General features: G+C 31.5%; 3 protein-coding genes and 1 long non-coding RNA gene across 10 annotated transcripts; 2 read left to right on the top strand and 2 right to left on the bottom strand.

Moving 5' to 3' along the window:
• Positions 1-6,472: 6,472 nt before the first annotated feature.
• LOC148629074 (uncharacterized) lies at positions 6,473-9,460 on the bottom strand. Its single transcript, XM_088543414.1, has 7 exons — positions 9,383-9,460; positions 8,998-9,029; positions 8,729-8,796; positions 8,326-8,460; positions 7,519-7,569; positions 7,009-7,138; positions 6,473-6,893 (listed from the first exon to the last, which is right to left on the bottom strand). The coding sequence occupies exons 3-7, from the start codon at positions 8,786-8,788 to the stop codon at positions 6,778-6,780; spliced, it is 492 nt and encodes a 163-aa protein (XP_088399540.1). The 5' UTR covers positions 8,789-8,796; positions 8,998-9,029; positions 9,383-9,460; the 3' UTR covers positions 6,473-6,777.
• A 5,272-nt stretch (positions 9,461-14,732) lies between these two features.
• LOC148629073 (uncharacterized) lies at positions 14,733-21,088 on the bottom strand. Of its 4 annotated transcripts, none has more exons than XM_088543410.1 (6): positions 20,971-21,088; positions 16,426-16,493; positions 16,018-16,152; positions 15,694-15,744; positions 15,250-15,379; positions 14,733-15,134 (listed from the first exon to the last, which is right to left on the bottom strand). In XM_088543410.1, the coding sequence occupies exons 1-6, from the start codon at positions 21,071-21,073 to the stop codon at positions 15,022-15,024; spliced, it is 600 nt and encodes a 199-aa protein (XP_088399536.1). In that variant the 5' UTR covers positions 21,074-21,088; the 3' UTR covers positions 14,733-15,021. The 4 variants fall into 4 exon arrangements, with proteins under 4 accessions (XP_088399536.1, XP_088399537.1, XP_088399538.1 ...); XM_088543411.1 differs by lacking the exon at positions 20,971-21,088 and adding an exon at positions 16,927-17,035; XM_088543412.1 differs by lacking the exon at positions 20,971-21,088 and adding an exon at positions 16,939-17,035.
• Positions 21,089-26,998: 5,910 nt separating this feature from the next.
• LOC148629072 (uncharacterized) lies at positions 26,999-29,502 on the top strand. Of its 4 annotated transcripts, none has more exons than XM_088543409.1 (5): positions 26,999-27,047; positions 27,456-27,523; positions 27,791-27,926; positions 28,851-28,980; positions 29,096-29,502. In XM_088543409.1, exons 3-5 carry the CDS (start codon positions 27,795-27,797, stop codon positions 29,176-29,178), a joined length of 345 nt encoding a protein of 114 aa, XP_088399535.1. In that variant the 5' UTR covers positions 26,999-27,047; positions 27,456-27,523; positions 27,791-27,794; the 3' UTR covers positions 29,179-29,502. The 4 variants fall into 4 exon arrangements, with proteins under 4 accessions (XP_088399535.1, XP_088399533.1, XP_088399534.1 ...); XM_088543407.1 differs by lacking the exon at positions 26,999-27,047 and adding an exon at positions 27,130-27,174; XM_088543408.1 differs by lacking the exon at positions 26,999-27,047 and adding an exon at positions 27,139-27,162.
• A 13,046-nt stretch (positions 29,503-42,548) lies between these two features.
• Positions 42,549-45,201, top strand: LOC148629071 (uncharacterized). Its single transcript, XR_015914856.1, has 6 exons — positions 42,549-42,774; positions 42,896-42,964; positions 43,227-43,361; positions 44,248-44,298; positions 44,580-44,704; positions 44,805-45,201. It is a non-coding gene; the product is annotated as an uncharacterized LOC148629071 (long non-coding RNA).
• The last annotated feature ends 10,801 nt before the right edge of the window (positions 45,202-56,002 follow it).

The raw sequence follows: 56,002 nt of genomic DNA, 5'->3' as shown, positions 1-56,002 counted from the left end.
TAAATATCAAAAGGATGTTTTCATTCGAGCGGAACCAATTTTACACCCATCAAAGCATTAAATTTCAGAATGACCCTGTAAAAGTATTAAAAAGATAAATGCGATTAGTTGATATATATTGAAATAAAATTAGATTTAATCTTCCTTCTCAACTTTCTTTGCTTTGTTGATTATTGACATCCATAACACTCCATGATGACCCTGGAGATTGCTGTTGTTTGCTTATGTTAATATGAATTTATGACATTATCTTATTTAAAGGTTGGATATGCATTAGAAAGAAAGATCAACATGAGATCTGTGTTTTGTTATAGTTAATTTGTAACCAGAGTTAGCAGAAAAAGTAACTTAAAGTACATTTATATTTTGAACATTTGTTTTGAACATGATGATTTTTTTTTTATTCTGGAAATATATAAATTTCTGATTCATTGATATCTATCGTGTTATAGGTCTTTTTCCATAAAAAATGGATAATTTATCGTTTATGGACTTGCACCCATATTCATGAAACTTCGTTGAATTTTAATTTTTATTGATGTAAACCCCGATTTTACATTTTCTTCCTCTCAAATTTTTGTTTGTTTTGGTTTCTCCTTTTTTTCAACATATTTTGGATTCTCAATTTTCGACTTAAATTATTTTCATACACAAATGGTGCAACTTTCTGTCGTAGGACTATAACTAAAAAAACTAATTTTATTTAGGCTTTCTTGTAATTATTTCCACTGTCTTATGACAACAATTGTTTAGCTATCTTTTTTTTTTTAAAAAAAAAGATCCTTTAAAATAATGCTCCTTAAACAATAGACTGGTTCTATATTGTTGTTATCTGCGGATAAATTTTCCTTTATTGTCTTCTACAGATATTTTCAGCAATGGGGAATAGATTTACTATTTTTGGGCTTCATTTGCGTCTTGCTGCATCGTTTATTTTGCGAATGGTTTTATCCAATCAGGAGACGTCAACACAACGCAAAACTAAAGGCATATATCAAGTAAAATAAACCATATGTTTTCAAATCACTTTATAAACATTTATTATAAAACATATGCACAATTAAGATTATTTTTATTTTTAACATGTACGCTCTTGATTGCGCTTGATGGCAAACACTGACAAGAAATTTATGATTCACTGGGTCAAGGTTTGTAAGTCGTTATTACGAAGTCTAGTTGCATCATTTACTTACATTTTTTCACATGCATTTCATTTAATCCCTGTATATATTTATTTCTTTTTGTTTATGTCCTGTTTTATCTTTACTCCTAGGTTATGATCTTGGAGTTAGTGAGTTTTAAGCTATGTTATTCAAGAGAAATTCCTCATTAGAGCATTGAATTGGACACATAAGCATTCAATTTTCGGAATTTCAATAAAATGTTTCAAACCTTTGGACAAACTTAAATCTTTCGACCGTCACGATATTTAAAAAGAATGATTTCTCAGTTGACATTATGCGTAAATACTTCTTTGTCAACTATACTCCGGAACGCCTTGTCCATTCATACTTCTTAATAATGGTAAATTGATATATAATATAATCTTTATGCCATTGGAATTAGACATTTTGCAGTAATTTCACGAATTAATAGAAAATAAAACATTAAGACACGCTATTTAGACCAAACACAAAATCTATCAATACTTGACACATAGAAATATCAATTTGATAAACCACATTATGATTAAAGTACCGAAGGAGTATTTAAGGAAACCATGGTTCTAGCGGAAATCAAAAGAATGTAACCCAGGGACAAAGACCTGATTTTGAAAACAGACCTTCGCAAAACAAAGAACATCAAAAACCAAAATGATACATAAAAAGTAACAAAAGTAAATGTAGAACTCAGATTCCACTAAAAACTGGTAGCATGGACCAGACGCAACGGTTTTTTTCTAGAAATACCCGCCGAGTTACTCATAAAAATTGATGTCCAGGCTACTCGAAAAAAGAAAGGAAAACTAAGACATATTAAACAAATCAGTTTTCATGGCATGGTGTAGATGGATACCCCGTAACGATCCACAAGTTCATTATGACGACCATAAAACTTCTATAGTGATGACTTCCTTCTTGTATCAACATAACCCTGTTCCAGAAGCCTAATTATAAGAAGTCTAGGGCGATACAAAAAGTGCGTAGATACGACAAGCTCTGGCATAAGGTATAAGTTGTGAAATGAAAGCTCCATGCGCAGGTGCAGAAGGGATGTTGCCACAGATGGAAAGAAATTCGTGAAAGAGTAATCAAGGGAACCAAGGTTATAGCGGTAATCAAAAGAATGTAATCCAGGGACAAAGACCAAACATGGAAAACAGACATACACAACAAAGAACACAAAGTAACTAAAATCATACATACAAAGTAACAAAAGCAAATGAGCAATTCGGACTCCACTAAAATCTGGGAGCATGGACCAGGTGCACCGGTAGGGTAAGCGTCCTCTGCTTTTCAAGAAACACCTGCCGTGTTGCTCATAAAAAGGCAAGTCCGGGGTAGACTAACGAGGAAAGGAAAACTATGACCCGTTGAATAAATCAGTTTTCATGGTGCAGATGGATACACCATAACGATCCACGAGTTCATGATAACGACCATAAAACATTTGTAGTGATGACTTCAATCTTGTAGCAACATAACCCTGTTCCAGACGCCTATTTGTTAGAGTTCTAGCGCGATACAAAAAGTCTGCGTAGTTTCGGCAAGCTCAGGCATAATGTATGAGTTATGAACACTCCATACGCAGGTGTCGAAGAATACGGAATAAAAAGTTTGTCACGTTTGTTGTATAGATTGGTCAATAGTTTCCCTTTACCATCGATCTCTAAGTGTGATTTAAGGTATGAGGCTGACTTCATAGTGTCTGAAGTATCCTGTATCTCAAGGTTTTTTGGGTAAATGCGATGTTACTAGGATTGAAAAGTATCAAGCGAAAGTTACCTCTAAATTATTGCTATACATTGCAAAAAATGTCCTAAAGCATCTCAAGATGGTCAATATTCTTAATTCATACACAAATTTAACTTAATATTTAAACTTAAACTAACAGGTCCTATAATTTCAATATATATATACAACAGGCAACAAGTAAAATACAGTACAAAGCCACTTTAGATGAAAAAATAATACACGTATTACTCTAAGATAATAATTGTTTTGTTTCTTGTTATTGCAGATCAAACGACGGCCATTTTTTATTATTTTTATCGTTGATTCAGTAAATAAGATTGTACAAAGCCATTTTATTTTCTTTGTCGTTTTTGAATATGTGATTATTAGACTAAATACACAATTTTATCTACAACGAAAAAAAAACATTTATTTTTTTTTCAATATTAAAAAAATCAGAAATGAATAAATGGTTTGCCAATGACAGAATGATAAAATCTGTAGATTTATTACAAATTTAACCGCTCATTTAATCTAATTTGCTCGTCTGAATATAGCTGAAATATTGCTGCTCGGACGTTAAACCCCAACAAACAAACATAATCTAATTTGCAACAAATTTGCACTGAAAAAATCCACTTTATTCAAATGTTTAATTAAGTCGATGGGGATCGACCCAAAATTTTCAGCAGCAATGACTAATTTCATCAAACCGGATTTACTTTTTAATGAACATAAAATAACTGGCTTTTAAAAATGTATGAAGATGATAGATAAATAAAAAAAATTAAGATCAATAACAAGAAATGGTTAAGTTGATATATTAATATATGTTTTTATTATAAAGTAAGAATGAAAAGGCAATAATTGTACTTTAAAGCAAGTCTTACACGTTTAATTACACAAGAAGATCATAACCAAATCACTTTGTTAATAACTTGGTGTTTTTTTCAAGTCCTTACTGTGTAAAGCTATGCGTGTGTAATTCTAGTGCTCAGTGCAAAATTGGTCAAACGGGAAGAACTAAAGCTTCTTGTGTCGATTTCACAAAAAATCGTAAATGTAAAGTTGATCATAAGTAATGACGTCACATCCTAAAATAGCATTGTGACGTCATAATTTACGATCAATTTCACACTTACGACTTTTTGTGAAATTGACGCCTGATAAGCAGTGATATATTTGAAATTAAATTGACATCCTAATGGGTAATGATAAACCAAACAGTAACTTAAAGTCGTCATTAGCATAATACTATAGGCACAGCTATTTTCCATTTATCAACAATATATTACATTTTACATTTTTGTTACTTTGTATGTATGATTTTAGTTACTTTATTAACTTTGTTGTTATGTCTGTTTTCTATGTCGGGTCTTTGTCCCTGGATTACATTCTTTTGATTACCGCTATAACTTTGGTTCCCTTGATTACTCTTAGTCAAAACAACTTCCAAACTTACCATTTTTTTCTGATTTTGAAATTATACGGATTAGTTGGCTAGTGACTTACAAGTTAATTATAATTTTCAATCACCCGACAACTCAAGATACAGCTTTATTGTATCAGTAGTATCATATATATCGATCGAAATTTGATGAAATTATCTTTCGTAAAAAATCTGTGGTAAAATAGAATTTTACTTGTGGTCAAACTTCAAATTTACAGAGCATGAATACTGAAGTATTGAAAATATTTTAGTCTCTAATTTCAACATGAAATTTCAGAGCTTTAAAATATTCGTTTCTGTTGAAAATTCAAGACATTCTTGTAAATGTAATTGATCATTTTATAAGAAAAGTCAAAATTTTCAATTTAGAAACTTCGAATATCATCGCCTCTCGTATAATTGGTATTTAAGATGAATTATCACAGAAATAACAAATCGAATTAAAGGCCCCGAGGATAATCATCCTCCTTTTTTCATATCTAAATATGATGTCCATTCAGATATTTAGGACTGCTGGTATTGACGGTACATTTTATATATACTCAAGGGTAATAATAAGTGTGCATAAAATGTCGACTAAAAATGGAATAAAATTTTAGTAAAGAGTGTTTATTTGAAACTGTTGTGTATTTCTAAAGCACTCCATCTGCTAAATAAATTGTCGATGTTAAAATTTGTGTTAATAATTATATGATATATATAATATAAAGATAATTATATCTTATAACTGCTGCTAGTTTAGTTTCAAGGATAAGTTACATTTGATCTAACAAAATGAAATGAAAGACACAACTGATAGAACCTCTTCTGCTTCAAACGTGGACCTTATCCTATATATATCTATATAAAGGTCTGAAAAATTCCCAAAGATGTTAGAACTGTCAAATTTGCGATGCAAATTTTTGGTCGTTCCCTTCGCGGGACTCGAACTCGTACCGCTGTGACATTTATGGCAACACAGCCTGCACAAGGTCCAGCGCCCCAGACCACTAAGCCTAGCATAGTTTTCCTTTCCTCTTCCGTCTACCCAAGACTTGAATTTTTATGAGCAACTTGGCGGATGTTACTAGAAATGCAGAGGACGCTAACCCTACCGGTGCACCTGGTCCATGCTCCCAGATTTTAGTGGAGTCCGAGTTGCTCATTTGCTTTTGTTACTTTGTATGTGTGATTTTAGTTTCTTCATATCCTTTGTTGTGTATGTCTGTTGTCTATGTCTGGTCGTTGTCCAAGGATTACATTCGTTTGATTTCCGCTTTGACCTTGATTTCCTTGATTAATCTTTCTCTGACACAAGCTTTTAACTTTTTATCTTGATGTGTGAAATGACATTTTAAACTACAATTAAATAAATCAAATAAATGCCACTTTTAATGGTAAGTTAATTTTCGAAATTTTTCGAAATAAGAAATTATAAACTGATGGACTTTTAGAACAAAATATCTTCAGAGGGTAAATCATTACTTTATAAGTAACTTTCAGTCTTTTATTTGACCACTTTAAAAATTTTTCCAACTTTTAAAAAGTACAGGTGCCAGACTTGGGACATGTATATAAAGTATGTGGCGGATGTTAACAAGTTTGTCACCCCTCCCCCGATCTGAGACAGTTGTGGGGAATACAACAAAAAAACGAACTATAAAAAATTGTCAAATTAGGATTGTAACTAATGAGATCGAGTACAACTCCTTTATAAACAGAAAAAAAGACAATAATTGGAATATGTAATTGTGATTGTGTGAATGTTTCATTATATACCATTCAGAATTGTGGAGGGAGTAGGGGATAAGAGATTGTAACCCCTCTGCGAAAGGAAAGTAGGAAGTCAACGGCAGGACGGACATTATATCTACTTACAATGTATTTAACTCCAAATTTGATATTAACATTAACCACTCTATTTTTACAGCATGTGAAAAACTATTTAATTCATTACGATATGTGTTTATAAGAAACATATTTTTTCTAGGCACCTCGATTTGTAGCGGATGTTTGGATACAAAGTTTGTGTTCAACATTTTTTTCGTTTTATTTATACTTTTAAAATGCTATTTTCCCTTTGTTATTTTCATTCAACAACAATATATAGAAGACAAAGTATTGTAAAATAATACTATAAACACAGAGACATGTGCATAATTTTTATTTTCAAAAAAAGTGTGTTTAAGTACGTTCAAGTATAGTCTTAATTACCACCTTGAAAAAATATTAGATATTATTATAATTTTCGGCTTTTTACTTCAAAGGTAAATAAAGTATACGATGTTTTGTACATTCAAGTCAATCAATAGATCATTTTGATAACCAATCAAATATAGTTAATGCACGCAGTTTTCTTGTACATAGAAGACAGAAACCAATGTATCTTTATAAGTATTTTGAACAGAAAGAAAACATATTGAAAGAGAGGAAAAGAATTTTCGAAATAGTTCATTATGAGCAGTATCTGTAACAGATTCTATAAATCCAGTAGTACCATCTTCCATTGATTCTTCTCCAGATGATTCTGTAAATACACCGATAATAACAGGCCCTCTTCTGGATCGAACCTGAAGGGGAAAAACAATATATTTTAAATGAGCCCATTATATTAATTTTGTTTACCGACATTCATCCGAATTCACGTCCTTGTTAAGTACTCAAATGAAAATTTTGATAGCTTACCATTGGTGCATGACACAGCTTTTACATAATCAATTCTGTTGCCTTGGCATTCCTGAACAATCTCCTGTATTTCGTCGTTTGTGTAGCGATCATCATGATCGAATGCTTCATGACAACCAGTCTGGCTTTCCTTCAAATGTATTAAAAGTATAATCAATGCGACATTATTGTAAACTGCTTACACACTAAGACCGTTTTTACATCTAGATTCAAAAGCAAGTACAAAGAAAAAAAGGAAAAGGAAAACACATTTCAAAAGATAACAAGACAACAAACATATTTACTTTACTACTGCATAGTAAACCGCAGAAAATGAAAAAGCGGTCCGAACTTCACGGTCAATTGAATCAAAACAAATAACTTAAAATGTTACAATTGGGAGTGATACAAATAATCGTTGTTTTCTGCAATGAAATGGAACTCTTCTTTAGTGCGTTTGTATACTAATTGAAATTTAAATCTACTTTCAGTACCCTTATTAATGTAACTTTGTATTTTAATATTACATACCTGATTAAATGTTACAATACACGTCTCATTCTTTTTAACGATTGTGTATCGCTAAAACAATAACAAAATAACAACAAATTAATCGTTTGATTTAAACTGCTATTCAATTTGTTATTAAAAAACATTGAAAACAATTATTACAGGGCAAAGATGATATTGATTTGTTGTGACGTGTATAATTAATTTAATCCACTATACTACAAAATAAAACCAAGATGAGCTGTCCCGTACTACCATACATCGTGTACTAAGTAACAACCGTAGATTTCTCCTACAAGGCGGAATGATCCGGCCGGGGAAAGCCGGTACGAGTTCAAGTTCCGCGGATGGAACGACCAAAATTTTGCTTTGCAATTTTTACAGTCTAGCATCGTCGGGAATTATTTTGACCCTTCTATATGCTAACTTTATCTTCCCTGTATTAACTTGATCCGACGGAGCAGTGTAGAGAACAAAAACGTCACATTCTGAGACATATGAATATAATGTGTTTAAAAGCGATAATTCATTTACGCAGATAATCAGTGGTAATTTATAAGTAAGAAGCTGGCTGTAAATCTAACACAAAAACAACAATGAACGGTAATGTTTCTTTAATTAATAACTGATTGACGATTGTAGTCCTAAATGATTTCATCGAACCAACTTGATCAAATACGTTATAAGTTTATTCATCACGTCCGTTATATCAAACACTTTTTCTTACTGTAGTTTTGTTTTGTTTTTTGTATTTGGTGATTTAATTTTCAGTTGAATCGACGTTAAGGAGTGGTGATTATACATAACTTATTTAAAAAGAACGCTTACCTTATTTTCATCCGATGATTCTATTTCTACGGTTTCACCTTGTTTCTTTAGTATGCTGATACTTCTGTTGTTGTCAATAATGTTCTCAACATGAAACAATTCACCTTCACTCGTCGCCACAACACTTTCATCGACCTATGAAGAAAATCATAGTTTGAAGATTATGAGAAAGTAAATCATAATACAGACTTAAAAGACAAAGGTGTTCTCACCTTTCCATTTTTAAGATCAAGTATCAAAAAAGACGACGAATCCAACATATGGGTTTGGTAATGATGAAACTGCAAAATGCAGTGTCAGAAAGACTATTTGTCAAAACAATTATTATATAGAATTTGAGGAATGGTTTATTACCCTACACTATTAGAATAAAGCATTTCAAAAGAATATATGGTCACTATACCTCAACTGCTCGACAAAGGGAAATACATGCAGCTGCACACAACACGACCAAAGTCTTCATATTCAAATCTAAAAAGGACAGAAATGAACTTTTTACTCCATACAAGTATTTTTGTTGGGTAAACTTCTTGAAGTATATTTTAACAGAACATCTCAATTACTTTAATTTAGTTTAATTAGTAATTGACAACATAACAGACTTATTTTTCATATCAAGATATTCGATTAAAAGATCTCCAATTATAATATTCTTCTGTCTCTAAGTATTACCTTTTTAATCGCTAAACAAGGATAATAGTTCCCTGGAAAAGAAAATGTCATCTTTACTGCTGAAATATCTCTAGTGAGCAGAATCATGTTAGTTAGCCTACAAGGGCACATAACTTGTGCTCCAATTTCCAAAATGTTCTCTTGACTGTTCCCTTATCATTTAAAATTTTATATTATACTACTAACTGCTAATCCCTGTATCTTATTTCCAATACTATGAAAATACAAAAAGTACATAAAACAAAAACTTTCGTACACACTGATAATTATTTGTCTGTAATTTTTATCTTTGGGATTATATTTTTATATTTTATCACACTTAGCCAAAACAAACCTTTTTCTTTCATTTTCCAAAACAAATATTTCAACTAAATATAATTCTTACCTTCTTCTCCTTTGCTGGGTCTGATTTTTAAACGACTCACCTTCACAGAATATATAGCTCATACTTGAGCTTCCTTGTCAAGTTCTATCCAATCAATCTCTCGAATAATGTGGTTGAAAATTTTTAAGGTTTAAGAAATATCACTTCAGGTTAATTAAAACATATTTGGATACTAAAAATAGAAATGTGCTGACAACAAGGAGAACTTAAACAGTTAAAACATCTTATTTCTGTTCGCATTTCGAAATACATCAAAGTATTGCATGATAAAATGCTTTTGTATTTTGATTTATTTTGGTTTTATCTTTGTTTGTTTGTCTTTTTTGTTTTGCTTGTGTTTTTTCTCTTTCTTTTCTTGTTATTTTGATTATTAGTTATCCTTCGAGATAACCTCATTGTGTTTTTACTTTTATTGAAGCAGAATATTCAAATTACTAAACATTGAAATAGGAAAAAAACGTTTAAATTACAAAACAAATTACAAAACAATACCTTAAGCCTACGGGGTTGTTTTATTTTTTAATAGATATCATTCGGTTTTTTTACTCAAAATGTCAAACAACAATAACTCCTTCCAGGACAGATAACCTTCTCTACCTTTGTTTGATATTGTTGATAAACGCTTCTTCCACTGAATCTCTATCTTTGCAACAACATGATGACAAACCCAAGTAAAATGGCCATGATCGTTTATGTATGGCTTTTACAAGTCGTTAACAAAAGACCAAAAAGCACCATAAGATTACAATGGGCAAGAGGTATCTCTATCTTTCTTTTTTTCTGTTCTTGTTGTTCTTGTTAAAGGGACGATAATGTAACAATGGCTAACAGAAAAAAAAAACGTTTATGTGAACGGGAATTATATAATATACGCGTATCATATTTACATTAAGGTTCACCTTATTTGTTGCATATTAATATACTTGTCTAGGGAAATGGTAATAGGCGTATAACACAAATTTGCACGGTTCCAACCAAATTGTCATTTTGCACTGGCTTTTCTTAATTTTCTTTGTATTTTTTTTCCATAAAAGCAGTTGCCAAACATTTTTTTTAAGATATTTTATCATGTATAAATTATTCATTGTTTAATGTGCAGTGATTTTGAATATATTTTTCCTGTCCTTCACTTGTTTACAGAGTTGCTGTGACATGATCCGGTTCTGGGATAGTTTGAACAACTCATTTTAAAATGATAAATATTTAGGTAAATCCCCTTCACATTTTTTTATGATTTGTCGATTTCAAAATCAACCGTATAATTCCAACAAATTTAAAAAATTAAACGATCGACTGCGTTTTAAGCCAACCGCCATAATCAACTGCCATAAACTCTTAATGAATGTAATTAACTGTGTTAAATTTGAAACTAAGTACATAACGATTTGGGAAACTTCTTGTCAAAATATTGATAACTTTAAGGATTTTTATCCGCTATATATATATTTAGGAATAAAAATTAGTTATACAAAAACACTATTAAATATATAATTAAGCTGTATAGCCGATGCTCGATCCCAATAATTCTACGTATTATTTACAGAGTACATTTTATCATTGACTGTTCTTAATATTAATATACATAAAAGGGTCAAGTAGTGACAAATCATGTAATTATTGAAACGTACATGAACTGAAACAATTGATCACCGAAAGCATGAACAATCACATGTCGTACCGACAATGTACATTTGTCTTGTGATAAAAATGTGATAAATTCAACAATAAAAATAACAAAAAACATCCTTTTCTAGTTGTATCCATAACAATATTTATGGTTTAAACTTTATATTGAGATCAATGCAAGCTAAGAGGTCTGTTTGATAACGAGTTTTATCAGAACAAGCAGGACAGTATCTTCATTGTTAAGATTTCTTCCTTTATATTATCATTTTTATGGCTATAAATGTAAAATTCCGTGTTTGCTTGCTCAGTGTCACATCTATATGTTTTCAAGCATAATGTTGATACTTAAAGTAAAGATAAGGATCATATAGAAATACAAAACAAGCAAACAAAATAATAAAAAAAAAACAATATAAAATGTTCAATTTGTTATTGAACCTCTCAATCTGTAGGCTGAAAATTTAACTCGGCTCAAAATACATTAAATAACTTTGAAAGAGTGAAAACTAAAATATGAACACAAGACCAAATTTGTGCACGAGTTAAATCTCCCAGCGTTTTCGGCAGTTATTGATAGTTTACTAGCCCATTTTCAGATATTTAGGACTATTGGTATACACTCAAGGGTAATAATAACAGTGCACAAAATATGGACCAAAATGAAATAATTTTATAGTAAAAAGCACTTATTTGACATTTTTGTGTTTTTCGTGATCTCCGTCGATGTTAAAATGTGTGTTGATCGCTTTTTTTCCCTTTTAACAAATATGTCTATTTGTCAATAATGTAAATACCACAAAGTAAGGTGTCCTTATTTATTATCATTTTTTGACTTTACAAATTTGATATTGTAATATTCTTTTCTGAATTCGGGAATCTAAGGAAACAGAATCTTATTAAATACTCCCATGTTCATTTCTTATAATCTTATACATGTTTACCGTTGTTTTCCTGTTTGTCGAATTTGGAGGAAAAATTTTTCAGTACACCATTGGAATACCCATTGAGTGATATTTGTAACACTCTTTGCTGATCTGTTTCTATATTTGTATGAAACTAGATTCAAAACAAAGCCTAACATAGACAGAATAGGAAGACGAGTAGCCCAGTCCTTCAATTTCAGTTTCTGTTATACAGATAATGTATTGTATATTACTAATGCTAGTTTCAAGGATGCGTTTCATTTGATTTACCAAATTAAAGAGACAACTGACACAACCTCTTCTGGTTCAAAAGTGGACCTTATACTAAATATATGATTGAGGACCTTCGAAATGTATGACAAACGTGATAATTTTGACTGCCCAATTTGAAACTTCGCCCTTTTTACTGGCATTATATATATTAATATATATAGTATATATTTAAGAGTTGATCCGTTAGCCTGTTACTTTACACTAACTTTTTGCAGAGCATATATGGATGATATCAAATAAGCTTTGTAATCAGGGGTATGTTCAACATGTGTTAATAATATCACTACAGAAGTTTTACGGTCTTCATCCCAATCTGGTAGACCGATATGTAGTTTTTTTTCTCACAGATGAGACACGAATTATTTAAATATCAGGTAGATTTCACGTCATGTCGGATTGACAACCCACCGATTTTGCCACTGACTACCTACAGTTGTGTAGTTACTTTGACATACTGTTCGGACGGACCTACAAGGACGTCATATGACTCACGATGATGATACCCATGTTTGTGTAAGTGTGTTAAATTGAGAGGTACATATCATATACTTTAAAACTCATAAAAACAAATAAATTTGTAATAAGAAATTATAAACTTATGAACTTTTAGAACAAAATATCATCAAAGGTTGAATTATTGTAGTTTATAAGTGACTTTTGATCTTTTATCTGACAACTTTAAATAGATTTCCACCAAAATTTTAAACTATGCAACAATGTTAAATCAACAAGGCTTGAATTGCACGTGCAATTGCTTCGTTGCTTACGATGAGACCTCTTTGTGGCCCTGCCTTAACACACTGTGGCGAGAATTAACATACTTGTAGCTAAACTCTTAAAGATTTTACTCATTTGCGATATAATGGGCGCCACTGGTAGAACAGGACGTGATTGCCATTTGGAGCAGCCTATCTCACTGCTGTGGGAGTTCATTTTGCAAGTGCTTTAAATTTTCGTGTGCTATCTTATATTTCGTTTTTTGATGTAATTGTTATTAATTCTTTAGCTACATTGTGTATATAGATCTTTTTGGTTTCTTGCTTTCATGTTTTGGCATGTACTCGGATTTTGATAATTTTCTAGTGTTCTAATTATTATTTGATATACATTTTTGTCGATATAATTACAGAAGAATCAGCATATTATATCATGGAGAAAAAGTGCGAATAATCATCGGACCTGTGAAGTGATGTATTTGTATTGTTCATTTTCAAGCTAAACACGGTTGTATACACATTTTAAACGAACATGATTGAACAAAAAATGATATGTCTTGCAACGCATTTTTTTTTACATATGAAATAATTTTATGTCATATTCTCCAAAGCACTGTGTAATCGTTACATATTTTTACGTTGAATAAGCCGAATGGAGAAATATATTTTTTTTCTAAATTGTAGCATTATTAATTTACACATGCGCTATTAAAGAACAACACATATATGAAGCAAAATGAACAAGACCCGTCGCTCTGTCTTTCACTGCAAAATCTTTACTGGGAATTCTGATCTTATATACAATCGATTACCACAAATTTGTAAATTGAATAATATTAAAATAGGAGATGCGTTATGATTGCCAGTGAGATAGTCATGAATCAAATACCATGCAACGAACAACTACAGGTCACTGTTCTGTCTTCAATAATTGGCAAAACCCATACCATAAAATAATCTATAAAGGGCCCAAAATAATTGATGTGAAACTATTCATATAAGACAAAAATACCGTTAATTTATAAAATAAAAATGGTAATGCGAACAACAATGAAGATAAAAAACAACAACAATCACTAGACAACAGGTTCCTGCCTTGGGACAGACACATAAAGTATGTGGCGGGATTAAACATGTTTGTGAGAGCTCAAACCCCGCCCCTTACAGTGAAGGGAAAAAACTGTAAAAATATATTGAATATGGATTTAACTCTTGAGATCAGTACAAAATACAAACACCTTAACAAATAGGACAAAATCAAGTATTTGTTACTTCCTCGAAAGAGTAATTGCTGTTTATATGTGGGGATTAAGTCTCTTAAATTGTACACCAACTGTGAAGATAACCACACGCTGTCTTCTTGATATTAGATATCATTTGTGTTATAGATACCAATAGAAAATAGAAAAACTTAGAGCATTGCTCGCTAACGTTATATCCCACTCCCCCATTTGATTACATGCACTTTTTGACCTCCAAAATGATTTGCATCAAAGTCCAAAGAGGGAGTACCGGATAAGAGATGGTAACCCCTCTCTGAAAGAGAAGGAAGGAAGTACAAAGGATAGGACGGACACTCCAAATTTGAAAGTTTAACACTAACCATTTTATTTTTACAGCATAAAAACACTTTTTTTATTCATTACAATAGGTGTTTTTAAAAATGTTTTTTTCCAGGCAGATGTTTGGAAACTGAGTTTGTGTTAAACGTTTTTTTTTTGTTCGGTTTGTGCTTTTTCTGTTAGTTATCTTCATTCAACGACAATATATAGATCACAAAGTATTGTAAAATTTCATTATAAACACAGAGACTTCATGTGCATAAAATTTATTTTCAAAGAAGTCATAAGTTCATTCGAATATAGTCTCAATTACCACTTTGAAACATATTAAATATGATAATAATTTTCGGCTTTTCACTTCAAAGGTAAACAAAATATACATTGCTGTGTACATCCAAGTCAAACAATAGGTGAGTTTGATAATCAGACAAATAAAGTTAATGCACGCAGAGTTAACTTGTACATAGAAGATATTTATCAAAGCGTCTTTATACGTACTCTGAACATAGGAAAAATATTGAATGAGAGGAAACGTTATATTAGCAGTATCTGTAACAGATTCTATAAATCCAGCAGTACCTTCTTCCATTAATTATTCTACAGATGATTCTGTAAAAACACCTATAATAACAGGCCCTCTTCTGGGTCGAACCTGAAAGGGAAAAGCAATATATTTTAAATGAGCCCATTATATTAATTTAGTTTACCGACATTCAACCGAATTCACGTCCTTGTTAAGTACTCAAATGAAAATTTTAATAGCTTACCATTGGTGCATGACACAGCTTTTACATAATCAATTCTGTTGCCTTGGCATTCCTGAACAATCTCCTGTATTTCGTCGTTTGTGTAGCGATCATCATGATCGAATGCTTCATGACAACCAGTCTGGCTTTCCTTCAAATGTATAAAAGTACAATTTATGCTAATTGAAAACTGCTTACACACTTAGTCCGTTTTTACATCTAGATTCAAAAGGTTATACAAACAAGAATATGAAAAGTTCAAAACAAATTTCAAAAGATAAGACGACAAAAACGTTATTTAAAAAAAAACAAATAATTTAAAATGTTACGATTGCGAGAAATAGGAATTATCGTTGTTTTACGCGTGAAATAAACCTCTTCATTTGTGAGTTTGTGTACAATTTGAAATTTAAATCTACTTCTAATGCCATTTTTACTGTAACTTTGTATTTTAATATTACATACCTGGTTAAATGTAACAATGCACGTCTCATTCTTTTTTATAATTGTGTATCGCTAAAATAATAAATAATTAAATTAATCGTTTGATTTAGATGTGGCATTCCATTTGCAATTAAGAAAAAAAAAACACACACAGAAAACAGAGAATACAGTGCAAAGCAGGAAACGAATGTTCTACTATTATTTTTATCAAGATAAAATGATATTGTTATTTTGTGACAAATATCGTTAATTTGATCTTCGTTTGCTTGTGGTGAATTTAATTTCAAGTTGAATAACCGTTCAGGAATGATTTATATATATACTTTAGTTAAAAAGAATGCTTACCTTATTTTCATCTGATGATTGTATTTCTACGGTTTCACCCTGCTTCTGCAGTATGCTTATACTCCTGTTGTTGTCAATAATGTTCTCAACATGAAAAAGTTCACCTTCACTCGTCGCCACAACACTTTCATCGACCTATTAAGAAAGCCATAGTTTGAAGGTTTTGTGACAGTAAATCAAAATACAGACATATAAGACAATTGTGTTCACTTTTACTATCAATCGTTTCCAACGACAACGAATCCAACATATGAGTTCAGGTAATTATGAAACTGCAAAATGCAGGTAAAAGGACCATTTCTCAAACCAATTATTATTAGAGAAATTGAGAAATGCTTTATTACCTTGCACTGTTAGAATAAAGCATTGTGTTTACAATAAATTTCAAAAAAAGTATGGTCACTTTACCTCAACTGCTTGACAAAGGAAAATACATGCAGCTGTACACAACACGAACAAAGTCTTCATTTTCAAATCTGAAAAAGACAACAAAAAAAATGAACTTTTTCTCCCTTAAAACATTTTTGGTGTGTTTACTTCTTGATTTAAAAAAAAACATTTCAGTTAAACATTTTATTGAGTTTAGTTAGTAATTGATAACATAATTGACTTATTTCTCTTTTCAAGATATTCGCTTAAAACAACCTCCAAGTATTACCCATTTAATCGCTTAACAAGAATAATAATTCCCTGAAAAAGAAAATGTCATCTTTACTGCTGAAACATCCCTAGTGAACAGAAACATGTTAGTTAGCCTACAAGGGCACATAACTTGTGCTCCAATTTCCGAAATGTTCTCTTGACTGTTCCCTTATCATGTTAAATTAGATATTATACTGCTGTAACTGCTAATCCCTGTGTATTATTTCCAATACTATGAAAATACAAAAAAGTACATAAAACAAATACTTTCGTACACACTGATAATTATTTGTCTGTATGTGGTTGAAAGTTGTTTTTTTTCCCGAGATTTAAGAACATCATTTAATGTTGATTGAAACATATGTGAATACTGAAAATAGTAAATTGCTGACAACTAGGAAAATTTAAACAGTTAACATCATATTTCTGTTCGTATTTTGAAATACATCAAAGTATTGCAGTCCATCCCATCTAATTAACTATATATATAGAATCTTGTGTGTTTGAGTCCGGTTTGCTCGTTTACTGTTTTATTAATTTTTTATTGCATGATAATATGGTTTTGTATTTTGATTTTTTTTTTTTTTTGGCTTTGTTGTTTGTCTTTTTTTTGTCTTGTTATTTTTCTTATTAGCTATCCTTCGAGGGAAGCTAATTTTGTTTTGTTTTTACACTTGCAGCAGAGTATTCAAATTATTACTCACTGAAATATGAAAGACTTCTAAATTATAAAACAATACTTTAAGCCTACGGGATTGTTTTAATTTTTAATAGATATCATTTGGTTTTTTTTCTCACTCAATACATCAAACAAAGATCAATTCCTCCTTCCAAGACAGATAACGTTCTCTACCTTCATTGATATTGTTGATAAACGCTTCTTCCGCTATCTTTGCAACACCATGATGACAAAACCAAGTAAAATGGCCATGATCGTTTATGTATGGCTTTTACAAGTCGTTAACAAAAGATCAAAAAGCAACATAAGATTACAATGGGCAAGAGATTTCTCTATCTATCTTTTTTCTCCATTTTGTTGTTGTTGTTCGTGTTGAAGGGACGATAATGTAATAATGACTAACAGGAAAACGTTTATGTGAACAGAAATTATATAATACATGCGTATTATGTTTAAATTGAGGTTCACTTTATTTGTTACATATTAATATACTTGTCTAGGGAAATTATGTTGGTTTAAGTCGTATAACGCAAATTTGCATGGTTCCATCAAAATTAACATTTTTGCACGGATAGGGGTGTTAACTTAATTTTTTGGAATTTTTTCCCTCGAAACAATTGCCAAACATTTTTTTTAAAGTTATTTTTACCATGTATAAATTGAGCATTGTCTAATGCTTTGTGATTTTGAATATATCTTAACTGGCCTTCACTGATCTTATATTTTGATGAAATCCTTATCCGGTTCAGGGATAGTTTACACCACTGTTTTTAACTGATAAATATGTAGGTAAAGCCCCTTTCACATTTTTTCATGTTTTGTCGGTTTCAAAAAAATTTAATAATATTAACAACATCAACTGTATAATTCCAATGATTTAAAAATTAAACGATCGACTCCATAATCAACCATAAACTGTTAATGAATGTAATAAACTTAGTTAAATATCAGACTAAGACATAACGATTTGAGAATTTACTTGTAAAAAATATTGATAATTGATGGATTTTCATCCAATATATATATTTTTAGGAAATTAAATACAAAAGTTATACAAAAACATTATTAAATATATGATTAAGCTGTATTGCCGATGCTTGATTCCAATAAGTCTACGTATTGTTTACAGACGAGTACAGTGTATCATCGACTGTTCCTTACATGAATATCCATAAAAGGGTCAAGTACTGACAAATCATGTAATCATTGCAACTCACATGCACTGAAACAATTTATCACCGAAAGCACGAACAATCACATTTAGTATCCACAATGTACATTTGTCTTGCGAAAAAATGTGATAATTTCCAAAAACAAAAAGACATTCTTTTCTAATTATATCCCAAATGATTTGTTATGGTTTTACCTTAAAATAGAGATTAATGCAAGCTAAGGGGTCCGTTTGATAACGAGTTTTATCAGAACAAGCAGGACAATATTTTCATTGTTAAGATTTCTTTCTTTTTAGCTTCTGTTATCATGGGTATGGCTATGAATGTACAATTTTGTGTTTAATTTCAAAATATGGAAATATAAAATAAGCCTCAACAAATTGCGTTAGAATTGTGTTCTTTTGTGTAGTACCTCATTTATTTTTTTGCATTATATACCTGTGTCTTAACTGCTGGGTAATCACTAGGGATGCGAGACATATACCTCCACAATACAGTGCTTAATTATATATTTTTCCTCCCTAAAGTATGTATTAGGTATGCAGAAAGTCTACTCAACAAAGACAATGAAATGAATCAGTTATTAATTAATAGCTCTCCTGTGGCTGCTAGATCATATAACCTTTGTTCTTTTCACACGTGAAAATGACTTAAGAATGACATTTACAGCATTTGAATGGTAATTAGGTGAAATTACTTTTTAAAGACTTAAGGCACAAATTACAAGTATCACAATTTGTTAATACGCACACATTGGTAAAAAAAAAAACATTGCTCAATATCAAATATACATGCATGGGCCTATAGATTAAATTGCTTGCTCAGTGTTACATCTATAATTTTTTCTTACTTGTTACATCATATACTTAATATCCCAGTATTAAGAAAGTAATAGGCACAACCCTTTTGTTTCGTTTTTTTATTCAAATATTTTCTACATATTTAAATAAGCACAGAGTTGTTTTAGTTGGGGCGTGGTCCAAGAAGACTCGTCGTGTTACAGTGGGGGATTTCAGTAAGTCCATGTACTGGGGCCTGAAGAGATATCGAATTTACAGATTGCAAAAGGGCGAGTAGTGTAATTGTGGGCTACACTGATGAGTAACTCGAACTCACCTGTCATATCCTATCCTACAAGGCAAATATATGGGAAGTAAAAATCTGTGCATTTGTAAATGGTTAACACTACAATACCCCTTGGATGTGTTTTAAACTACCGGGGTTTTTATGTCACTATGTCATTATAAGCCAGGTGTTAGTCAAATAAATTTCTAAAAATTGGCTATTATAAAGAGTAATCAAGGGAACCAAGGTTATAGCTGTAACCAAAAGAATGTAATCCAGGGACAAAGACCAGACATGGAAAACAGACATACACAACAAAGAACATAAAGTAACTAATATCATACGTACAAAGTAACAAAAGCAAATGAGCAACTCGAACTCTACTAAATATTGGGAGCATGGACCAGGTGCACCGGTAGGGTAAGCGTCCTCTGCTTTTCTAGAAACACCTGCCGAGTTGCTCATAAAAAGTCAAGTCCGGGGAAGACAAAACGAGGAAAGGAAAACTATGGCCCGTTGAATAAATCAGTTTTCATAGTGCAGATGGATACACCATAACGATCCACGAGTTCATGATGACGAACATAAAACTTCTGTAGTGGTGACTTCAATTTTGTTGCAACATAACCCTGTTCCAGAAGCCTATTTGTTAGAGTTGTAACGCGATACAAAAAGTCTGCGTAGTTTCGGCAAGTATTGAAAATAAGACACAGGGATTAGCAGTTAGTAGTATAATATAAATTTAAAATAATAAGGGAACAGTCAAGAGAACATTTAGGAATTGAAGATTAAGTTACGTAACCTTGTAGGCTTAATAACATGTTTTTGTTTTCACTATTTCAGCAGTAAAGATGACATTTTTTTTCAGGAAACCATTATTCTTGTTAAGCGATTAAAAAGGTAATACTTAGAGACAGAAGAATACATGTATTATATTTTGAGGTTATTTTAATCGAATATCTTGATAAGAAAAATAAGTCTATTATGTTGTCAATTATGAATATATAATCCCAAGGCCACGCATTGGTCTTCAATGAACGGCGAGGAAACCATTTCACCACAGGGCAGGCTGCAGCTGGTCCCAATACATTATTATACACAGGTACGCGGGAAGAGTTGCTGTAAACTACAGGTAAAACAGAAACAAGAAATACAGAGCGGGAAAGTCCTGACTTGGGACAGGCGAAAAAATCCGGAAGGTGGGGGGGTTGAGTAGTTTGGTGTGATCAAACTCTCCTCTTTAATATTCTGGCCACTGTTTAAAACAATATTATACAACTAAATATACATAAAAATCAGTTCAAAAACGTCTGAGTCTCTTGTTACAACGGAAATAAAGAAACTGACATAAATTTCACAATTTGACAAAATTAGAACTACTAGCAGATAACTTACATGGAAAGCTCCAGACTAGTTTAAATCTACAAACGTTAAGTCCCCTATCGTATTTAAAATAAATCCCAGTTCTCCCTATGTGGAGTTGAGAACCACGGTACATAATAAGTCATGCAATAAAGACCCACCCTATGTCATGCCAAAAACTGCTTTTAAGTATAGTGGTTAAATTGCAATGTAAGGACAATACATGCGAATCATTGTTAATACCGAAAAATGTTATCCTTAACGATTTGACAACACTATCATAACAATATAACTTACGAATGAGCCTTTTCAATGGATAAGTTAATTTATTGGGTGAGCGTCGAGCTTTCCGTGCCTTGTATAGAATATTACAGTTAAACAAAGAGAGAGGTATCCCACACGCATTGACCCTTTAAGATTTCCATGTATCGTTTGAAAAATTTTGTGAATGTTTTTACGAGCTTGTGATATTGGAAACCTTAATGTAATAAATTCTCGGTTATATAAAGATTCCTTACGTTAAAATCAAAAACATTGTTACAAATACGAGCAAATCGAACCAATTGTATATGTAAACACAATATGACGGGGAGAAGGGGACGTCACCATCTAGAAAGGATAAACAAAATTCATGAATTTTATTTCATTTAAATGACTTACAATAGTGTTTCCCTTGAAAATGAACAATACAAATACATCACTTTAATTTGTAATCGACAAAATATTTGTTTTTCAACAAACGGTCGGCATTTCAATGGGAACAAATTGTGTTACTCTGCATGCTGACCCATTCCTTCACTCTTATGAGGCTGACTTTAAAGCTGATCTGATCCGAAAGAAAAGAATATCGTTTAGCTAGATCCTTTTATCTTAGTTTCCGCTATATACATGACGTATTATCTTTAAACAATCCTAGTATCAGGGATTCGATACATCGCATCTATCCCAAAGAACTTGAGATAAAGAATACTACAGACACTGTGAAGTCAGCCTCATATCTTGACCTACACATAGAAATCGATGGTAAAGGAAAACTATTGACCAAACCTTACGACAAACTTGATGACTTTTCATTCAGAATTTTCAGCTTTCCTTTCAGCTGTGGCAAGATCCCTTCAGCACCTGCGTATGGAGTGTTCATATCACAACTCATACGTTATGCAAGAGCTTTCCGGAACTACGCAGACTTTTTGTATCAAGCTAGAATTCTAACAAATAGGCTTCTGGAACAGGGTTATGTTGCTACAAGATTGAAGTCATCAGTACAAAAAAATTATGTTCGTCATCATGAACTCGTGGATCGTTACGGTGTACCCTTCTGCGCCATGAAAACTGATTTGTTCAACGGGTCATAGTTTTCCTTTCCTCTTTCGTCTAGATTTGACTTTTTTATGAACAACCCGGTGGGTGCTTCTAGAAATGCAGAGGCCACTTACCCTGGTCCATGTTCCCAGTTTTAGTGGAGTCCGATTTGCTCATTTGCTTTTTTTACTTTGTATGTATGATTTTAGTTACTTTATGTTCTTTGTTGTGTATGTCGGTTTTCCATGTCTGATCTTTGTCAATGAATTACATTTTTTGTATTACTGCTATAACCTTGGTTCCCTTGATTACTCTTTTCCCATGGTATAGTATGCTGATTCGTCTGTAATTGTAAGTATCGACAAAAAAGTATACAAAAACATTAAAGATACGGACAAAAGGGGCAGATCGAAATCCGAGTGAAAACAAGAATCCGAAAAGATCGACATACACAATAAAGCGAAAAAATAATCAATTACATAAAAACTAAATATCAAATTACCCCAGACACCACACGCAAATTTAGAGCAATATAAACACCCACAAAACCAGCAGTGACTACGGTTGCGCCGTATTGGAAACCATGTTCTCCGGATTGGAAACCATGTTCTGTTCTACTAGTGACGCCCATTATATTGCAAGTGAGTTAAATTGTTAAGAGTTTAGTACAATTATGTTAATTCATTTCAGTTTGTTAAGGTTGAGCCACAAAGATGTCCCATCGTAAGCAAAAAAGCAACTGCACGTACAATTCTGCTTTGTTGATTTGAAAATGTTGCATGGTATACTTTTAAAGGCGGAATACTATTTAATGTTGTCAAATAAAAGATCAAAAATAAGTAGTAAACATATCATTTTCCCCTTGATAATATTTTGTTCTAAAAGTTGATAAGTTTATTATTTCTTATTAAAAATATTCGAAAATGAACGTACCATTACAATTTATTTGTTTTTATGAGTTTTAAAATACACGAAATACACCTTTGTCTCATTTTAACACCAATACACAATGGTTATGTCATTAAAAATTCTGCAATGGCGAATATATGTTACATCATTGTGAGTCATATAACGTGTTGTGTTTGTTGCTTTGCCAGAACAGCATAAGTAACTACACAGCTGTAGTTAGTTTATAAGTGGCAAGTTCCGTGGGTTGTCAGTCCAATAAGGCGTAAAATCTACATAAAGTATTTTGTTTAATTTGTGAGAAAAAAAATTATAAATCGGTCAGTTAAAATGTGATGAAGACCGTAAAACTTCTGAAGTGATGATTTCAACATATGTTGAACATACCTCTGATTTCAAAACTTATTTGATATCCCCCATGCTCAACAAAAAAGTAAGTGTAACGTCACAGACTAACGGATAAACTCTTAAATATATACTGATGTTAGTATAATACCAGCTGAAGGGGTGAAGTTTAAAGTTAAAATTTCGACTTCAAACGTACTCTCTTTAATTTCATTTTGTTAAATCAAATGTAACTTATCCTTTAAAGTAGCATTAATAAGATATAATTCATCGTCTGTATAATGGAAACTAAAATTGAAGGACATGGCTACTCGTTTCTATTCCTTTTTGTAGTAATTTCATTTTATTAAATCAAATGTAACTTGTCTTTTAAAGTAGCATTAATAAGATATAATTCATCGTCCGTATAATGGAAACTAAAATTGAAGGACATGGCTACTCGTTTCTATTCCTTTTTGTAGTAGACTTTTTTTAATATCTAGCTTCTCGAAACAAATGCACACTTAATTCAACTCAACTGTAACCACCCGTTTATTTTTTTGAACACGACTCTCCCGTCCGTTTGAACATCTAATCTTGTCATTACAACAAGGAAGTCTACGTTTAAGGGAATAATTAGTTTGTGGTTGTGTGACGAATTATCGGACACGTTTGTGAAATTGCCCATGTTTGTGGAAATGGATTAGTTTGTGAGACCTACATATATTCTTATATATATTGTTATCCGTTTGAATCTTGTTTCCCTTGATTAGACTTAGCTACTATTTCTCAACAGATTTTCCCTTTTTGAACAACTTAGTAGTCCTTCCATTTATATATAAATTTTGTTTCGAATTTTAACATTTAGCATGCTTGAAGATCTTCTGAGTTTGATTGAAGAGAGGAAATTAATGACAAGTATTAGCATATTTAAGAAAAAAAAATGGCACTAAAGAAAACAGTAATTGGACGGATATCAGGTGCAATGTTGACCGATATAGTTCTTAATTGTTTATATACAAATTACAGTGTGAAAAAAATATTTACAACCTCATACGTTTAAGTTTAACCAAACTAATATGAATAAATCACATTTAATTTTTGGTTTTGTTTGAGTTTTCTTTCTTTTAGTTGTATTTCAAACTTCTTCTATTTAGCCTACATAATGGCGATTATTGACATTTGATATCAATTCTGCATTGACTTGGTCTTTGTTTATTTTTCATTCTTTATAATAGCCCATATTTATATTTTTGGCTAACCCCTGGCTTATAATGACATAGCGCCATACGAACCCCGGTAGTTTAAAACACATACAATGATTGATGGAGTGTTGTCCATTCACTAATGCATATATTTTTAGTTCCCACATAGTTGCCCCCTAGGATATGAAATGAAGGGTGTCTTAGAGTTACCCATCAGGATAGCCCAAATTACACTAATCACCTTTTTCGCAATCTGCAAATTCGATATCTCTTCAGACCCCAGTATATGGACCGACTGAACCCCCTACCGAAACACGGACAGTCTTCATGGACCACGCTGATTGCAATAGCGTTGCCTTCCCGGTTTGAATGACAATGGATGTGATGTTTATCTGAATATAAAAGTTCATATTTACATAAGTCAATTAATTCTAACTCCCAAAAGGGGGGGGTGCTTTGAAATGTAATGGATACCGTAACATGAAAAAAGAACTATAAGTAAAGTAACTTTAGAAGAAAGTTACACCTCATTGGTAATACTATCAATTAATTTCATTCATTTTTGCAGGGACGGACGGCCTTAATTTATACATGCTTCAATGGCGAAAATTATTCTACTTGAATGACGACGACTTGGTAGTATTTATTTTTTTTATTGTGGCGATTTTTTTTTAAATATTTAAACCAAATAGCTTTTGAGAGAGCATCTCATTCCGCATAGACTCAATTTAATATAATACCTTTGTATCAGTAAGTTATAAAAAATTTTAAAAAGTTATATTCCAAATTATGCTTGAAAACGTATAGATGTGACAATGAGCAAGCAAATACATAACTGTACATTCATAGCATACCAATGATAATATAAGCTGAAGAAATCTTAACAATGAAGATACTGTCCTGTTTGTTCTGATAAAACTCGTTATCAAACAGATCTCTCAGCTTGCAACATCCCTTTAGCTCCTGCGTATGGAGTGTTCATATCACAGCTCATACGTTCTGCAAGAGCTTGCCGAGACTACGCAGACTTTTTGTATCACGCTATAATTCTAACAAATAGGCTTCTGGAACAGGGTTATGTTGCTACAAGATTGAAGTCATCACTAAAGAAGTTTTATGGTCGTCATCATGAACTCGTGGTTCGTTACGATGTATCCATCTGCGCCATGAAAATTGATTTATTCTATGTGTCATAGATTTCCTTTCCTGGTTTGTCTACCCCGGACTTGACTTTTATGAGCAACTCGGCGGGTGTTTCTTGAAAAGTAGAGGACGCTTACCCTACCGGTGCACCTAGTCCATGCTCCCTGGTTTTAGTGGAGTCCGAGTTGCTCATTTGCTTTTGTTAATTTGTATGTATCATTTTAGTAACTTTACGTTCTTTGTTGTTTATGTTAGTTTTTTATGTCTTGTCTTTGTCCCTGGATTACATTCTTTTGATTACCATTATAACTTTGGTTCTCTAGATTACTCTTGCGTTGATCTCAATATAAAGTTTAAACCATAGAAATTGTTAGGGATACAACGAGAAAAGGATGTATTTTTGTTTTTTTTCTCTAAATTATCATATTTTTATCGCAAGACAAAAATACATTGTCGGTACTAAATGTGATTGTTCATGCTTTCGGTGATAACTTGTTTCAGTGTATATGAGTTCAATGATTACATGATTTGTCAGTACTTGACCCTTTTAGGTTTATTCATGTAAGGAACAGTCGATGATACAATGTACTCTGTAAATAATACGTAGAATTATTGTCGCAAATTCGACAGTTCTGACATCGTTTGGAATTTTTCAGACCTTTATATATATATATCGAATGAAAATCCTTTAAGTTATCAATAATTTAACAAGAAGTTTCCCAAATCTTTATCTAATTAGTTTGAATTTGAACACACAATTAATTACATTCTTTAAGAGTTTATGGCGGATGATTATGGAGGTTGACTTAAAACAAAGTCGATCGTTTAATTTTTATATTTTTGGAATTATATGGTTGATGTTGTTTATGTTATTTAAATTTTTAAACCGACAAAATATGAAGAAAAATGAAGGGGATTTACCTAATTTTTTATCTGTTTAAAAGAGTTATTCAAACTATCCCTGAACCGGATAACGATTTCATCAAAATATAAGATCATATTACAGTAACTCTGTAAACAAGTGAAGGAAAGGAAAGATATATTCAAAACCGCTGAACATTAAACAATGAATAATTTAAGCATGATAAAATATTTTAAAAAATGTTTGGCAACTGTTTAAATGGAAACAATACAAAAAAAATAAGTTAACACCGTGCAAAATTGTTTATTTGGTTGTAACCGTGCAAATTTGTGTTATACGCCTTCAACTAATACCATTTCCCTAGACAAGTATATTAATATGCAACAAATCAAGTGAACCTTAATTTAATATAAATATATATTAATATAATATAAAATTTTAAATGAGAAGGGAACAGTCAAGAGAACATTTAGGAAATTGAAGTTACGTGTCCTAGTAGGCTAACTAACATGTTTCTGTTCACTAGAGATATTTCAGCAGTAAAGATGACATTTTCTTTTTCAGGGAACTATTATTTTTGTTTAGCGATTAAAAAGTAATACTTAGAGAAAGAACAATATTATATTTGGAGGTCGTTTTAATCGAATATCTTGATAAAAAAATAAGTCCATTATGTTGTTAAAACAGTTTAACTGAGATGGTCTGTTAAAATGTACTTCAAGAAGTTTACCCAACAAAAAATACTTGTATGGAGTAAAAAGTGCATTTCTTTTTAGATTTGAAAATGAAGACTTTGCTCGTGTTGTGTGCAGCTGCATGTACTTCCCTTTGTCAAGCAGTTTAGGTATAGTGACCATATATTCTTTTGAAATTTATTGAAAACACAATGCTTTATTCTAATAGTGTAAGGTAACAAACCATTCCTCAATTTCTATAATAAAAATTGTTCTGACAAATGGTCCTCGTGACACTGTATTTTGCAGTTTCACCATTACCAAAACATATGTTGGATTCGTCGTCTTTTAGGACATTTGATCTTAAAAATGGAAGGGAGAGACACATTTGTCTTTTATGTCTGTATTATGATTTACTGCTATGACTTTCTTCAAAGGTCGATGAAAGTGTTGTGCCGACGAGTGAAGGTGAATTTTTTTCATGTTGGGAACATTATTGACAACAACAGAAGTATCAGCATACTGAAGAAACAGGGTGAAACCGTAGAAATAGAATCATCGGATGAAAATAAGGTAAGCATTCTTCTTAAATAAATTGGGTATAACCACCGCTCCTTAATGTCGATTCAACGGAAAATTAAATCACCACATACAAAAAACAAAACAAAATTGCAGTAAGAAAAAGTGTTTGATATAACGGACGTGATGAATTAACTTAATAAGTAAACAAATAATGTATTTGATCAAGCTGGTTCGATGAAATCATTTTAGGACTACAATCGTCAATCAGTTATTATCTAAAGAAGCATTACCGTTACGAATGTTTGTTGTAGATAAAGAATATTGACTGTTTTCATTATAGTTTTTTGTGTTAGATTTACAGCCAGCTTCTTACTTATAAATTACCCCTGATTATCTACAAAAGTAAATTATCGCTTTTATTAACCACATTATATTCATATGTCTCAGAATGTGATGTTTTGTTCTCTACACTGCTCCGTCGGAACAAATTAATACAGGGAAGATAACGTTAGCATATAATAGGGTCAAAATAATTCCCGACTATTTTAGAACTGTCAAAATTGCAAAGCAAATTTTTGGGTCGTTCCCTCCGCGGAACTTGAACTCGTACCGGCTTTCCCTTGCCGGAGCATTCCGTCTTGTAGGAGAAACCTACGATTGCAATTTAGCACACGATGTATGGTACTATGGAACACCTCATCTTGGTTTTTTTAGGACTGAGGATTTACTCCCATTGGTAGTCCCAATTGGAACATTTTAGTTATTTGTTTTGAATCAATTGACCGTGGTGAACGTACCGCTACATCATGTTCTGTGGTTTACTATGCAGCAGTAGTAAAGTAAATATGTTTGTTGTCTTGTAAACTTTCCTTTTTTTTGTTTGTAATTGCTTTTGAATCTAGATGTAGAAACGGTCATAGTGTGTAAGCAGTTTACAATAATGTCTCATTAATTGTACTTTTTATACATTTGAAGGAAAGCCACACTGGTTGTCAAGAAGCATTCGATCATGATGATCGCTACACAAACGACGAAATACAGGAGTTTGTTCAGGAATACCATAGCAACAGAATTGATTATGTAAAAGTTGTGTCATGCTCAAATGGTAAGCTATTAAAATTTTCATTTGAGTACTTAACAAGAACGTGAATTCGGATGAATGTCGGTAAACTAAATTAAAATAATGGGCTCATTTAAAATATATTGCTTTTCCCTTTCAGGTTCGATCCAGAAAAGGGCCTGTTATTTTCGGTGTATTTACAGAATCATCTGGAGAAGAATCAATGGAAGATGGTACTACTGAATTTATAGAATCTGTTACAGATACTGCTCATAATAAACTATTCTGTGAATTCTTTTCATCTCTTTCAATAGTTTTTCTCTGTTCAAAATAGATACCCTTATAACTGTCTGCTATGTACAAGAAAACTGCGTGCATTAACTATATTTGATTGGTTATAAAAATGACTTATTGATTGACTTGAATGTAAAAAAATTGTATATTTTACTTACCTTTGAAGTAAAAAGCCGGAAATTATATTAAAATTTGATATGTTTCAAAGTGGTAATTAGAAATATACTTGAACGTAATAAAACTTTGTTTGAAAATAAAATTTTTGCACATGAAGTTTCTGTGTTTAAAGTATTATTTTACAATACGTTGTGTTCTATATATTGTTGTTGAATGAAGATAACTAAAGATTTCAAAAGCAAAAAAATGTTTAACACAAACTTTGTATCCGAACATCTGTTACAGATCGTGGTGCCTAGAAAAATTATGTTCTTATAAAGACATATTGTAATGAATAAAAAAAAGTCTTTCTCATGCTGTAAAAATAGAATGGTTAATATAAATGTCAAATTTGGAGTTAAATACATTGTACGTAGATATAATGTCCGTCCTGCCGTTGACTTCCCACTTTCCCTTCTCCAGAGGGGTTACCATCTCTTATTCGCTACTCCCTCCACAATTTTGAATGAAACATTCACTCAGTCTTTATTACATACTCACATTTGGTACGTTTTTTATTAGAACTTTCGCGGTAGGTACAGCTAATTGTCGTTTGTTCTGTTTGTAATGGGTTTGTACTCTGTATCGATCTCTTTAGTTAAAATCCAAATTCGATAAATTGTTATGATTCTTTTTATTGTTGTACTTTTTTTTCTTTTTTCTTCGTGTATGTGTTGTTCTTTAATTTTATTTACAATAAAAAATTCCATAATTGGTCATTCCGCATATTCAATGTGAAGAAATGTAACGATTACCTTTTAAAAAGGATCATTAGTTAAATCCTCTTTCTTTTAAAATGTATTTACAACCTTGTTTGGCTTGAAAATGAACAATACAAATACATCAATTCACAGGTCCGATAATTGTTGAAAATTGTTTTCAGCAATGTTGAACATTGCTGAAAATGTCACACCATTGTAAGTCATATGACAACTTCATAGCTTTGCCTGAACAGTATGTAAATGTAATTACACAGCTGTAGCTAATCAACGGCAAAATCGATTGATTGTCAATCCGCTAAGACGTGAAATCTATCTGTAGCTATCTAGTCTCATTTCTATGTAAAGATTTCTTGACTCTTCTGTGAAAAAATAACTTATTAGTCAATTAAATTGTGATGATGACCGTAAAACTTCGGTAGTGATGATATTAACATAAGTTGAATATACCCCAGATTTCAAAGCTTATTTTATATTATGCATGCTTTACAAAAGAGTTAGTGTAGAGTCAAATACTTTTGGATCAACTCTTAAATATATACTGATGTTGGTATATTGCCAGTAAAAAGGGCGAAGTTTAAAGTTGGACAGTCAAAAGCATCACGTTTGTCATAAAACTTCGACTTTAAACGTCCTGTGTCATATATTAGTAGGATATGGTCCACGTTTGAAGCAGAAAATGCTCTATCAGATGTTGCTTTCATTTCATTTTTTAGATCAAATGTAACTTATCCTTGAAACTAGGAGTAATAAGATATAATTATCGATTAGTTATGTCCACAAATTTCAACATCGACGATTTATTTAGGAGATGGAGTGCTTTAGAAATACATAACAGTTTCAAATATTAAATAAACACTCTTTATTTTATTTTATGTCTGTAGATTTATTACAAACCGCTAATTCAATCTAATTTGCAACAAATTTGCACTGATAAAAATCCACCTTTTTCAAATGTTTAATTAAGTCGATGGCAATCCACCAAAAATTTTCAGCAGCAATTACTAATTTGGTCAAACCGGATTTACTTTTTTAATGAACATAATATAACTGGCTTTAAAAATGTATGAAAGAGTAATCAAGGGAACCAAGGTTATATCGGTAATCAAAAGAATGTAATCCAGGGACAAAGACCAGACATGGAAAACAGACATACACAACAAAGAACATAAAGTAACTAAAATCATACATATAAAGTAACAAAAGCAAATGAGCAACCCGGACTCCACTAAAAACGAAAGTATCAAATAATCTCAATTACTTTTTTAATACTTTTACAGGGTCACCCTGAAACTTAAATGCTTTGATGGGTGTAAAATTGGTTCTACTCGAATGAAAACGTCCTTACACAATTTAAGTAGCAGTTCAGCTAAGAATCATACAAAAAGTGATTCATGGGTGAAAAGCCTACATATTTTTATTTTTGATGTTTTGTTTAAATTGCCTTAGTAAACAGAAATTAACATTTGGTTTTTCATATAACCCGTGTTCTTAGGAGATAAAAATTATATAGAATGCACTGTAGATTTCAAAAGTAAGGGAAACAACTCTGTAAATGATACTTAAGTACAAAAGAATCAATTAGATTTTCAATGTTGATCATCTTCTAAGAGCAGACATATTGGAATGAGGAATTACACATTTCATAATATAGACCCATAAAATAACAAAAATATGTATCTTTTTTGAAGTGTATCAATTTTTTTCGATTTTACACGAATATTACAGAAGCAAGTACTTAAGTTTTGATTGTGGCAATATTATGAACCATTTGTATAGTTGAACCTGTTTATACCGACCCTTAAAGCACATAATTTCTTTGGTTTAGACAGGTGATTGGTTCATCAAGTATTTAAAATCATTTAAACTGATACGAAACGACTTCAAATAAGACAGATTTTCCGTTTATATAGGGTTCGGTTGGAACAGGTTTTCCTATATAAAATAAATGAAAACTGCTGATGAGTGAATCAAACAAATTGAATTATTCTGTTCTTAATAAAACAGTTTATGTTTTCTGAATTTTATGGATTTAAAATTTTTTGGTTGTTTTGTATACCTGTTGTCCTTATCGGAATCTTTACTTGATAGTAGATAATAATAGTTTTAAAAACTATCTACGAAAAAGAATTTAAGTTGATCAAGTCACACAATATAGTACACCTTTTCTTGTCTTGTATTGTATTAGAAAATATGACAGATTTCATACAAAAATTAATGATTTTGATTTTCTTATTGTTCATTGTCCATTCCTACATGATGATATTCCTTAAGCACCTTTCTACAGTATTAACATTTTAAAAGTGATCATTTTTGCTTGTGATTGTAATAAATTGTCAGATTTTAATAAAACAGAAAACATTTGCACCAGGGGTAATAATACCACAAGCTTCTAAAAAGCAGTTTTCACTGTTACAAAACTTTGATACAAAACTCAATTGCACCTGCAGGTTCTTACGATTTTCAAAATATTGTTTATTCATTGAACCTTGTTTTCACACATAAGGATCTTGACCCCTAATTGCATCCCAGCGTACAATATAAGTATCTCTAATTCATTTTTTGAGTATTCCACCACATCAAATCTTGCTTAATTAGTACATGACGTTACTACATTAAATCTAGTCCTTTGAAGTTGTTGTGACCCATTATTTCTAATGCTGGTAGTTTTTCTTTAATATATCCTGAGCTAGCTTTCATTAATTGCAAGCGTCCTTTACGTGAATATCTCAGTTTGTCTATTCAGTGTAAGTTAAGGTGTTCCATGGAAAGAGAATTAGTAAAATCATAGCTATTATTTTGCAACAGATGCTAAAAAATGCAGAAATATTTACAAATACGATACTGCCCGTCTGAACTAAATCTGTCCTCAACGCTGGCATTAGACTGAATTTGAAAGTTCAACCAAAAATAATTTGGGATATAAACAAAATTTGTAAACGAAGAAAAGAATGTCTAACTGATTTTAGAAGAAATAGGCATTTTGTACCTACAACTAATTTTCATTTTGAGTCCGATAAAAAGAATTGTCTTCTTACTATGCCATTACACTAATACATCACTCCCCTGTTAATTTCAATGATTCCATGGTTTGTCAATAAAATGACCCCTATTTGTATTTAAATGATTAGGACAAGCGATGATACATTCACTGTTCTTGACAATATAGCATTATAGCATCAGATATAAATAGCTATTTAGATTAGGTGTTTTTGGTAAAAATTGTGTTGTAGAGAGATCTTTTTTACTTTATATTGTTGATTTTAGAAAGAACATTTTAAGGCCGACCTTTTTAATAAAAAGAAAATATGCCCTTTTTGAAGTAATGTGATAAATAATAAATAACACATATTGTTTGTTCAAAAATATATCAGGTTAAAGTCAAAAATCTTACTTCTCTTTAAGCGGTGTCTTCTTACTGACATACTAAAGTAAACTAACTTTAACACGCAGTTTAATACATTCATAAAGGCTGATGTTTAATTTCATATGATAATTTGTTACTTAATGAAGCATACCAATGTTAATTTTCTGCAATGTTATGGTAAAGGATGTAAATGTTAATAAAAATTTCGAAATTGACGGAAAAATAAAGACGAGCTGGGGGTTTACCTAACCTTTTATCGCTATGTTTTCTTTATCGTTCTACCGTATAACTGTGTTATTAAAATGTAAGATAGGGTTACGTTTACTTAGTTTGCCAATGATCAAAGGACGTTCATTTAGTGGAGTCAAGGTTGCTCATTTATTTTTGTTACTTTGTATGTATGATTTTAGTTACTTTATGTTCTTTGTTGTTTATGTCTGATTTCCATGTCTGGTCTTTGTCCCTGGAATAAATTCTTTTGATTACAGCTATAACATTGGTTCCCTTGGTTACTCTTTCATAATGCATTTAATACGCTGGTTATTGAAGTTTGTACCCACCATATTCTTTAAAATGCAAAACATGTCTTTTTAAAATGTTGTTTGCCACTCTCTTTGTAAAGGAGACAAAAATGTTTGAAATTAAAAGTTAGTTGTTATCCCTAAAAAAATTAAAATTCGGTTGAACTTTAAACTGTTTGTAATTCTTATCAAATTAATATCATTAAGCAAGAAAACTTTATTAACTTATATAGAGTAATGTTTGTTTTGGAACCCTATATAAAATAAAATAGATACTATATAAAAAAAAACAAGTGGTTTAGTCCTATTGGATAACGATTAATTATTGATAGTTTTTTTTTCACTTAATGAATATCATGTTGATTTTAATCGGGTGACATTGAATTTTTAAACGTGTAGGTGACCATTTTGAAAAAGGCAGCTGAGATGCGAGAAATTTCTTTTGTGGATTTTGTTTGGACTCTTAAGCTTAATATTGGTACCTCATATCCCCAACTTCTGAACCGCCGTTCACATTTTTCTACTTTAAAATTGGGTACTATCAGTCTGGTGGCAATTTTGAAAAAAAATGTGGCCAATGGAATTTTTTTGGGGGGTCTGCATCAATTTGTTATCCGGAACTTCCTTTTAGACTATACATTTGACTACTTGTTATTGCCCTTCATTGAGTAGTTTAACTTTCTGTGAAGTTAAATTAAAATGAATAATAAGTTTTAACTTGTGCTCGCAATCAAGTTACATAAGTCACCTCACATTTCCCAAAATGGTCATAGAAACTAAAATTTGGATTTCAACATACAATTTTGAGCCTGAATACCAACTTTCGTGAAATTCTGAAGAATATTACACGGTTATCAAGCGAAGGACATTTTGTTTAAAGACGGCCATTTTAAATCGGCTGTCGTCTTAAATAATCAAACAAATACAATTTATCACTCTTGGATAGCCCTCCTCTATATATCTTAAGTTTGATAAGATATATCTCATATTTTTTTCTTTATTCGGGAATTTTGTTTGGTAACTGTAGACATACAAAAATATAGATACACATCTTTAACAACATTATAGAGATTACCACACTCTTCCACCTATACCATTTTTTATATCCTGGCCACCTAGATTTCCGAGATATCGACGAAGCACCCCTCCTTTCAAGATGTTTTAAGAGCACACCTTTTGGCTAAGGCCTTGTACCTGACACAGTTGCGTTCTAATACTTCATAAGTTTTCGAGAAAACGTGCAGACAAGTTTACCGGTAAAACTAGTATTCGGGGACTAAATAAGTAGAAACAGAGTAAACGCTTTTGGTCGACGACATTAAAAAGAAGAAATAATAATACATATCCCGTTTAATAAAAAAACATAGAACTTTCCTATTACCACTAAACAAGTGTTCTTGAAGAATCGTAGATAACACAAAACTAAATCTTAAATCAAGTACAGTTTGGAGGCATACGAGGAAGGGCCAATTACAAATTCGTTGATCACAATTTAAAATACTTCGTTATTATTTAAAGAAGGAAGTTTGGAAACAATTTTTTTATATATTTTTAAAACATTGAATTCTTTTTTTAACTTTGTACACAACATTTTCACATGACAAAAGATAAACAACTTCATTCACTGTAATCAAATTTACCAATGTTTCGATAAAAAAGGGGGGACATGAAGATATGTTTCTATACTATTTTATTAGAAAAATGCTTATTTTGTGTGCAACTCTTGCCCAGCCTTTATTTTTATATGTGTGAAACTTCTTTGTAAATTTCTATCAGGGCTATTACAGAAGGAAAGATAAGCAAATATCATCGTCCTTCAATTGCAGTTTCCAATATATAGATTATATTTCTGAATAATCCTAACTTCAAGCATAACTTACATTTAATCTACCAAAAAAAAACTTGAAAAGGACAAGTAATATCATACCGAGACCTTAACCTATATTAAAATGACACATGATGTTTGAATCGACTTTTTTCGACCAATTTGATTATTATACTTTCCAATCGTAAACTTCCCCTTTCTTAGAGGCAGGTATATCAATAGCACCAGCTTATTGAGTATACATTGCACAGTTGACTTGTTTTTGCCTTGCATGTTATATTGTACGCGTGTAATTGTCTGTCTCCTAATTTCATGTTTTGGCCATGTCTTTGGATTGTCTAAGATGTATTTTTGTATTGATGCTTCGGTAATTTCTTGCCGATATGACATTATCGACGGCCTTTTTTAAGGATACAGATTATGCTTATGATAGTTTATTGGAAATGAGCAGTAGCATACAGCGAGTTGTAGAAACACGAAGTAAAATGTTTGACATCTATTATTTGATTTCATTATTATGGTAATTCTGAACATGGTGCTAGACATTTATAATACTGTTTCTCAAAGGTGTATCAAAAGTTAAAACAATATATTTAATGGGAGCAGAAACATAATTTAAATAATTGCAACATTCTTGTAATGTCAGGCGTAATCAATACTGTAGCTTTGACATTCCTGGTTGATTTTTTCTACCTCCTCGGATACGTAACGGTCGTCATGTTCGAATGCCTTGTTGCAACCTGTCCTTACATTCAAAAAATTAGAAGTAAGACTATAATAACTAAATATACTTCTAAATTGTTTATATCCTTTATGTTAATACGTTCTCTCACAAACACAAGTATAGACCTTTTTCTATTACGAGTATGTTCCCGCCACGGGAACGACCAAAGCGGTACGAGTTCGAGTGTGGTGCACAGTTAGCAACTATAGTCATGTTGTACGCCTGATCTGCGTATTTGACTCAGTTTTTTTAAATGATACATTGAGGATATTTGTGCTTAAATTTGGTAATAATTAACGAAGCGACTGTAAGGTAATATAATTTATATTGATACATAAAAAAAATAACTCATTTTTCTTTGTAGGGTAAATCCCCGCCAACCTGAATTCATTCTCTCAAAAGTTGATATTTTTCTTCAGTCTAATATGATTGGATTATAAATCTTAACCCATGTGCAATTGACATTCGATTATTAAAGTCCTAATTATTCTGATATTTTTCTTCAAATTTATAATGCATTTTTTTTATTTTTACATTGCAGGTTAGTTTTCTATTTTACCTATAAATCTAATTTTCAAAAAGAAACGACAATAAAAAAAATAAATTGTTTTTGAGAACATTCATTTATTCATTTAAAAAAATATAAGAAGAATTGTTCAATTAGCTGCTTTTTGATCTGCGATGACAAAAAAATAAAACTTAATATGACTATTTTTATGTTACCTTATTCGTGTTAATGAAAATGATAAGAACCCACTTAAATTATCTTGTGAGAAAAAAAAACTAAAGGTTTAGTTATTGTGTTAACATCTCGGGAGGGGGGGGGGGCTAATAATGCAGAGACAGCCTTTTCTTTTCAAGGTATGTATATGTTGCGATAAGTATCAAATGCTCCAAGCTTTTAATTGTGTCCGAGTTGCTTATTTACTTTTGTGACTTTGTATGTTTTATTTTGATTAATTTATGTTCTTTATGTCTGTTTTCCATTTTTGGTCATTGTCCCTGGATTCCATTATTTTGATTGTCCACCTGTTAAGCTGAAAGATACAATCCTAAATTTCAATTTCCTCCTTCTTTTGTATTTTGCACTCTCTGAAAGTCACTACGTAAATCTATAAACTAGATCATCTCTCCTTTCGTTGATGATATTAAAGATTAACTAGATCTTCCCATCCGTCAAAAGCTATTGTGATCGATCTTTGACTACTTTCCTGGTCAGATAACTGATGAATTCCTTGACACATTGAAATCGGAAAACTTAGAGTATGTACTTTACCATCAAACTGTACAAATAGCTACACATGAATATATACACATATCTGACAAGTGCACAAATACGGGATATAGCCTTCCAATACGGATTTAGCCGTTCAATACGGCTTTTACCCGTTCAATAGGGCATATTGGACTGGTTAAAATCGATATTGGCCTAGCGTATTAGACTAGTTAGTCAATATTGGTAAAATTGAGTAAGGTCTTCCATATTGGCTGAGTTATTGGTCCTCGGCTAGAAATATTGTCTAGCCCCTGACCAATAACTTAGCCGATATGGAACAAAAATTACGCAATAATATTATATCCTTATATAATACAAGATTAGAATATCATTTGTCCCATGTTTTGTATAAAAAAAACATTGATACATAAGATCAAGAAGAACTTAGTTCAACTTGTTTGGTGGAAGAGCAATCAAGGGAACCAAGTTTATAGCGGTAATCAAAAGAATGTAATCCAGGGACAACGACCAGACATGGAAAACAGACATACACAACAAAGAACATAAAGTAACTAAAATCATACATACAAAGTAACAAATAGGTTTCTGGAACAGGGTTATGTTGCTACAAGATTGAAGTCATCAATGCAGAAGTTTTATGGTCGTCATCATAAACTCGTGGATCGTTATGGTGTATCCATCAGCACCATGAAAACTGATTTATTCAACGGGTCATAGTTTTCCTTTCCTGGTTTGTCTACCCCGGACTTGACTTTTTATGAGCAACTCGGCGGGTGTTTCTAGAAAAGCAGAGGACGCTTACCCTACCGGTGCACCTGGTCCATGCTCCAAGTTTTTAGTGGAGTCCGAGTTGCTCATTTACTTTTGTTACTTTGTATGTATGATTTTAGTTACTTTATGCTCTTTGTTGTGTATGTCTGTTTTCCATGTCTGGTCTTTGTCCCTGGATTACATTCTTTTGATTACCGCTATTACCTTGGTTCCCTTGATTACTCTTTCATTATTTATTGTAATCTTAAATTTCACTGTGACTTCATAGCAAATTTTATTGCCTTATCATTAGGGTAATTACAACAAAAATAAATCACAATATTATAAATATTATGTACGACCTATTTACCGTAATAAATATGTATAAACGGCATTCCGGAGTGTAATTCAAAAAAAGAGTTTACGGTCAATTTTAAAAAAATTTTGTTGCATTTATCATGCCAACCCAACGACACGGTCGACAGATTGAATATATGTCCTTACTTTTTAAACATATTTGATTCGAATGTTGAAAGTTTGAAGGATTTTCCCTCAAAGTAGTACGTTGAAATGATAAAACTTCTACTGGATAAATCGCAATCTGAACTGTTAATGCATTATTAAAATAAAACTTAAGGCTTATCGCAAACCAGAAAAGACATTAACAGAAAAGATGTTAACACAATAACGAGTGTTTCTTTCGCGGAGGAAAAAGAATACAACCTGGAGTAATACGGCCAACAATACACAAACTTGAAGACCTTAATCTATGAAGCAAAGATAGCAAAGACAAACCTTGACATAAACAACAAGTGAATATATAAAGACACACAAATGAAAAACTATAAGTAAATGAGGCATCAAGATTTGATGATAACAATCAATAAGCATTGACCAGTTGAAGCAACAGTAAAATTTTAGGCATGTTTAGGCAATCATGAAAGTTCATGTTAAAGATGAAATAATCCACGATTATATACACTGGTGATCACAAAACTTTATGAACTGAATTGGACCACTCTGTGTTTGTTTTAATGGATGTATATACAAAGAACGTTTTTGCCCTCAATATCTTGAATTTTCTTCCCTTGCATTCTCGGAGGTACTTGTTAAAATCTGTTAAATATAAGCTTATTTTAATTGATGAGGCGATCAATCTGGCTTGATGACAGCTATGATTACTTTTTTTTCAAAATCTTTGAACCAAGCCTGCAAGTATGAACTCCGTTCTGCCTTTTAATATTTATTTATTTATTTATTTTATCCATTTATTTATTTATTTATTTATTTTTTATACGATTGCAAATTCGATAAAGAACTAATATTGAATTATATGCTGTAGAAAAAAATACTTATATTATGACAAAAATGCAACAAATGCACCAGCGTATAAATACAAAATAGAAAATACTTGCAGATCACGAAAAAGTTTCCAACAAGTATAAACATAGCTCTGAAAGGTCTTAAGTACAAAGGTAATAAAAATCTTCGGTTACAGAACGATGGCACTTCTTCAAAATAAAACTAAAATTAAGGGGACAAAAACAAATTAATGGTGAATATCTCCTGCCTGTGGACAGGTGCATGTGAGTCGATAAGCTTATGACTTAATGAAGGCTGTAAGCCGTAATCTACAGATACTGGTGGATCCAGTAATGTTACACTTTTATTTATATATCATTCCTTTGAATAAATTATGTTTCTAACAAACTATCATTTCAATCCTTTGATTTAAAAGTCGTATAACAGATTTAAAAAACACTAATTATATCACTCTTTAAATACTGGGTATTACGGGTATTACTATTGTAGCACATGTATGACATTCCTGTACAGTATGCCGTATTCCCACAATATATAATAGAATAATCCACTAACAGTTCACTCTATTATATACATATAGACGGAATAGGCTTAAAGCTGATATAACCGTTGATAGGACACCTCTGATATTCCCTCAAATCTCACTTCTCAGTCACGGGTTGAAGTTCCTTTTGGCTTTCAAGATGACAACGCGCTTACTGATGACCATACATTGCTCAATAAAAATTTACAGATCGAAAAGAAATGTTCATATTGACATGTGATGTCTTGATGATAAATTGTACATTGACTTATTATTCCAAATATAAGTCACTGGAAGTAGTCCTCGAATATTTTGCATATATAAGACATGGTGTCTTGTTACCAGTCAGATACTAATCTTAATTGACATTCTTGTATACAATTACTATGTATTTTATTATAATGTTACGTTTGCATTATAATGCAAGCACAGAATTTCGAAATTTGCAATATTAATGTGTCTGGTATTTTGTTTTAATTTAAGACGACTTTTCCTCCGCCACATTTGGTTGAACATGTAAAGATTAATATTACAGCAAGTGAAATTAGTGTATACTCCCTGTTTTATGTTGTTAAATTCACTGCATTAGGCATTTTAAAGTATTTATGTAAATGGCATTTACAGCTTCCAACGTGATTTTCAGATTTCCTCATGGTTTAGGGACTCTATCCACCTACCTTTCTACACATTTTTTTTCAAACAAACTTGAAACAAAGGGCCACCACCTTTTTTGTCCTTGATAATCTTTCCTTTTCTCCATGTCTAGCCGATGCATCTCGTATATTATTTGGACTGGCCTACTTCTTTCCCGATCTCTAACCCATCTTAGTAACGAAACAATTTTGTAATATAAGTGACTGTTTTATGACATGCTCAATACATTGCCGTCTTTTTGGGGGGTATGATTGCATGTGCATAGAACTTTCTCCATAGTTAATATCTTAAATTCATATTATCTGTATAATACCGTCTTAAATCGAAATTCAAAATAAAATTGTTCCATCATGACAATTCAACACTAGAAATGAAATATAATCACTTTTTGCTTTTTAGAGAGGGGTTAAAAATAAATAAAAAATGGAAGAAAACTGATAAGAATTACAGTACAAAATAAAAAAAACGTATTATTGCAGTTAACTTCGCAACATTTTACCAAAAGGCACTGTTTGCATAAACAAAAAGGTTTAATTACAAAACGTGTTCAAAAATGGTTACCAGTAATTTCGAAATTATTTTCTTCATTAGTTTTTACAGTTTAAAATTCTCAAAACTGTTTTATTTCATAGCCGTTTAATGCGTGGTACTAAAACCACTTTTAAAACCGAATAGCAGCATATAATCATTTTATCATATTATTATTTTTTGCCACTTTATGTATATATATTTATATTTGGTAGAAATAGATATAATGTTGAGCATATATGATTCATGTCACGTATCCCAATAGTACAACATATGACATTTCTTAGCACCAAGACAGTCTCTTGTTTTTTTTTCTTCCCGGATAACGATGAATTATTTTCAATACATTGGTACAAAATACATCACCAGTTCTTGATATATTGTTCACTGTCGAGCAGAAAATCTGAAATATAATTAAATGTAGTACGGCCAAAGCAAAAAACGGAATCTCGTGATCAAATGTTAAAAGACGAAACCAAAACAAATCTGGACAACAATAACCTCAATATAAAGAAATCAAGATCCAATTTCAAAACTTAAACTGAAATTTTTTGAGGCTTTCAGACACCGCAAAAAAAAACAACAAATGTATGTACTGCTTGAAATATCTAGTAAAATGTATAACGGAACAACACTTACACTTGTCACCTCAGGAAATACTTCTCTTGGAGTCTTAAATTTAATCTATTTTATGAGTTTATTTTTTCTTTGAAATAAATCGGACCCTAAACACGAAAAACAAATATATGTGAAATATATATACTACAGAATTAAACAAAACAACGAAACAATAGAAATAGTAGACTTTTAGAAAATGTGCACAATGTACTTACAATTTTAACTCTTAAGGTAGGACACATTTTAAAGGTCGTACAAAAATAATATCTTAAAACCCAATGTACTTTTAAAAACGGATTTGCTAATACTACTTTATAAGACTTTGTTAGGTGCAATGATTTGATTTATTTCGAAAAACGCATGGAAAATTGATACTATTTAAAAAAAAATTTAGTTTGATCTACGTTGACGCCTACAAATCTTCTGAATTGTTTCTTTTTTATGTTTCTTATTACAAATTTTTTTTGTGAATTGCTGACCAAACAAAATTAAATTCGATGCACTGATTCGATGTTTTTTAAGAAGGTAGTTTTTGTTGGGCTATATATATTTGTGACGGTGAGTATGTAGCTACCAGATTTGCCACTGGAAAAGAAAAAGGTAAGGGATTAAGAAATTTTGAACTCTTAAGTATAAAACTCATGAAAAATTGTAAGATAGACATGACAAATAGATTCCTTCAAAATAATGTACTGCATCAGAATTTTATTTTTATTTGTAGAGGGACAAAATGAAGACTTCACGTGTATTGTGTCTAGCAGTATGCATATTCGGATGCAAAGCATTTGAGGTAATATATAATTAGTATTACCAAAACTTTTTTTCCGACGTCATGTTATGAAATTTAGTTGTGAAATCCCTTTCACAAAATTATTCTTATTCCTTCATCTTCATAGGGATTCTTTAAACAAAATTAATCTTAAATGAGGAAAAAAATATTCAAAGTCCATTTAATACAGCTATTAAAGTTTTAGTTACAATACGAAATCGAAAAACGTCAACTACATTTAATTAATAAAATATTGTTCCTAATGTTTAAAATACGTTTTCAGTTTGACGAGAGTACCGTAGCAACAGCAGATGGAGATGTATTGGACGTTGAGACAATACAAGACAAGAACAAAAGTATCAGTATGGTAAAGAAGGAAGGAAAGATATTAGAAATTCAATCATCAGATGACAATGTGGTAGTTTGTTTTCTACGCCCCCTTTTTTATTCTATTTTTGTTTTAAATTTACGAAGGGTTTGTGTTACTACCTTTCTCTAGGTATATTAATCTGTTAGCTAACTGTAACTCAGATATGCTTATATGTTTTTGATATTGTTTTGTTGTTTTGTTGTTTGTATTTTTTATTGTTACATTGATACGGTCTGTGTTATATAGGTATTTTATCGCAATTTAGAGTCAATGATACTTCCTTTTTCTTGTAGTTCATCATTATGACTTCAGTAGTAAATTTTGTTATGCTATATTGACCCGTCTTACTTGGCATTTCATTTATCTTAAGAGCTGATCTGATTATTTGGTTCAACCCATATAATAAAGATTGACATAGGTTGTTATTCATAGATCTCAAAACACACACACACACACACACACACACACACACACACACACATATATATATATATATATATATATACAACGTCCTAGAATGTGACGACTCTATTATCTACACTGCTCCATCGGATCAAATTGATACAGGGAAGATAACGTAAACTTATAGAAGGGTCTGAAAAATTCGCAACGATGTTAGAAATGTCAAATTTGCGATGCAAATTTTTGGTCGTTCCCTCCGCGGGACTCGAACTTGTACCGCTGTGACATCTATAGCAACACCGCCTGCACTAAATCCAGCGCCCTAGACCACTTGGTCAGCTAGGCAATATAAAAATATAGCTTTCGCTGGCCGGGTCCTTCCTCCTCGTAGGATTAATCTAGGGCTGTAACTTATTACACGATGTATGGTATAGAAATATTTAGATTATTTCCACATTTTTTGACTCGGTTTAATATCGGTTAGAAGCTTACTTGTACTAAAATAATTATAAATGTTATTTTTATGTTTTAGCGTTACACCATTGTGAAAAAGGACGATACTTGTATTGTGAAATTTAATGAAGTAAGTAATAATGAAATAGTTAAAAATCTAGTTGGTACATGTAACGTTGGAATTAAACAATTATATCAAAAATGAAATAACGCTAAACATATGTTGAAAAATAAATTTACGGAGTGATCAAGAAGTATTTACTAAATAACAACCAGTGTTCAAAACAATTCAAGTAAAGAATCTGTCAATGCTGTGTGTTTTTGAATTAATATATTTGAAGTGAAAGAATGAATTCATAGAAACTTCTCCATAAACTTCATTTTTGTATTTTTTTTTCTGTAATATTTCAGAAGGTTTCGACAGGTTGTGACATTTGAACATGACGACCGATACAATGCAAAGGAGGTAGAAGAGATCAATCAGGAATGTAAAGGTTACAACACCGATTACGTTAAAGCCGTGCAATGCAAACCTGGTAAGAAGCTTTGAATTTTATGTTAAAAGCAGTATTGCAGATAAAGTTGCATTAGTCGAATCTATAATGTATATCTAAAATATTTATTATTGTTTTGCAGAATCCATACAAAAAAGAGCAACCTGTCGCCGTATGTGTATCATCAGAATTTACCTAGTGCGCTACAATGGGAAAACGTACATCGTCGCTGTTCGACGTTGTTACATTAAATGTTCATAACTTACATAACGTTCAGTGATTAGTATATATGTACCTTTATCTGTATCTTTTTTAAAGTATTTGTCAATGTCCAATCTTTGTTATAGACTGCTATAATGTTTCATATTATCAAATCGTCAGTCATTGCTCATATTAAGGTTAGTTACACTGATTTATCAAAAGCCCGAAATTGTTTTAATTTACTTTTTTTTTTTTTTAATTCTATCAAGATGTCTTACCGTGTGTTTCGAAATTTCTATATATCAGTGCGCATTACCAATAAAACTTATCAATCGTTATTTTTTTTTACTGATTTGCCTTTTGTAATCTCTTTGTAAAAATCATTGCGATAATGTTTTTGGATGTATATTATACCGGCAAAAATGACCGGAGCAACAAAAGCGAAATGCAATTCAGAGACACAAGAATAAAAAAAAACACGTAAATACAGGCAGCAGACTAGAACATATAAACCGTAGACAACAAGGTATACAGAAAATCAAAGGAACCAAGGTTTTAGCGGTAATTAGAAGAATGTAATCCACGGACAAAGACATGGAAAACAGACATAAACAACAAAGAACATAAAGTAGCTAAAATCATACATACAAAGTAACAAAAGCAAAGGAGCAACTCGAATTCCACTAAAAACTAGGAGCATGGACTAGGTGTACAGATAGGGTGAGCGTCCGCTATCGAATAAATAAAAAATACTGGAGATAAGGAAACAAAACAGCACTGAAACAAAAAATGCTTACAATATGAGCAAAAAAAAACAAGAAACAAAATCTTGGTGTGATATCTGTTGTTCCAAAGAAAAAAATAGGCATGTCCAGCTCTGTAGCTGTCACATTTCAACTAAGTAAAATACAGTATGGGTCAAGTTCAATGGGTTGTCGATCCGGTAAGACGTGAACTTTAACTGGAGCTTTCTTGTCTTATATGTGAGAAATAGACTTCATATCGGTCAATCAAATTGTGTCATCCATAAACACTTCTGTAGCGACGATAGCAACAAAGGTTGAACCAACACCTGTCTTTAAATCTTATTTGGCAGTATATTTGCGATACCTGGAAGTCAGTGCTCAAAATCATATCCATGACCGACAATAATGATATCAACTGTGACATGGGTAATCCCTAGGCATTAGATGTTGGTAGGTTGCCACCAAGTAAAGAAATTAACAACACGATTCGAATGTCCTGTATCAACTATGTAAATATTACGGTCAAGGTATAAAACAGACGACAGTCAATCAACTGTCTCTTTAATTTCAACGATACAAATAATGTATTTTGAAAGATCAAATAAAAGTCATGTTTTCAAATGTCAAGAGTTCTACTATATAAGGTCATTGTATACATGTACACGTATAAGTGATGACACGGAATACCTACCGATCATATCGAGGAGATAACTGATAATGTCATAACTGCATGTGTACTATATGTCGTTGCAATATAATTCTAGGTATATTTTCAATGATCTCTTCGAATAAAAAGTTTAATTATTGTATTCTTGATGTATTACATGAAGCAGTATTTCAGAAAGTCGATTTACCGTCCGTCAAATATATAAGTCTTTGAAGTAAATTTGTGCCTCCACAGAAAATGCTTAAGAAGGTAAGTACTCAAAAGTCAAATCCTTACTGTAGGATCAAGTTTCCATGTTTTATTTTGCGAGCATTGGTAATTTGACAACACGTGAACATTTTTCTTCACTTTTTTGGTTTTTATCTCATAGGTGTGTTGTCATTTTGTTCTCCGGTATTCTAATGGTTTTGACCTGTTTAAATTATCATTATTCAGAAATAATACAATAAACAAAAACTGTAATCGAGTAACTAGGATAGTCTTTTTTCTTAGTTCTGTAGTAGCGTTTATAAATACACTGTATAAGTATTTATTTTGGCGGTGATTTAATGTTCGCTATCTTTGCGGTCAAAGTTGAAACGCAAAAATCAAATCACGGGAAAGGTTTATTATGATGAAATAGAGTTGTTAATCTTTGTGGATAAAGGAACCCAAGCGTTGAGACAATGACGTATATAAAAATAAAACGATTGATTGATTGATTGTTGGGGTTGAACGCCCGAGCAGCAATATTTCAGCTATATTCAGGCGATAAGAATAAAACGAAGATTTTCCATGTCTGCAATTCATATTTTTCAAACATTCAAAATATTTTTATTTCTTTTTTTATACGTGAACGTTTGCTGGAACACTCAATGGAATATTTCTACATATTAAGCTGATCTTCAGAGGAAAGATGTCATCCACAATTTTAATGTCCTTCCTCATTCCATATAAGACACTCTGAAAATCAGTTGGCAAATCAATCAACGATAATTGACTACATCAAATCGATCATCTCGATCTTTGACTGATTTCGTTGTTGGACAGGTGTTGCACACAAAATAAAGTTTTTCCTTATCTTATACAAGATTAGAATATCGTTATGTCCCATGTTTTGTATAAAAAATATGGTTAATAAGATAACGAAGAACTTAGGTTACCTTTTTTATGCTAAAATGTAGTATACAGTGCAGAAAGAATCTTAGAAAGGCAAAGAAAAAATATTTTGAAAAATGAAAATACAAAGTATACATTGATTAATATGCATTTTTAAATTTTGACGCATTGGCTCAGTTTGTTAAAAAAGAATGATTTATTCGCGAATCCTAGGTCTATGGTACACGATAGCTAGTCATTAATTAGTTGATATTTTCATTGCGATTGAAGCATGAAGCACTACTATGCATTAACGAGTGCTTTAATTGTTTTCAGAGAAATAAGCACACCACGTCCAGGACAAATTGGCTTATGAATATCAGCATATAAACAATGAGGTATTTTTATACCCCCTAAAAATATAAACACAAACTGGAATTTACATTAGGATGACTGCTCGCTAACCTAAATGATCTAAAAATTAAACGAGTATTACAGAACTTTTTGAGAAAAAAAATGAATGACCAACAGTAGTTTGATGTCAATTTTTTCTTAGTAATAAAAATTGCTAGTGTCCCTCAATATTCCATAATTAGAAGTGTTCATTGGTGTTGTTCACAAATAACAATAAAATGAAGCTTTTGATTTCTTGTAATACAAGGATTGTTTATCTCATAAACTAATCGTCATGTAGGACACACCCATTTAAACCTGAAACACGTTTATTTAATTCTTACTCTTGTATTATTAAGAGATGGTTTATCCAAATCATGAATCAGTGATCCTTTTTTTGTTTGTAAATGTCGTGCCTAAGTGCATGATTCCCTTTTTATGTGCTTTGAGAAGCTGAAACAAACATAAAAGACACATTTCTCTTTCCTTCTTCAAGATTTATTTTTTTAATAAAGATGTTGATGTACTGTAAAAACTTCAAATCATTTTTACTCTGTAAAGTAAACAAAATTGTCTTGGTAAAGCAAAATAATTATTTTTTTGAACGAATAACAGAATATTTATGTTCTAGAGACAAATGCTTGACAAAAAAACCCAAAATACCCAAAGAAAACAACAAATGAAACAAACAAACACACAAACAAAAACGAAAACCCAAACAGAAACAAAAAAAAGATGGACAAAACATCATAAATAAGAAATATGGAGTAAACGAATACACACGAAAATTAAAAAATATTTCAGCATATCGGGAGTCTTATCAATTAGTTTATAGACCAGTTGCAATAGTTTAGAAAGATTTCTTTAGTTTTCGAAAAACACTTATCGATCCAGTTGTTCATATGATGGCCATTCAAATACATCACTACTTTATAGTATATATGCATTTTCTATTTTAATGTAGTATCAGATAAAAAAGGCTGATACAAAGATAAGTTGGAAATAAAGATTTCATTTAAATCTCTTCAAACTCTAAGTGATTGTTTAGTATTGCACTGCAACCAATCTTACCTATTTAGTACTTGACTTTTTTTACTGCAAATCCAATCGATTGGAATTGTAATGCAGATTATTAGATGGTATTGTCGTTCTTTACTATGTTCTGAGCTAGCTGTCAGTAACTGCGAGCGATCCTTGACTGGATATCTCATTTCGTTTATATGTTATATTTTGATGTATTAGGAGTTAGGTACCAAACGTATCATTCTATTCTCTGCCTGTTATTCAAACTGTCAAATATTTTCACTGAACTCTGTTGAGCATTTTTATTTTAGTTGTCTCTATATATGTCGCTGCTGTTTTATTTACATGTCATTGTCGGGCTTTATGACGGTTCGTGAAAAATATTATTGACAGCCTTTTAAACAAATTCACTTCCGTATTCAGGTAAGTCTTATTCATAGTCACAGTCTCGTTTCAAATTCAATGGATCTTCTTTTACAACTTACATTATGATTTTACGTCATGCCGCCATCGGTCGGATAAATATTGCTAATAAACGTGGCTACCCACAAATTTCAGTTGCAATTCTAGAAAATGACTAACATGCCCTCGTTTGATTTTAGAGTAAAATTAATTCAACCGGTTGTGAAAAAACTTTTTCCCTTACTTAAGAGACATCACATGAAAGGCAAACCACCTAGTCTACTTAATAAATTGAACTCAACATAATTGCAGTATTCAATACGTTGGTCAGACCGACCAGTTTCTCCATAAACGATTTTCAAAACATCATAATTAGTTTCGGAGACCGTAAAATAGAGAACAAACTCTTAAATTCCAACATTTAAATGAACATAACCAAACATGAAATTAATTAAAATCCAACCACTTAAAATAATTAAAATGCTTTGCATACGACAATGTCCACTGCTGGATACATTATAATTGAAGTCTTCATTTCATTAGTCTGCGGGTAAAAACAACGCTGGTTCAGTACATTCGTTTTGAAACGTTGAGGTTCGTGGGGCAGAGAAAAATCCAATTGAACAAAAAAGGTGTATTAATCAGTCCAAAAGGATTTTTTTTAAACATCACAAGTAACTGCATAATAAATTTTAGAGTTTTAAACTTTACCAAAACTGAGAAAAATGATTAAATGATTACGGCTGCATTTCACTTTTACCTATGAAAACTTTCTTACGTCCAAAAATGGTTTTGACCATCTTAATCTTTTTGTCATTGGAGAGAGTTATAGTCTTAGTAAAACGTGACTTCATTGATAGCAGCGTTCAGTATAGTATTCAAAATTCCGGCTATTAATTTTACAGTTCAACTTGTCTTTTAAATAAAAAAAAGACTTATAGAATGAATCTAAGCAATACACTAAATAGGATAAATTGTGGGTGATCGAGGTAATATTGTCTCATATAATCAAAATATTTTGCTTAACCTTTCAAATATAAAAATATTTTTTAAAACTTTTGTATCCAATCGTCAGCAAAAAGATGTCTAACTACGGAAGTAATTATTCTGTTATAAAATAAAGCATGTAAGTAAACGAAATAGAAATCCTTAATAAATTTATGGATTGATTTTTGTACTTACTGACTCTCTCTATTTATACTAGAAAAGATACTTGCTGAAGAATACAGTGCTGTATTTAAGAAATTGTTGTCGTAATGAACTATAAGTTGCTTTATGGAAAAAAAAATTTTGACGTCTTTTTGACGGCGGGAGTTAAAATCCATTACCATTTTGGTATTATAAATTATTGGTTCTCAACGTCCACTTTAATACACTGAACCGATTACGCGTGCCAGAAAAAGTAAATGTATCTACCAATTAAGCAAACATTGGTTTTAGAGGATAATTTTCTTGAGTGTTTATGTCATATGAAAATTGTAATACTAAGTTACTTCAGTTTCTGTCTGTTATTTATATTCACAAGGTATGAATCTCAAAAACTTTACAAACTTGTTATTGTTTAGATACTTGTGAATTGAATTGTTTCTTGTCTACATTATCCTATCTACGTTAAGTACTTTACCCAATCTAAGCGACTATTGTGCAAAAAAGTCAAATTAAGATCTATACTAGACAAAATCAATATGTATTAAAGCAAGATGGTGATCGAACGAACAAACATGCAAAAATACAAGAAAAGAGAATCCATGAAGAAAGGTCGGCGTTGGATCTAGTCCTTTGTTTTAAAATTGTTTGGGCCATTGACATTCGATTTATATAGTCCTGATTTTTTTATTTTATTTTCAAGAGACGACAACATAAAAATAATCTGTTTTTGAGAAATTCCATTTACATAAATTATAGTACAAATTACTCTATCAGCTAGTATTTGAATTGCGATGACAGAAAATAGAACTTTATACAGATAAAAACAATAGTTTTTTCAATGATAGTTTGTTTCGCTGTTGGTTTGTGACTAATTTTTGATGTTACATAATCCTTCTTTATCAAAATGTTAAGAACCTACGGAGATTTTATTCAAATACGTGTCTGAACATCTTGGGATGCTTAAAATGTAAGGGCAGTCTTTTATTTTATGGGCATGTATATATTGCGGTATATATCAATACTTTAGGAGTAACCTTGGCTTATTTAATTATATTGTGCAATTTGTTTACCTAATTGGCATTTCTATATAATGTAATTTGATTTATAACAGATTTTCTAATTGTTTGGTTATTTATTATTATCTTACATGGCACTGTGAGGTCAAAGCAAATTTTATTAACTTTTCATCGGTGAAATTACTCCAAAATCAAATCACAATATTATAAATATTTATGTACGGCCCATTTACCGTAGTAAACATATACAAATGGACAAGGCGTTCCGGGGTAGAGTTCACAAAAGATATTTAAGGTCATTATTAATAATAATTTGTTTACAATATTTACTCAAAGCAATTTTACGGTCGACAGATTAAAGTTACATCCTTACTTTTGAAACATATTTGATTTGTAGAATCGAAATTTAAAGGAATTTTACTTCAAGTTTCTATGCTGACACGATAATTGAATTCTTTCAAAACGTTGTCATGCAATTATCTTTTTCTTAAATTAAACTAATGTCAGTATAACGGATGTGAATGATAAAGGTTGTCGAAAGATAGAACAACTTAATTGCGTTAATTGTAAGCTTTATTGTCTAAAAAGTGAAAAAAATATAGTCAAGATGACAGTCACCGAAAATGATTGTGGACAACAGATGTTACGTGATGTAATAACACAGATATGGTTCGTTGGTCAACATAATATCATAACAAAACAAAATTATAAAAATCTCTTACGGGTTTGTTCAATGGAGAGAATTAAAAGAGTTTATTGTCTGTAATGCACGTCATGGAAATCTTTTGTGTTCAGTTATACGAAATAATGATAGTTTTTTTTTTCTTGCGGTGAAAGGGAAATACAACTGACAGTAAACATGGCTATCAACACAAGCACCACGACCATAATTTAGGAAGCAAAAGAAGCAAAAACAACAGTGAAATTAACAACAAGCAGAATTATAAAGACACAAATGAAATACATAAAGAAAACTATACGTAAATAATTCAATATAAAAATGTATAAGCATTGACAGTTGAAACATCATTAACGTTCCATACATCATGATTAGATGTGCTTTTAAGCTCAATCACGACAGTTCATGTTCAAGATGAAATAATTCATGATTATCTTATATTATAGATGTTGGTGATCACGAAAGTTTATGAACTGAATTGGACCACTCAATTTTTTTCTACTAATTGTATATATACACGTGTTTTATCATTAATATATCGTATATTTCTTTCTTGTCCATATTCAAATGTACTTGTTAAATCTAGTATCTAAGCTTATTGTGACGAGACAATCAGTCTTGCTTGCGGACAGCTATAACTACTTTTTTCAAAATACTTTAAACCAAATCTGCAAATGTGAACTCCATTTAAAATTTTGATTATTTTTTTTACTTAGTTGCAAATTCGATAAAGACCTTATACTGAGTTCTATATTGTAGAAAGTTTAAAAAAAACTAATACGGGTAATTCAACATACATAACAGAACGATGTCACTTCTTCAAAATAAAAATAAAGGTAAGGGGACAAAAAAAGTAATGATCAATATCTCCTTCCTGCGGACAGGTGCATGTGAGTCGATAAGCATATGATCCATCTCAATCACAAATTTTGACTAGTATTCATAGTTTTATACTGTCCATGCTATTTTGTTTTGTCTATTTAATCAAATTGATTGATGGTTATTGAACATTCATACATCAAATGTGACTTTCTGATGGGTCTGGGACATTTCTAAGTTGATATCATCGTTGAAATGAAACCATCGTTAGTCAATGTGTTCCCTCAAATCGTAATAACTTAAGATTTTCTGCAAACAGTAAAACATTCTCGGAATAGAGAAATTCTTTAATCTTTATTATTTTTTTTGATCCTCTGTGCATAGAGATATTTATTGTTTAACTTAAAAAAACGGTTGTTCACTCTTGAGTTATCATACTGACTTGTGTTGTCCTGATGTTAAACTGTATCTTTTGACTGAAATGCAGATCATATGGCAATAGAAAAACACTAACAATGGCAATTGATATGACTGGCTTACTATTACAAATTTAAGTCACTGAAAACTTTTCTTGAATTGTTCGCATTCGTCGAAATTTTTACCAATTAAAATATAGTGTCCTGTCGACAGCCAGACGTATATTTTGATTGACTTTGTTAAATGAACATTTAAACAGGTTTAAGCTTTTTGTTTACAATTACTTTTTCATTTAGATATTCCTACGTATTTGATTATCGTGCTAGTCATAAAAGGATACTCCTTGTAAAACACGCACAGAAATTTGCATGATTGATATTTTTGCATTTGATATAACGAGAATAGGTATGGTGTATATGTTAAAGAAACAACAACCCCACCGGGATGAAAATATTAGTCCAAGACCACCCATTGGTCTTCTATGAACGACGAGTAAAACCTCATACCACAGGACAGGCTGCAGCTGGCCCTAAATCATTATTATACACATGTAGAGCGAAAGTGTTGCCCTATATACTCTAGTAAAATAAAAAAAATAAAGTAAAGGTGAAACTTAAGAAATACGGAGGCAAAAATTCCTTACATCGGAAAGGCGCAAAATAGCGGCGTGGTTAAAGTATTTTGGCGTGATCACAACCCCCCCCCATTTAAAATCTGGCCACTTTGGAATATATATTACACAATTAATCATACATAAAAATCAGTTTAAAAAGGTCTGAATACCTTGTTACCACGGAAATAAAGGAACTAAATAAAAATTACACAAATGTACTTAGGACTGATAGCAGTTAACTGACATGCCAGCTCCAGACCTATTAAATCTACAAAAAGTTATATCCACATGGTCTATAGAATCAATTCCAATTCTTCCCATGCGGGGTTTAGAATTACGGTACATCATGAGTCATACAATAGGGACACAACACATGTCATGCCACTGATTTTAATCATAATCTTTTAATTTCTATGTAAAAACCCTAAGAGTGAGTCTATGTTAATACCAACAAAAATGGTATCCTTGACTATAATATCAAAACTATATCCCCTACGAATGAGCCTATTCAACTGTTTAGTTAGCTTTCCGTGCTTGTGTAGCATATAACCGTAAAACAAAGGGCGAGAGATACCCACATGTATTAATCCATTACAAGTTCATCTATATTTGAGAGTGAGTTCCTTGTATCAGTTGACCAATTTTGCGAATGCATTTACGAGCTTATCATATCGAAAACCTTGATGTTGATATGTCTCGTTTATATATATTCTTCTCGTTAAAATCCGAAACAATATTACATATACGAGCAAATCAAACCAATTGTGATATGTAAACACCATATGATTGTGACAAGGTGGCTTCACCATTTAAAAAACAGATAGTTGACAATAGGGAATGAAAAATCATCCCTTTTATCGAAAATTTTAGTATTACTAGAGGATGCCAGGGAAATCCCGGTCAATTGAGCAAAGTGTGGACACAGTATTAATTTCACGAATCCAAACAAAAATGGCCAATCGATATACCATGCATTAAAAGTGTACAGCTTTATTAAAATTGCTTTTGTGTTTTAAGAGGATTTGACCATTAACCTTTCAGGAGGACTTCGTTCTCTTTTGACTAATATCATCATTAGTACAAGGTCGGGTATTTCTAATAACCAAAGAAAAAAACGAAACCCCCTCCCCCGGGAAGTCATGTCTAAGAATCGGGCAAAATGTGTATAAAATGTGGCATATGAAGTAAAAATACACAGAGGTTTTAATGCATTATTCATTACATCATAACCTCAATAAAGTACTGTCAAAGTGTTTGTACAGTTTGCCTTTTTAAGATCTCGTTAGTTAAAAATTTAGTTGCAATGCATTACGGAAAATGGCGGGAATATTTTCCTGAAGTTTTTCCTTATATAAGCAGTCAAAACATATATTTGTCGGCAGTTATTCAGGATAAATTTAAATAGCTTTTCATTTGTTTTCTTGATGTATTTTAATATATTTGAGGAGAGAAAGACCAAATTGAGAAATGTGATGTGCCACTCATTACCTGATTCTTATACAGAATGGTAGTTAAATGGTGCACTCAATGCAATTATTTGGAAAAATTGGTTTAATCTGGGACTAAGAAGCTGTTTTTTTTTTGGCCCCAGATTTAGTTTGACACACTGTTAAGGGGTGGAATTAATGTCTTACGACGACGACGATGACGACACCGGCAAACGCAAAGAGAAGACTTTAAAAGTAGATATGGCCCATTGAGGAAAAAAACAAACTCCATTAAAATGCACTTGCAATAAACAATATGGCTCTTCCAGACATGCGTTGCTTCAATGACGAATTTTTGCAGTAATCGATTAATTCAAGATAAGCAATCTCTACCTGTACACCTGGTTCTATAAGCTGGTCATCCTGAGGCTTCGCCCAAGTTTACACTACATGGTAAGCGGGCGGCTAGAGAGTAACCTTGGTTTCTATTTTGGTATGGTTTGAGGGTGATTACATTTTCTTTCAGACGCACATTCAAATCGTAACCACCCTTTTATATGTATATACAAATATATACAAATTTGTAATAAACCCCAATTTGCAAACTGGGACTTGTTAGCTCGTAATTTTTCATGGTTGATTTGGCAAGACTTTCTAGCATTTTTCCTATTATTCTGTAAAACTTCCTGTTATATGTCAAAGAATTACGCC

This window comes from Perna viridis, chromosome 1, assembly GCF_037379345.1.
Source record: "Perna viridis isolate PV_CMFRI_1.1 ecotype Kerala chromosome 1, ASM3737934v1, whole genome shotgun sequence".
Taxonomy (NCBI): domain Eukaryota; kingdom Metazoa; phylum Mollusca; class Bivalvia; order Mytilida; family Mytilidae; genus Perna; species Perna viridis.
Note: the sequence above shows the minus strand (reverse complement) of the source record. Positions and strands in the feature narration are given on the sequence as shown.

Bases quoted from the DNA above. Each gene is read 5' to 3' on its own strand.
- LOC148629073 (XM_088543410.1), bottom strand. From the start codon at position 21,073: ATGTACCGTGGTTCTCAACTCCACATAGGGAGAACTGGGATTTATTTT. The intron at 16,153-16,425 runs GTAAAGTGACCA...CTTTCTTAATAG, and splicing joins TCCTTTGTCAAGCAGTTGAG to GTCGATGAAAGTGTTGTGGC. The intron at 15,745-16,017 runs GTAAGCATTCTT...TTATTATTTTAG, and splicing joins AATCATCAGATGAAAATAAG to CGATACACAATTATAAAAAA.
- LOC148629074 (XM_088543414.1), bottom strand. From the start codon at position 8,788: ATGAAGACTTTGGTCGTGTTGTGTGCAGCTGCATGTATTTCCCTTTGT. The intron at 8,461-8,728 runs GTATAGTGACCA...TTTTCTTCATAG, and splicing joins CCCTTTGTCGAGCAGTTGAG to GTCGATGAAAGTGTTGTGGC. The intron at 7,570-8,325 runs GTAAGCGTTCTT...TTATTGTTTTAG, and splicing joins AATCATCGGATGAAAATAAG to CGATACACAATCGTTAAAAA.
- LOC148629072 (XM_088543405.1), top strand. From the start codon at position 27,723: ATGGAAGGGAGAGACACATTTGTCTTTTATGTCTGTATTATGATTTAC. The intron at 27,927-28,850 runs GTAAGCATTCTT...ATACATTTGAAG, and splicing joins AATCATCGGATGAAAATAAG to GAAAGCCACACTGGTTGTCA. The intron at 28,981-29,095 runs GTAAGCTATTAA...TTTCCCTTTCAG, and splicing joins AGTTGTGTCATGCTCAAATG to GTTCGATCCAGAAAAGGGCC.